This window comes from Musca domestica, unplaced genomic scaffold, assembly GCF_030504385.1.
Source record: "Musca domestica strain aabys unplaced genomic scaffold, Musca_domestica.polishedcontigs.V.1.1 36, whole genome shotgun sequence".
NCBI classification, from domain to species: domain Eukaryota; kingdom Metazoa; phylum Arthropoda; class Insecta; order Diptera; family Muscidae; genus Musca; species Musca domestica.
In genome coordinates this window covers 8,801,455-8,862,402 of record NW_026712318.1, presented here as the reverse complement: position 1 = coordinate 8,862,402, position 60,948 = coordinate 8,801,455, and the positions used below count along the sequence as shown (strand labels likewise).

Genomic DNA, 60,948 nt, shown 5'->3' with positions numbered 1-60,948 from the left:
TCTCCACACCAGATCTTGTGTTAACAAAAATATTAAGATATGTGAAATTTGAAGACAATCGTATTTTTTTCGCATTCCATGAGAGATATTATTTTTCAAATTTTTTTACCCTTTTTGGGGGAGGTACCAGAAGAAATGGTCCTATATATTTCATCTTCACATTAGATTTAGTTTTAGTAGAAATATTGGGATGTGTGAAATTTTAAGATAATTGGATGCTCGTTCCGCTTTTTACGAGCTTCATGACGATTCAAAATTTTGACCCGTTGTGGGGGTCGATCAAAATGGTTATACAGTTATAGTGTTGTAGAGTGTCACAGGGTCGGCCCCGCGCAGCTTTAGCTTTTGCTCACTTTTCTTTTGCATTGAGCACAGTCACTTGCCTCTTCGAAGATGTTATCCAGTAGCCCCCATATGATAGCTTCCAATATTCGGTATTTTGATGATTCCAGCGAATAGCTTTAAATTTTGTTATTCGGAGTTCATAATGAGATTGACCAATTGCGGCAAAACATTGTTCATGTAAGCCAATGCTTTCGTAAAACCTCAATATAACTATAACTGCCATTTTGAGGCTGGAGCTCTTAATAGATTACATTTTCTGTGCCACAAAATGGTCTGTATAGGTCCACGTTTTCCTTTAGTACATTCCCATATTCGATACTTTGTTTATTTTAGCGTCAGTTTCTAACGTATTGGAATTTCGAAATCGCAGCTCATAATTGGTTTTACCTATTGTGGCAGAACATTGTCCATTGTCCACGAAGCTAAGAAATAATGAGTTAATCCTATAAATATAGAAGGCAAAATTGCTTACTCTTATACCCCCACCTGTTACAGGAGGGTATATTAAATTTGTCATTCTGTTTGTAACACCTCTAAATATTCGTCGTAGACCCCATGAAGTATATACATGATGAGATAAAAAACTGCAACAAAATCAAATGCCATAATTTTTATATTTCCTTTTTAAATTTTTTTGAATGAAAAAATGTCGGAAATAGCATCAAATTTTAGAATAAGTTTAGATTTTTTCTAATTGATCACTTATGGCACGAATTATGGCCTTCAAACGACCAATGAAACCGTCACACGCTGCCCGAATGTTGATCTGCGGTATTTTTTGTAACCATTCTTGGGTGGCGTGTGCTGGGTGCGATGGTGCTGAGTCCTATTGGAATGTCGAAGGTGTGCGTCCAAAATGTTTGCGTGCTGAAGGCTTTAATACACCCAGAATATTCTCGCGATAATATTCGGCATTTATTCTGATGCCACGGAGAAAACCAAATTCGGCAGTTCACCACTTTCGGCGAAGCGAAGCAACTCTTTAGCTCTTTTGAGTCTATTTTCTTCCTGTTGCGGTGTAAGTTCTTGCACTTTTTGGATTGTCAATGGCTTTACCCCGAGCTCATTTTTCAATATTTGCGAATGGAATATTGCGATATGCTTAGCTCACGAGCCAGTCTGAATTTGTTTGCAGTTTTTCATCTCACAATTTTTTGGCAATGCACTTGTGGGATGAACCTGTTTACGACATTTCTGTCTTCCTGGAGTTCTCAAACAAAACATTTGTAAAATATAACAAAACGAAATGGCTCGATTGATATGTCCCCCACTCACAGCAAAGAAAAACAGCAGTTTATTGCAAATTTTTTATCTTTGATTTGATTTCTTATTTTTGCTTTGATTTCTTCATAAAAAATCCACATAGGTAATTATAGGCCATTACATGCAATGAATATAAATTACCACTTCAATTTTGAAATACTTTGTATGTGTAAACGTATGTACGTCATAAAAGTCAACACGAATTTAATGACAGAATAACTTTTTAATTTAGAATTCGATCGACAAACTACACACACACACATACACATGTATGGGTGATGGATGGTATTTCCAGTTAGTCAAGTTAACCATTAGCCTCATACAGAACAATAATATTTTTTTTGCAAAGATAATTCATAGAAGGAAGTAATTGTATTTATAACTCATATGAATAGACGACTAAGATTTAGAATTCATTGCAAATCAAATTGTGGGAAAAAATGTGGAAAGATGAACTACCCAGCACTTTCGCTTATTACAAATGCAAATATCAATTAATTAATCAAATTGTGATTGACGAAGTAACTTTACTTGAGAATGCAGAATTAGAAGGTTTAAGGTCATCATCACCTACAAATCACAGTAAAGAACCAGTAAGGAAAAGTCAAAAGTCGGGCGGGGCCGACTATATGATACCCTACACCACTATGCATAATTAGTAGAGCTCCCGTAACAAAAGAATTTATTTAAAGTAGATTATACCACCTATCAATATTTGGCTTTAGAGCAGTTACATTTTGGTTTCAGAGGGAACCAATATATGGGAGGCATATCCAATTCTAAATCGATTTTCACTAAATTTGAAGGAGACCTTTTTACCTTTTCTACCAAATAACATTGCTATAGAGTACATGATATCACTTTGAGTAGGATTATATTAAAACAAGTAAGCAAAGGCTACAGTCGAGCCGGGCCGGCCGTTGAATACCCTACAACACTACAATAAATGATACAGTTTATATAGACAAGATACTCGAAAGAATTCCACAAGATATTGTGACAAATAATAAAAGAAAACAATCAGGTTTCATTCTCTAATTTCGAATAATAGCAACTTAAACTAATTTGCTCATTTCCAATTTATTGGTAACCAATATTTCCCAAAGACCTATAATCTCTCAGAAGTGGCAAAAGATTAACATTTATTATTGGTTTTTGACTGAAACACATCTATATGAGATACAGACATTTGACTATATTCTTCAACGAAATGAGCGTTATCGAAATAGTCAAAAGTGCGTCTTTCCTGAATTTGTGAATTCTCCAAAAAGTCACTGGAATGGACATTTTCGTATTTTGTCTACAAAAGTTGGCAAACTCCTTTACACATTAAATATTTTTGGATGGCCATCCAAAACTGCTTGGCTTTTGCAACGTCCGGTAACCCCCATTCAAATGTGCGTGAGGATCGGGCGATAATTACGACCTGCTGACAATTTTGCAGTTTTTTGGTCCATTTCAACCCCTAAATATATGGCGATTATCTCCAAAAAGAGTAGGCTTCTATTCTGACCCTCATCTTATCCCCATGCAAAATTTCGTAAGGATCGGGCCATAAATGCGATCTGTATATGATATCCTGATATCCTAACTACTTAGTTTTGTTAGCTGTAGAAATATTACCAAATGTTTAGTTCAAAAAGAAAATATGCCAAAAATATGACAAAATTGAAAAAATATGAAAAATGTTACAAAATCAATACTTTTATCTTTAGAGAGATATTTTTATGCGATTTTTTAGACGTTTTTACTTTCCTGCCAAGAGGCCATTCTGAATTAATGAGAACTGTCGGAATCAGTTCAGCCGTTTTCGACATATATGAGATCTTTTAAGCATATCTTGTTTGATAGACATATATATCGCACATATTTTGCTATATATCCGATTTGTTGTATGTTAATATCAATGTAAAGATTCGAAGTAACCTTGTCATGACTTTGTGATTTCGCCGGGATTTAAAATATTCGCTGTTTAATGAAAAATTTTGAATTTTTCAACAAAAAAGATATGGTCTATTTTACCCGCTAAATATTATCCGATGACCACCCAAATTGGTAGGCTTCTTCCCCGCCCTAAACTCTAGCTACATACGAAATTCCTCGTCGATTGGTCTATAATTGCGACCTGTATAGCTACTGCAAAATCCTACATTTTTTCAGTTTTTGGTCCATTTCAACCCTTAAACATTTGGCGATCATCCCCAAAAGAAATAGGCTTCTATTCTGACCCTAACTCCACCTTCGAGTAAAATTTCGTTAGGATAGGGCCATAATTGCGACCTGTAGCGTGATTACAAATTAACATGGACAGACGAACGGACGGACATACATAGCTAGATCGACTCAGCTCGGCGAGCTGGGAAGATCCATATATACTTTCCTATATGGGAAACAAACATTTCGAGGTGTTACATAAATTCTCGCCCAATCAAACTTATAATACCCCCAACACATAGTGTTGTAGGGTATAAAAATATATATCGGAGCCTAGTTCCACAAAATGGAAACGTACGTCCCGAAATTCACTCCATTCGGGCTGACATTAACCATTATTTGCACAATAAACCTGAAATAGGATTAAAGATATTTATGGGAGCTATATCCAAGTCTTAGTCCATCTCGAATATATTTTACAAACGTATTTCCGAGCTCTATAAGATATCTGGTACCAAATATCATTGTTGTCGAATGCATATTAAGAATATGAGGATGAAACATATATATGGGAGCTATAGCTTTATCTGAACCAATTTTCACCAAATTTGATGTACTTGCTTCTAGACTGAATTCGGTCGGATATACTAAAATTCAGGTCATTTGGACTGATATTGGTTATTTGGCGCACAATTACTGAAATCGTTTGAAGATTTATGAGAGCTATATCCAAATCTGAACCGACCTTGATAAAATTTGGTAGGCATTTCTGGGCTGTATCTGATATCTGATACCAAACATCATTCTTGTGGGGTGCTATTACAAATGTGGGGGACTTAAACACGAAACCTATATATAGGAGCTATAGCTATTTTAGTCGGATGTGCCACAATTCAGGTCATTTGGACTTATATTGGCCATTTGGTACACAATTAACCCGAAATTGTTCACAAAATACATGGACGGACTGACATGCATAAATCGAATCAGAAAGTGATTCTATGATTATCCTCAAACGTAACTATGCGTCTATCTCTCTGCCGCTTACAAACAAATGTACAAAGACATAATACCCTTACCACTATGTGGTGTAGGGTTTAAATATTGAGATGTGTGTAATTTGAAAACTATCGGACACTTACGTCTTATTTTGTAAGAGTTATAATTATTTAAAATTTGACAGTGAGGGAGGTACTTTTTGGAGTGGACAGATATTGTCCAGTTTCGCACCTGACTTACAACTGATGCCAATATTAGGATTTCCAAAGTTGGAGCAAAAGCGGATTATCCTTTCTCTTTATGTGCAGTAAACTATTTTATTTGAAAATGTTAACATTTTGTAGGGGAGGTACCAGAAGGAGTGGACCGATATTAACCATTTCCGAACGCGGTATAAGTTTGACAATAATATTACCATGTATGAAGTTTGAATCAAAACGGATAATCCCTTCGAGAGTTATCGTGCGCCCCAGCCAGCTAGCCAGACAGATGAACGGACATCGCTAGATCGACTCCAAATATCCTGGAACGGATTTGGTTCAAAGAGGCTAGGGTCTAACATGTCTTTCGCACATCCCAATATTTCTATTAACACAAGATCTCTTGTAAATATATTTTAATCATCCGATTCTTCTCAAACTTCACACATCTCAATATTTCTACTAATACAAGTTACAAGTCAGCGATTCCATTTAAACTTGGTATATCTTAATATTTCCCTCAACAAGGAATGTGACCCTTTGATACCTCCTCGCATAGAATTGAAAATAAAAATTTGAGTTTCTTTATATTTAGCAGGTCCCAATATTTTTATTAGCCAAGTTTAAACACTGTTTCTTCTGCCATTACAATGATATAATAATTAAGAGTTAATAGAATTTAATATCTGTTAACTTTCAAATCAATTTCAATTCTCATTTAATCCACCCCAAATAATATGAACGCTATACCTTGTCCTTGAACCCCCCGGTCACAAAAACACTTTTCACCCTGTTGGGTACTTAACTAATTATTAAATTCCATATTTAAATTAAACCTAAGTATTTGGTTGGGCGCCATTACCCAATTTACTACAATTTGCCCAAAAAACACTTGAAGGTGTTAAATTCTGTATCGGTTAATTTCACATTTCCGCACACAACATACAAACATAGTTTACATGCCATTGTCATGGCAGCAACAGCAGCACCAGGGAGGGGGTTCAAATAATTAGATATCTTCATGTAAAGCAAGTACAATCGCTCACACTGTCAGTTAGTCAGTCACCTAGATTTGATCACATCATATCTGAAATATCTGTGGCTATTTTCCATATGATAGCTATCGTGCGACAACGAACTCACACGTCATTGAGCGGGCCAAAGAGAACGAACGAGTGAGAGAAATAGCAAGCCAGTATTGCCATATGATGGAGTTAAATTTAATTTCTTAATAACTAAAAACTCGGGTTATTTATTCGTTCTAAGAATAGCAAAATTTAATTACGCAGTGTGGTGCTTTTGACTTTGTTATAAAAAATATTCTTTTGTGAAGTTTTATGAATATTTAAATAGATTTTTATAAATATTTTTTTTTTAGGATTTTTGAGGATAACATTTTTGGTGAATTCTAGAACTGAAATGACGGAATTTTGGGGATTACCAGAACAGGATTTGACTATCTTTGAAGGGGCATAATTATGGTTCTTCCAATGGTCAGATTTAATGATTATTAAAACTTTAATGTTTATCCATTCCAAACTCAAATTCATGTAAGTGCAGATGAATCGGTCTAGTTTAGGTATAGCCCCTGCCGATTTTCAATTTTTTCAACATTTTACCCTCAATATTCAATCGTATTATTTTTAATTTGGCCCAGTCCATAATGGTAGGGACGATTAAACATTTATTTCTAATCAATTTTTCCATTTTCCCATTTCCATTTTTTCTGCGGAATGTAATTTTTGAAAACTATCTACAACTCTCTATAGACGGAATGCCAAAAAAATAAGTACAAAACAGCAATTATTGTGTTTTTAGAACTTAAAATTTATAATTATTTATTATTTTTATTTTTTTTTTTTGTTATTCTCTTTGCCAGATAGAGAGGTTGAACTATGGAGGTAAATGAGCACTCATCTTATGTTAAGACAATTAATTACTTGGTCTGACTGAAAAGTCATTTTGTTGTAATTTTCCGAGAATAACTCATAATTTTTGTCTTATTAATAATGCAGAATGTGTGGTTTTGTCATTACTTTTGGGATACTGGTAATTGATCATAACCATAAACCCTGGTTATGAAAGAAAAAAAAAACAAATTTATTTTCGTATAACCTTATAAAATAACTTCAGATCTTTGAAAATATTTAAACACCCCCAATACAGACGGGCAATTTTTAATCTGTTTGCTTAAATATCTCTGGAATTTATAATTATCATTACACGACAGAATATTTTGTTATATACAGGGTAAGATAAAAAAACTGCAACAAAGTCAAACTCTATAATTTTTACATTTGTTTTTAAAATTTTATTGAATGAAAGCAAAAAATCTCGGAAATAGCATCAACTTTTAGAATAAGTTTAGATATGTTCGAATTGGTCACCTTTGGTACGAATTATGTCCTACAAACGGCCAATGAAACCGCCCGCCACACGCCGCCCGAATGTTGCTTTGCGGTATTTGGCCCATTCCCGGCGAAGCGCTTGCTTGAGGTGATCGACACTTTGGTATTTTTTATTGCCAACCTTGCTTTCTAAAATACTCCTGACACAATAATCCAACGGATTAGTATAAGGAGATTTTGGTGGCCATTGTGCGCTGGAAATGAAGTGAGGAACCTCGTTTTGTAACCATTCTTGGGTGGCGCGTGCTGAGTGCAATGGTCCTGTTGGAATGTCCAAGGTCTGCGGCAAAAATGTTTGCGTGCCCAAGGGTTTAATACACCCTCCAGAATATTTTCGCGATAATATTCAGTATTCATTCAGATGCCACGGTTTCATTCAGATTAATACAGGCGGAGAGCGACCATCGGCAGTTATGGAGGCCCACACCATCACCATGGAAGGCGCTTGAGTTCTGGTGGCCAACCGAATGTGCATATTTTCAGCTGACCTCTTTGGCAAGTAAACACGATCATTTTGTTTGTTTACAAACAGCTGGACAACGAATGTTTTCTCATCGGGAAACCCAAATTCGGCAGTTCACCACTTTAGGCCAAGCGAAGCAACTCTTTAGCTCTTTTGAGCTTATGTTCTTTCTGTTGCGGTGTAAGTTCTTGCACTTTTTGGAATTTCAATGACATTACCCCGAGCTCATTTTTCAATATTTCTGCTGATGTTGCTGTTTTCTTCCGTTCACTTCCTTGACATCGGGCTATGCTACCAGTATCACGGTAACGAGCGATGGTATGAGACACAAAAGATTTATTCACATTTAAATGCTGTAGTGCTCTAACCATAGCCACCTATGGTTTTCTAGCCAAATATAAAGAATTCACACTATCACGCTTAAATTCCATCACGGATAACTTTTTTTTCTAAAAAATTCTCACCAAAATGCTTTTGCACGCTTGTAAACAATACGATGAGCTGTCACTGGAATAATTTTAACAGATGTCGGGCGAGTAGCTTAGATAGACAGCAGTCTGAATTTGGTTGCGGTTTTTTCATCTCATTCTGTATATTTAAATTTGTACCGATTATCACCAATTTTAATAGGATTCGTTGTCTGTCTAGCCAGGGAATGCCTTTGAAAGACTTATAAGTTATGATGAGATCTATGTCTGAGAAGAACCACTCCCACCTGCCAAATAGCCCATGACTCTTGTTGGATAACATGGCGCATCGCCGTCTTTACATATACTGTAAATGTAGTCAGGACCACTTTTTTCCCATCTTGAGGTCAGATTTCTGATACTACATTGACCAGTCAGTATGTCCACCACGATTCTTAAGTCGGACTTACTAAGTGATATAAGTGAGCTTGTTTTGAGATTACAGGCAAAATGTCCTTTTTAAATGGATTACAATTTTATATGGATAGACCTCATTAGCTCGGCGAGATAAGAGGGTCCATATATATTATCCTATGTCTTGAGCCAATATTTCCAGGTGTTACGTAATTTATGGCCTAATCAACTTATAATGCCCCGAAAACAGTGTTGTAGGGTATAAAGAAAGCTTTATCTGAGGAATTTTAAACAAAATTTTCAAATATTGCAAACGACGACTAATCCAAATTTGCACTTTTCACCTAATTCCGGTGGCAACCCTGTATAAACCTCAGACTGTTTACTGGAAAGAAATGTTTTGATTTTATCCGGCTAGCTTTAATTTAAGCTTTAGCCGTTACTGTAACAATGATGTGAAATTTTCAACGGCGAACGACGTTGCTGTCGCTTTAGCGTAGTAATCGCAACGCCTGCGGAACCAGCGACAGTGGCTTTTGGCTCTGCATTGCCGAAGAGTTTCCGTATGAGTTTAAAACCAATGAAGCGGTCGCTATATGGATTTAGTCGTTAACGCACGGCCAAAACGTACACTTACCGCTCCGAACGCAAGTCGATAAAGAAATCGAAATATATAACGCGCGAAAAGAATTGTTCTGGGTGTAAAGAGGTCAGAACGTCAAAACAAATCAGATCAAACAACACCTGCTACTCACGGTGACACTTGAGTGATAATAAATTTTGAAAAGTTTATTTCTTTCGAAAGCGATTGGAAATAAATTCAAATTGTGCCGGTGCGGAAGTGTGCAAAGTTTTTTCTCCTTCCTTAACTTTTTCATATATAATTGAGATCCAAAAAATCAGAAAATTTTGAAAAAAAAACCAACAACAAAAAAAATATTTACAAATTCAATATTTACTTAACACTTTTCGTGGTCTCGAAATAATTGCTTGCTTACGTATATTACACCTTACGAAAAAAAGATGTGTTAATTTTTAAATTGCATAGCATCAAAATCTGAAATCACACAGTAGAGTATTTTCGGTAGATGTTTTCCTTTTTTTTGCAACAATAACAAAAGTAATTTATTAAAAAAATCAACAAGAACAGCAACAACATCAACCAAAGAATTATTTACAATTTATTCAAGTACTCACTGGCTGTCACTGGTATTTAAATTAAAATATCATTGAAATCCCCAGTAGTTGTTGCTCATAACTACTAAACACTCACGGTTAGTACATTGCAAATACAAATTTACTTACATATATTTATTTACCGCTTTAATTTGTATAAATAATAATTAATAGTGGTTTGAGTTTTGTTTTTTTGTTTTTGTGATTCTTTCTTATTTTTTTGTTGACGACATTGCCCAAGAACTTTGTTTTTTCTTCGCATTGCAAGATCATAAGCTAACCGGCGGCGACGGAAACGGAAGCTTATATTAATATGCTACATACATATAAGAACAAGTAGAAAAAAACATAAATCTAAGTTGTATTTATGTTTTTCTCATTATCTTCAAAATTGAATAAAATTTTCCATTATGGTTTCCTTATTTTATGTCAGTCGAATATCAGAATATCAAAAATATAAATCAAATCCAAAACATACTTTAAATCGGGTGCTACCTTTATTTTATATGGCTTATGTTGATGCTCGGATTATTTTTATATTATTATCACGGTAGGTATTTGTATCCTGATAAAGAAAAAATATTTCCTAGTGGGAGAAATACCTTTATGAGGAAAGTAGATATATTGGGCCGATATCTAACATCTTTACATTAGAACAAGTGAAAAAACATTAAATTCGGCCGGGCCGAACTTTTAATACCCTCTACCTTTGAGTAAAGGAAACATTTTTATATAGAAGTATCTGAATTCAAGCGTGTGAGTAATGCCGTTATATGGGGCCATACCAAAACGGGAACGTCTATGGAAAATTTTATTCTTCAAGGATTGTCTTCTAAAATACCGAATTTGAAACAATTATGTGTGTAAATGTGACTAGGATTATAATAATACCAAATATCTGTGGGTGTCGTAATATGTACGCTATAGGAAAACGTGGAACTAAATATTCAATGTTCTGCAACCGGGCTAGAACAGATTATGAATTACAAATACCAATGTTTAGCAAGTCCGTGAAAAAATGTGGCAAAAATCGTCAAAATACCGAATATCGGAAGGTACCGTTATATGGGGGACTTACCAAAATGTGGAACTATATATGGAATGTTTCGCCACACGAGGTAGAACCCATTATGACCTTCAAATACCAATTTTTAGACAAATTCGCGAAAAGATGTGGCAATATACCGAATATCGGGAGGTATCGTTATATGGGGACCTATACACAGTGTGTTCCGCCACACGAGGTAGAAACTATTATGGCCTACATATACCAATTTTAAGACAATTTCGTGAAAAAATGTGGCAAAAATCATATGGGGACTATACCCAAAACGTGGACCGATATATCTCGTTTTCAATACCAACCGTCCTAGACATAATACAAATTTTTCTGCTAAAAATTGTTCTGTTCTAGATTAAATAATAAAGGCTGTATTGTCATTTCAACAGACAGAGGACCGGACAGACGGGCATCGTTAAATCGACTTAGAATTTTATTCTGATTATGAATATAAATTCTTTATGAGGTCTATGACGAATATTTAGGGATGTTACAAACGGAATGACAAAGTTAATATACCCTCCTTTCCAAGGTGAAGGGTATAAAAATATGGGGATTTGTGAAATTTGAAAAGAATCGGATGCCATTTTACGAGCTTTTTGTTATTCAAAACTTTCCCCCCCCATTTATGGGGCTGGTACCAGAAGAGTGAGCCGATTTTTTCCATCTTCACACCAGGGAAAATAAAGAGAATCTGATGCTTATTTGGTATATATGAGCTTGATGGTTATTCAACATATTGGCCCTTTGTGGATAAGGTGGATCGATATATCGCATCTTCACACCAGATGTTGTATTAATAGAATTATTTTGATGTGCAGAGTTTGAAAGGAATCGAATGCTCATTTCGCGTTTTAATCAAAATGCTGACTTGTTGTGGGGGAGATACCAGAAGTATTTGCCCAATATATTCCATCTACCTGCCAGATGTTCTATTGCTTGAAATGCTGACAAGTGACAAATTTGAAGAAAATCGGGATCTTATGTCACCTTTTGTAAGAGTTATAATTATTCAAAATGTTCACCCTTTATGGGGGAGGTACTTGATAGAGTCGCACCTGATTAGGACTGATAAAAACATTAGAATTTGCAAAATTAGGACAAAATTGGATTATCCTTTCCTGTTTTATAAGCTAATTTTTTTTCTATGAAAATGTTGACTTTTTTGTGGGCGAGGTATCAGAAGGAGTGGGCCGATATTTTATCCATCTCCGAACTCGAAGTTTGACAATAATATTACGATGTACAAAGTTTGGACCAAATCGGATACCTCATTCGAAAGTTATCATCCGCACTAGAGAGACAGACGGACGGCCGAACATCGCTAGATCGACTTCAAATGTCCCTAAATGGATTTGGTCCAAAGAGACCTAGGATCCATAAACGTAGTTCGATGAGAGATTAGAAATACTATTGATCGCGTAGGCGGAGTTGGCTACTTATAGAAACTCTTAAACTTAAAAAGAAAACTATTGACCATATATCCCAAAGGAGAAACCATCAAACTTTCGGCCGGGGCGAAGAGAGATTATTAATACACTTTTTTAGTTGGACACTCATTAGAGGAGTCCATGCCATAACGTCTATTATCAATATCTTAAGCGCTGAAATATAAATTGACATATGTGTGATGCCATTATGGAAAAACAAGAGTGCAGATCATAATGTGGTATATAGTTCTTATAGCCCCATAATGGACCCCTTTTCGGCTTTTTAAGGGTTTTCAAAAAGTTCCGGTATGAAACTATGGATTTTCTTGTATTGCACCCGAACCTCTTAAAATATACCATCATATGACTATTTGTTTGAAACGTTTTTCCATAAGCTGATACTTATATTTTATATTTCGAATCAGTGAACTTTCGAAGCAAGAAAAAAATATTTTCCCATAAATATAAAAAAATAAAAATATGTACCTGTGATAAAAATTTGTGGATCTATGCGTCCCAGATCTGCCGACCTAAAATAAATTTGAGTCAAATTTTGCCCGTTTGAGGTGATTTCCATAGGCGGACAGACAGATTGTAAATTTTTAGTTTTTTTTTTTTTTGGCAATTTTTTATAAAAATCTCTTTTTATCAACATTTTTAATATTGATAACTATCATAAACTTTAAATTTAGTGCCCAATTTTGTCCAAATTTCACACATCCCAATATTTCGTTCAAAATCATAACTCACATATATAGTCTATTTATAGGAATAAGTTAAAAGTGGCTTAAATAGCGACAAAACGAGTTTGTTTTCTCTAATGAGGATATGAACAAATCAGTCCTGCCGAATCTGCGAGCTCTACTCCTTTAAAATAAACAAATTAAAAACCAATTAAGAAAGTGTTTTGTGTATCGAATTTTATTAAGCGTTTGAAAGACAGACTACAATCCATACCGTTATATTAATGCCAATTGCATGCCATTTTCCTGACGACGTATGAAGTGCTTTAATCAGTTAGGCTAATACTTTATTCTTCAAGGCATTCGTTTTATTTTTCTAGTATAATTAGAAGAAACATTAGAAATGTATTCCTTCTTATGCAATTTATTTTCAGTTCCAAAATCAAAAACGCTGACCAAAAATAATGGTCGGCGATGTACATGTGATACAATTTTCTCGGAAATAAATCACAATTGTACTCACGCGCACAGAAATTATTTCAAGCAAAGAAATGCATTTGTATTTTATAAACAAACATAATTTAATTCACACTTAGAAAAGTGTTAGTGGCGTCATTCCGATGATAGATCAATATTGAAACGAAAATAAAACCAAAACATTAAAACCCTTGTATACGCGAAAAATTGAAATGTCTTTAAATCAATTGGGAATGCCACGCAATGATTCAGAATTTTTTGTTTTGACGATTTTTCATAGTTTTTATACCCCACAAAACTATGTGTTAGAGGTATTATAAAAAAATGTTTGTAACACCTTGAAATGTTGGTCATAGGCTCACGATGTTACATAACGATCTTCCAATCTCGTCGAGCTGACTAGATCTAGCTATATGTGTCCAAATGTCTTTCATGTTAATTTGTAATCACGCTACAGTGGCAATTATCATCCGAACCTCACAAATTTTTTCATGGAGTTAGTGTTATAAGCCTATTGTTGAGGGTGACGGTGGAAAAATCTTAAGGGATTAAATGGATTAAAAACTATATTTACGCTAAGTTTGTAGTCGCTGGGTCATAATTATAGACCAATCGACGCTTTGTATTGCATGGAGTATAAGCCTACCATTTTGGATACTATTTAGCGGCTGAAATGGACCAAAAATTTTGTGTGAAAAATGTAAATACACCAAATTGCTATAGTTTTGGAAAAACATTTTGAATGTGAAATTTGGCTTCTTTTCGTAGAAGCAAATTTGGGTGATGTTCCCACTTCATCAAAAACCGATATTTTACTTCTGTCATATTTTAGAGAACTTAGGATTTTGTTTGGTAAATAATAATCCTACAAAAGTATCAATAAGATCAAACATCAGCTTCGAAATCGGAAAAGAACACATCACTTGTAAACCCTACTACTCCAAAATCAGGTGACAATCAGTTTAAATTTAGAAATAGCTCCCATATATATCTTCAACCGATTTCGGGTTAATTGTGCACCAATTAGCCAATATCAATCCGAATGGAATACAGTTCAGAAGCTAGTAGCTCAAATTTTGTTGAAAAACGGTTCAGATATAGCTCTCATATATATGTTTCATCCGATTTGGTGTCAAAGTCCCTCACATGCCTAATATGCACTCCACAAAAATAATCTTTGATACCAGATATCAGATACACATCAGAAATAAGAGTTTAAAACTTTATCAAGATCGGTTCAAATTTGGATATAGCTCACATATATATATTTATCCGATTTCTTATTTTATGTGCACCAAATCGCTAATATTAGCCCAAATGGACTGAATTTCGGCACTTCCGACGGAATTCAGCCTCAAAGCAAGTGCTTTAAATTTTTGTGAAAATCGGCTCAGATATACAGGGTGAGATAAAAAACTGCAACCAACTTCAGACTGGTGGCTGGAAAGCCACAAGTGGCTATCGTTAGAGCACTCCAGCATTTAAATGTGAATAAATCTTTTGTGTCTCGTTCCATCGCTCGTTACCTCGTTGATACTGATAGCCCGACGTCAAGGAAGTGCACGGAAGGAAACAGCAACATCAGCAGAAATGTTCGAAAGGAAAAAAGCGACTTGATCGAAACCCACGCCGCAGTGGCCGAAACATATCGGAATATTCCATTCGGCAAATATTGAAAAATGAGCTCGGGGTAAAGCCATTGAAATTTCAAGGAGTGCAAGAATTTACGCCGCAACAGAAAGAAAATAGACTCAAAAGAGCTAAAGAGTTGCTTCTCTTGGCCGAAAGTGGTGAACTGCCGAGTTTGGTTTTCTCGAATGAGAAAACATTCGTTGTCCAACAGTTTGTAAACAAACGCCGACCGAAGAGGTCAGCTGAAAATGTGCACATTGGGTTGACCACCAGAACTCATGCGCCGGCCATGGTGTAGTTGTGGGCCGCCATAAAAGCCGATGGTCACTCCCCGCTTGTATTACTCGATCGTGGCATCAGAATAAATGCCGAATTGCCTTGGGCACGCAAACATTTTGATCGCAGACCTTGGACATTCAAACAGGACTCAGCACCATCGCACTCAGCACGCGCCTCCCAAGAATGGTTACAAAATAAGGTTCCTCGCTTCATTTCCAGCGCCCAATGGCCACCAAAATCTCCGGATACCAATCCGTTGGACTATTGTGTCTGGAGCATTTTGGAAAGCATGGTTGGCACTAAAAAATACCAAAGTGTCGATCATCAAAAGCAAGCGCTTCGCCGGGAATGGGCCAAAATACCGCAGAGCAACATTCGGGCAGCGTGTCACGGTGAGGGTCATAATTCGTGCCAAAGGTGACCAATTCGAACAAATCTAAACTTATTCTAAAATTTGATGCTATTTCCGACATTTTTTACTTTCATTCAATAATATTTAAAAAAAATGTAAAAATTATGGCGTTTGATTTTGTTGCAGTTTTTTATCTCACTCTGTAGACAATGTTTTGTCAGTATCGAATGTTAAGCAATTCTGTTAGAAAATGAGGCTTAATTCGTCAAAATACCAAATATCGGGAGGGACAGTTATATGAGGGCCTTCGTTGATCAACATGGCCCATTTACGAACTTTACCTGTCTACTGACAAAATACCGTACGACAAAGATAATACACTCTCTATAGTATGGTGGTGGGTTGAAATAATACCACAGTCCCGGGATCCTATTCTGTAACTATTTACGAACTTTTCTCATTAATTATTTTACAAAAATATCATTTGTCAATAACAAGAGTAATTAAAAGTTACCGAATAGGCCTAGAATATGATTTGAAAAAATTAGATTTGAGTCATATTTTCCAACAGATTTTATTATTGTTTTTTTTTTCTTTGTTTTGTGTTTTGAATTGTCTGTAAATAAAAACGCCTTTACAAAAATGTACGACATTGAGTCCGCAATTGTCCATAGACCCCATATATCCGCATATTGAGGGAAATGTAGACAACTTATTGCTGGACACATTTGGTTGAGGGTATACATTAAATAAGACTACTTTTTTCTAATATCTATTATCTTAAGTTTCAAATAATTACTTCCTTAATTTTCAGCAGGTTTTAATTGTATAACGTTCCTAAAAAGTAGTTTGGTCGGATTTTCTGTATGCCACTACAGTCATTATTCATACCCATTTAACTCAAGCAATAGTACTTATATGTCGATACAAAGATTTGTTGTCTAAATTAAAATGTTTGGAAAAAGGGTCTGCTGATTTCTCGACAGACCATGGATTCATACCAAGTACGTAGCGTAACTCAGATTCTCTCCTCTCTCGCACTCTCTGTCTCTTTCTACGAAATTTAGAAACAAAAAAGCATACATCTTGTATTTGCCAGGATTTTAGAAATATCGTTTCTTTATTTTGCAAATATAACATGTTTAAATACACATACAAAAATTCAATTTGTTTACCCTGTATTTTGCCGTATATTTTTCAAGAAAAAAAAAAATACAAATTGCGTTCTTGAAAAAAGGCAAATTCAAAAATTCACTTTGAATTCTTTAACCTAGAATTGAAAATAAATTAGCAAATTTCGTAAATTTCACACATTCACACATCAAAAATGTTAATCTTTAAATTAATTTTTTTTTCGATCATATTAACTCAAATTCAAAAAAAAAAAAATGTAAATTCGCTTCGAACACACATTAAATATGCGTTAGATGTTATAGCCAATTTGACATTGTCTAAATGCAAAGTTCAATGTTCTTTTTTTCCTCTTCGCCTCCATTGAATGTGGCAGTAAGCTTAAAGCTGATTGTTGTAGAGAACTGACCTACCCAAATAGTCTAATATCAATTGCGCAGAAGTGTCGACTTGATAAACAATTTATAGAAAAAAAAACAAGTTTTGTCTTTGGAACAGCAAAAAATTGTACTCTTGGTTAGCCTTGGCGTTAAAAGTTGTTTGAGGCGAAAAAAATGGTATTAAGTAGCTCACAAAAGGTTGAAATAGCAGTAAAGCACACATTGCAGAATTCGTAGTGTGTTGAACAGCTTCAAACACTTTTGCTTGCTTCAACAAGCAACCAATAAAAATGACGTTAATTTCAGGTAGGCTGGGCGTTTTATTCCTCTACTTCGAAGAAAAAAAAACAGAAGATTGAAACTGGTACAAACTTATTAAAACCGATTATGTCTAGTTTTCAAAATTTAAATGCTTCTCTTTCAAAAGGAAAGAGTAAACCGAAGATATAATTTTGTATATATTGGGATATTCGTAGATTTTTGATTTTATGAAAGAAATTACACTGTGCAACACAAAAAATATTTGCAGGAAAAATCCAGCAGATCATTAAAGTAGAGCTTCCATGTTGGAAAATGCGTTCTTTGTATAGGGTAAAAACTATATAAAGGACTTAACAAAGTTTGGCCTAACAACCCGAAACTTCTTTAGGGTTTTGATCTGCAAACCAGAATTATTAAATCAGACTGGCTATTGGACAGTGGCATTATGAGCACATATTTTTCGTCATTCCGTTTGAAACTCATCGAAATAAATATTTTAGACATAAAAATTATATATATTCTTGATCAGCGCAAAATACTAGGACGATTTAGTACAGTCCGGCCGTCTGTTGTAATCACGCTAGAGTCAAAACGAATAAAGATAGGAAGCTAGAATTGTGCGAAAATTATTATTTTGTCTGCAGGCAGGTCAAGTTCGAAGATGGACTATAACGGTTCACGATATCGTAGCCCCCATATCATGGTACCTCCCGATATTCGGTATTTATATGATTGTAGCCAAATTTTTCAATGAAATTGTCTAAAAATCCACAAAAGGAGTGCCTTCCGAGTAATTTACAACCTGGAAGAGTGTTGTCAATATAAGTTCATGATATCGTATATCCCTCATATAACGGTACTTCCCGATATTCGGTATTTTGATGATTTTAGCATATTAAGAGTTCGTAATGGTAAGTACCGTCTTTGACAGAAAATTGTTTTTGCAGGTACACATCTTTGTATAGCCCCAATATAACGGTACCTCCCGATATTCGATACGTTGTTGATTTTAGCGACATTATTCACCGGAAATGTTTCAAATTTGGTATTTGATGTTCGTAATGTATGCTATGCCTGTGACAGAAAATTGTCTGTGCAGGTCCACGTCTTCGTATAGCCCCCATATAACGGTACGGATTTTAGCGACATTATTCACCGGAATTGTTTCAAATTTTGTATTTTGAGTTCGTAATGGATACTACAGCCTAAGACAGAAAATTGTCTGTTCAGGTCCACGTCTTCGTATAGCCCCCATATATTGGTAACTCCAGATATTCGGTTTCGCATTTGAATATTGTAATGGCTTATGACCAAAGGTACTTATGCGGGTTGTCGTTTGACCCTTAAATACCAACTACCTTCGATATTCCTAAGATCTAAACAGAATATTTAACCGATTTTATTATTTTTTTTTTTTTGAAAATTTTCAAATTCCTTCCACATGGTGAAGGGTATTCAAAGTTTGGCCTGGCCGAACTTACCGATTTTTTACTTGTTTTTTAACAAAGTTTTTTTTTTTTTTTATTACCAGATTTTAAAATATTTGTTCATGGCACATATCGAATCTACAAATTTCATTTGTTCATTCAAAACTTTGACCTTTTGTGAGGGAGGTACCTGAAGGAATGGTCCGAATACCATCTTCATAGCAGATCTTTTGTTGATGGAAATATTGTTATGTACCAAGCTTGAATGGAATCGGATGTTAATTTCGTGTTTTATGAGCTTTATGAATATTCAACATTTTGACCCTTTGTGGGGGAGGTACCAGAAGGAGTGCACCGATATATCCCATCTTCACACAAGGTTTTGGTTTAATAAAAATAGTGTAATGTGTGTAATTTGAAGACAATAGGACCCTTAAATCACATTTAATAAAAGTTAAAATTGGTAAAAATGTTGACCCTTTGTGGGGGAGACACTTGATGGAGTCGGCCGATATTGTCAATTTTCACACCCGACCTAGCACTGATGCAAATATTAGGATTTGCAAAGTTGGAGCAAAATGGGATTATCCTTTCGCTTTTGGTGCAGTAAATTATTTTCTTTGAATATGTTGACATTTTGTGGGGGAGGTACCACAAGGAGTGGACCGATATTGCCTATCTCGGAACTCGATCTAAGTTTGAGAATAATATTGCTATGTACCAAGTTTGGACCAAATCGGACACTCCTTGCGAGAGTTATCGTGCGCACCAACCAGCCAGATAGACGGACAGACATCGCTAGATCGACTCTAAATGTCCTGAAACAGATTTGGCCCATGGAGACCTAGGGTCTAAAACCGTTATTTAGAACTTTAAATATAAAATTTGAAATGATTTAGGTTTTGATTTTTAATTCTATAGATCATTGTTCCCGTTAGGTTACAATTTCAACTGTCATCACTTTTTAAATTATTGCTCCGCCTCTATAACAAATCGAATATAAACCGAAAAAGCCATTAACATTATTTGAAACTTGCATTTATTACAACAGACAATACTGAAAATATATGAAAAAATCGTGATGATTGTAATTTTTTTTTTTTGCAATCTACGTTGTAACAATTCTATCACGTTTCATATTCATTACCAAATGTCAGACCGTAAATGATTTAAACTAAAAGATAAATTGAAGCGTCGGGAATGCTACTAAAGGGGGCTGGTAATATTTATCGTAGCTGTGCAGGTATTTATTAAAATACTTTTTTTCTGCGAAATATTATATGAAATAATTTGTAAAAATACCTATCAAATGAATGGGTGACGGTTTGAATATTAATAAATAATTAATTTAAATAAACGTTAATTTGCTCTTCGGCATTTATTCGTTAATAATTTTAAATTACGTCAGGCTAGAACTGCCACATTGAAGAGTTGACTGTCAAATTCAATAAGGTTACACTGGGTAAAAAAAATAAAATTTTTCTCAAATTATCGAAAAATAGAACTCAATGAATTTTAAAAAGTGGAGCTAAAAAAAGAAGACTTTGAAAAGTCTTAATCGAAAATTAATCTAAATAGAAGAGGCATGTTCCTCCCTCTTCAAGGTTTTTTGAAATTTTCGAATTAAAAATTTTAAAAATTTCTAGCATTTTAGGTGGTATTACTGATATACGAAAGAACACTAGGATTTTTTTTGGTCAAAATCTTAAACCCTCCGGCGAGTCACCAAAGTGAATTTTTCTAAATATGGTTAAAACCTTCTTTTAATCGGGTTCGTAGCAAGTCTTAATATTATGCACATATTTGCCATACAATTATTCTCTGTGTTATAGAATACATCAAAACAGGAATTTATAAATATTAAAAACACATTTATTTCATGCGAGTGTTTGTAAAATTAACCTATAAAACATCATTTTAGAAGCATGACACACATGACAAAAAAAATATTCTTCATCAAATCTCACTATAAGTCAAAAAAAAAAGAAATCTCTCTTTCAATTACACTGTGCAACAATTTTTTTCAAATTACATAAAAACTGAATAAATTACGAAAGCAAAAAAAAGTAAAAAATCTAAGTTAGGCCGGCCGAACATTGAGTAAACTCCACCATTTGGAAGGAACTTGCAAAATGTAAAAAAACTCCGTTGAAATATGTAGCTATAATTTAAAAAAATGTAGAATATCAATATCCGGGGCTATACGAAAACATGTACCCTTACAACCAATAATCTGCTAGAGAAGGAGGTGTCGCTTACGAACCTCAAACACCAAGTTTAAGATAGAAGGTAGTACCCACTACGAACTCCAAATAACAAATTTCAAACAATTCCGTAAAAATGTTGACACAAATCATCATGAGGTCTAAACGTTAACCTATATAGACCATTTTCAATATCAGAAGCCCCGCCAACACATCTGAGTAAAATTTTATCAACCTACTTCATTTCGTTTGGAAGTTAGAATGATTTCTACAGACGGACGGACATCGTTAAACCAACATAGAATTGTATGCTGATCAGGAAGACATATGCTCTGTGGGGTCTAAACGTATATAATAAATTGAACGTCTCCGTTCGCAAACTCTAGAAATCAAAAGTGAACTCAATATCAAATTTAAGCATTTCAGCACAATCCCTTCACCCAGTACCAAATTTAATATGCATATTCAAACAATCTACATCTCTCCATTCTAGACACAAACAGTGACCCAAATGTGTACCATTTAGTACTTTTCGAATAATTATAGTACGCATTGGCAAAACCAGCCCAAGATTCAAAGATCTCAATGTTCAAGATTCTAGCTCTATTCCTTCCCCCAATACCGAACAATTATAGTACGAATTGTCAAAACCACCTCCATATCTAAATCTCAGATACCAAGAGTGACTATAATATGAAATTACAGCTCTTTAATTTCCCCCATACAAAATTTTATACGATTTAGTACTTTTCGTACAATGTTGTACACATTTCCAATGCCACTCCCATACCTCAATTCTAGATAATATCGCCAAGTCCCAAACAGCAATCGTAATATCAAACTTCAGACTTCAAGCACTATCTGCTCACCCAGTACCAAATTGTACCATATATAATACTATTTATTAATTTTCGTGCACTTGAAGTACCCATTTTTAAAATCACATCTTTACCACAAAATGGGACCGCAATACTAACCTGTCCTCCATCAGTGACTCTCGTTGTAAATTTCAGAATTCTAGCTCATTCCGCTTGTCTAATACACAGTATTTAATTTTTAGTACATTTGAGTACTTTTCGTTTTTAGCACGAAGTTGCAAAAAACAATTCTTTAAACATTAAATTTTATGGACCATGCTATGTCTTTGTGCATTTGTTTGTAACATGGAAAAGGAATCAAGATAGACCCGTAGTTACTTTTGAGGATCTTCATAGAATCACTTTCTGAGTCGATATATACATATCAATCCGCCAATGGCCAATATCAATTCAAATGGAGCACATTTTGGCACTTCCGACTGAATTCCGTATACAAACAAACACATCAAATTTCGAGGACATCGCATCCCTCACATGCGGAATATGTACTCCACAAGAGTGATATTTGGAACCAGATAACTTATGGAGCTCAAAAATACCTCTGTCGAATTTATCGAGATCGGATAAGATTAGGATATAGCTTCAATATATTTAATCGATATTAAGTTTATTGTGCACCAAATGGCTAATATAAGCCTAAATGGACTGAATTTTGGAAATTCAGACTGAATTCGTAGTAGCAAAAATTACTTCAAATTTGGTGAAAATCGATTGAGATATAGGGGTTTTAAGTTTCTCTCATGCATAATATGCAATCCACATCAAAAATCGTTGGCACTAGATATCAAATACAGCACAGAAATCTGCTGCTATGGCGTCCCACATCATCACCATGGCCGGCACTTGAGTTCTGGTGACCAACCGAAGGTGCACATTTGCAGCTGACCTATTTGGCAAATAAACACATTGAGACTTAGTATGATTTTGTTCACGTGTCCCATGTGTGACAAATAAGGCGGAGGCTTTAAATATAAATACCAAATAGATTGTCTGCAATTAGAAAATATGGTTTTCTTAAGTATTTTATAATTTGTTTCAAACAGCAACCTATTTGCACATACATTTGTATATAATCTTGTATGGATATGTTTATTGTGTTCCCACTCAAAACAGATGCATTCATTTTTTGGTTTTTGAATTTTTGTTTGTTTGTTGATTGTGACACTTTTAGAATCATTTCTCTGTGGGCTTCCTTCATTGTTGATTATCATTTGGGCTTTGGGTTGAATGCCATAAATTGTCAAAGATTTAGTTTTGCGATTTTCCGTAAAACTGAAGACGAAAAGACAAACGCCAAACACGCGATATATTCCGTATGCCAACAATTAAGTAATATAACCAATATATTTTAATGTCAAATCGGATTATGAAGCTGAATATGGTAATAAATTATAGAATTTAACTATGTGTATGACCAGTGGGGATGGAAAGCAATGAATTATACATGAACGATGTAAATTAGGGTCTATACGACGACATGGCCCTACATAGGTAACTTTTGTCATAAGCCATTACAATATTCAAATGCGAAACTTAAAAAAAATTGGTGAACAATGTAGCTAAAATCATCAGAATACCAAATAACGGGAGGTACCGTTATGTGGGGGCTAAGCGAAGACGTGGACCAGCACAGACAATTTTCTGTCTTAGGCTGTAGTTTCCATATCGAACTTCAAATACCAAATTTGAAACAATTCCGGTGAATAATGTCGCAAAAAACGACAAAGAACCCAAAATCCGGAGGTATCGTAATATGGGGGCTATACGAAGACGTGAACCTGCACAGACAATTTTCTGTCATAGGCTGTAGTATCCATTACGAACATCAAATACCAAATTTTAAAGAATTCCGGTTAACAATGTCGCTAAAATCAACAAAATACCGAATATCGGGAGGTACAATTATATGGGAGCTATACGAATACGTGGACCTGCACAGACAATTTTCTGTCATAAGCTGTAGCATCCATTACGAATCTCAAATACCAAATTTGAAACAATTCCGGTGAATAATGTCCCTCAAATCATCAAAATACCGAATATCGGGAGGTACCGTTATATGGAGGTTATACGAAGACGTGAATTTGCACAGACAATGTTCTGTTTTAGGCTGTAGTATCCATTTCGAACTTCAAATACCAAATTTGAAACAATTCAGGTGAATAATGTCGCTAAAATCATCAAAATGCCGAATACCGGGAAGTACAGTTATATGGGGGCTATACGAAGACGTGGACCTACATGGACCATTTTCAATACCAAAAGTCCTGCAGACATAGTACACATATGAGTAAAATTTTATCAACCTACTTCATTTCGTTCGGAAGCTAGAGTGATTTCCACAGATGGACAGACGGACAGAGGGACGGACATCGCTAAATCGACATAGAATTAAATGCTGATCAAGAATATATATACATTGTGGGATGTAATATGTATATTTCAAGGTGTTACAAACGGAATGACAAACTTAATATACCCTCCATACTATGGTGGGGGGTATAAGAAAATTAGGATAGCATTTTCTGGTGATAACGAATTAGAGGAAGAAGCCCAATGTACTTCTGTATATTAATGGTACTATTTTAAGACCACAAACTTATCTCATCCCAACAGTCTGAAATTGCCTTAGAATTTTAGCTCTATCCACTCATTGAATGGCTATCCTGCAAAATATCCAAAAGCTTCTATCATATATAAACTATACACCAATAATGACCCAAATACTAAAATTTCAGAATTTTAGCTGATCCATATTCCCAAATATTCGGAATTTTTATTTTTTAGTCATATTTTTAAATGAAAATCTCTTTTCTATATATTTACTATCAAACTGATGACCATCCATTTGAGAATCGCTGCAGAATGAAAACTCGTGCTGCCCAATAACATTGGCATTGATCGTTGAAACACTCATAGTAAACGTGAAATAGCACGACAATGAATTCAACAACAGACAGGCAGACAGACAAACATAGAAGCGAACCAACAATCTGACACACAAGACTAATGATAGCGCCTCACAAAAATCGATTTAGTAGGCCAAGAGGGTACTGGGTAATTTTCACTTGTCAATGCCAAAAGTGCTTGCCAGCCAAGAAGCCAGCTCTACACACTGCGGCTAGCAAGCACCTAAGAAATCGTTGAACTACACATGCAACGAACCTTCTTGTCGCGTCGTTCCTCATCCTGGCCAAATAGCTTGTCAGCACAAACACATACTCACACATAAACATAATGAGATCCCGCGCATTTCTTCTAAATGCGAAAGCAAATATATGTGAATTTCCCCGCACACTTTTTGTCTCTCGGTGGAAAATTTGAAGACACACACACACACCTACATGTTGGGCTAAGAGCAAAGCGCATCGAAAGTGCAATAGCTAAATGTTTTCCTCTCTATAATACTCTAACGTCAATGTACGATAATATTCTTTTAAATACTTTTACTACATGCTGTTGCAACAACAATGCACAGTACTTTGGATCGGGTAGTGGTACAATTTGAAATTTTAACGATGGTACCCATACATAAATTGATAATCCAGTAAGGAAAAGTCAAAAGTGGGACGAGGCCGACTATATGATACCATAAACCACTATGCATATTTAGTAGAACTCCCGTAAGAAAAGAATTTATTTGAAGTAGATCATACCACCTAACAACATTTGGCTTTAGAGCAGTTATAATTTGGTTTCAGAGGGAACTAATATATAGCAGGCATACCCAATTCTGAATCGATTTGCACTAAATTTGACGTAGGCATGTTTATATTTTATACCAAATAACATTGCTTAGAATGCATGATATCGCTTCGAGAAGGATTATATTAAAGAAATATATATCGGAGTCGAGTTCCGCCAAATGGAAACGTACGTCTCGAAATTCACGCCATTTGGGCTGATATTAGAAGTTATTTGCATAATAAACCTGAAATCGGATATGGGAGTTACATCCAAATCTGAACCAACCTTGATAAAATTTTGCAGAGGTATTTATGGGCTGTATCTTATATCTGGTACCAATTATCACACTTGTGGGGAGCATATTACGAATGTGAGGGCCTTAAAAACTAAATCGGATGAAACATATATATGGGAGCTATAGCTATATCTGATGTACTTGCTTCTAGACCAAATTCCGTCGGATGTACAAAAATTAAGGACTGTTGGACTGATATTGGCAATTTGGGGCACATATGAGAGCTATATACGAATCTGAACAAATCTTTATAAATCCAGAGGTATTTTCGAGCTCTACATCATATTTGGTACCAAATATCTTTGTTGTCGTATTCATATTACGAATGTGAGGAACTTTAATACCAAATCGGACAAAACATATATATGGGAGCTATAACTATATCAGAAGCGATTTTCTCCGAATTCTATGCACTTCTTTCTAGACTGAATTCGGTCGGATGTACCGAAATTCAGGTCATTTGGACTGATATTGGCCATTTGGTGCACAATTAGCCCGAAATCGGTTAAAGATATATATAGGAGCTATATCCACATCTGGACCAATCTTGATCAAAGTTGGCAGATGTACTTCCGAGCTCTATAACATATCTAGTACCAAATATCATTGTTGTCAAATGCACATTACACAAGTGAGGGACTTAAACCCCAAATCAGATGAAACATATATATGAGATCTCTGGCTATATCTAAACCGATTTTCAGCAAATTTGAAGTACTTATTTGTGGGCTGAAACCATCCTATTTGAATCGGTTACATTACACATATGGCGCCCAACAAAATTGTAATCGTACGAAAATATGTTTGGGAGCTATATCTAAATCTGAACCGATATTCACCAAAATTGACACACATAAAATCATTTGTTCGAAAGATAGCGTGATTACAACAGACAGACGGACATCGCTAGATCGTCTTAGAATTTTACGCTGATCCAGAATATTACACTTTGTAGGGTCTATTATGAATATTTCGAGAAGTTACAATATGAATAACAAGGTTAATATACCCTTCATAGAATGGTGGAGGGTATAAAAAGAATATATATTCTTTATCAGCATATGATTTAATCTGAATTTAGTCATATCTGCCGTCTATCCGTCTGTGGAAATCGCTCTAGCTTCCGAACGAAATGAAGTAGATTGATCAAATTTTCTTGAGAACCGCAAAACTTTTGGTATTGAAAATGGTCCACATTTTGATATAGCCCCCATCTAAATGTTCCGCCAGGTTGAAGGGTGTTTTGGCGATCTTAGTCATATTTTTGAACAGAATTTGCTGTAAATTCGCAGTTTGTGTTTCCTACATGTAAGAAATATCCTTACAAAGACATTTCCGAAACGGCTGAAGCTTCTTCGTACTACAATGATACGAAAAGTAAAAGATTTGAACTTTGGTACGAGAATCGAATTTGGAAAGTAAGTTTGATATCATATATTGGAAATGTGGACTAAGTGTGTGAACTGTACTAAATGGTACTAAATTTAGAAGGGTTTGGTGGTACTAATATAAATAGGTGATAAATAGGTGGTTTTGGAAATTGGTACTTCAAATGCACGAAAAGTTTAAATAGTACTATATTAGGTACAATTTGATAATGGGAGGAACAGATAGGACATGAAATCTGTAAGTTAGTACTAGGTTTGCTTTTCATGTGTATCCTGGTCATAAGGAGGTTGTTTCGGAAATGTGTACTAATAATTGTACGAAAAGTACTATATTTGGTATTGGGTGAAGGAACAGAGATATAATTCTGCAATTTGATATTAAATTTACTGATAATATTTGTGTTTGGCGGTTGCTTGGAAATGTGTCCTATATTTGTACAAGAAGTACTAAATGGTACTAAATTTGATATTGAGTGAATGTAAACATCTAGAATCCCGAAATTTTATATTGAGATCTCTGCGGGTATCTGATGGTAGTATTGCAAATGCATTGTACGAAAAGTACTAAATTGTACTAATTTTGGATCGCTGTTGTTGTTTGGGTGGAGAGTTGTTTGGAAATGCTCACAAAATGTTACTAAATTTGGTATTGGGTGACTACATAGAGCAGGGACTCTGAAATTTGATATGTAGAGCAAACGAGGTGCTTAGGGGGTATGCGTACTATGATTGCTCGAAAAGTACTACATTTCCTTTGTGTGCATGGATAGAGCTGGAATTCTCACATTTGATATGGAGATCATTGTTTCGCTGACGAAGAAGCAGGCACTTATTTTTTATACCCTCCACCATAGTATGAAGGGTGTATTAAGTTTGTCATTCCGTTTGTAAGACCTCGAAATATAAATTTTAGACCCAACAATTATATATATTCTTGGTCAGCATAAAATTTCGATGTCGATTTAGCGATATCCGTCCGTCTATCCGTCTGTGAAAATCACTCTAGCTTCCGAAAGAAACGAAGTGCGTTGATAAAATTTTACTCAAATGTATATTATGTCTGCAGGACTTTTGGTATTGAAAATGGGCCACGTAGGTACACGTTTTAGTATAGCCCCCATATAACGGTACCTCCCTATATTCGGTATTTTGATGATTTTTGCGACAATATTCATTTGATTTCTTTCAATTTTAATATTTGAAGTTTGTAATGAATACTACAGCCTATGACAGAAAATTGTCTGTGCAAGTCCACGTCTTCGTATAGCCCCCATATAATGGTACCTCCCCCCTCCTATTCGGTATTTTGATGATTTTAGCGATATTATTCACCGGAATTGTTTCAAATTAGGTATTTGATGTTCTTAGTGGATACTACAGCCTATGACAGAAAATTGTATATGCAGATCGATTCATATTTGGTATTTCATGTAGGTAGTGGATACTACAGCCTAAGACGGAAAATTGTCTGTGCAGGTCCACGTCTTCGTATAGCCCCATATAACGGTACCTCCCGATATTCGGTATTTTGATGATTTTACCTACATTATTCGCCGATTTTTTTAAGCTTCGCATTTGGATATTGTGATGGCTTATGAAAAAAGTTACCTATGCAGGTTCATGTCGTCGTATAGATCCTAATGTAACAGCTACATTCGATATTTTTAAGATCTTAACAGAATTTGTAAAGGATTTTATTGTTTTTGAGAATTCCCAAATTCGTTTCAAATCGTGTAGGGTATTCAAAGTTCGGTCCGGCCGAAATTACAGCTTTTTTACTAGTTTTTTTTTTTAACAAAATTTTAGTTATTATTGACTCATTTAAGTTTTGCCTTGTTAAGATGAATATCATATTTATACCCTACAACACTATGTGTTGGGGGTATTATAAGTTTGATTGGACCAGAATTTATGTAACACCTCGAAATATTGCTTTCCCATATAGGAAAGTATATATGGATCTTCCTAGCTCGCCGAACTGAGTCGATCTAGCTATGTATGTCCGTCCGTCCGTCTGTCTATGTTAATTTGTAATCACTCTACAGGTCGCAATTATGGTCCGATCTTCAGGAAATGTAAAATGGAGGTGGGGTTAGGGTCAGAATAAAAGCCTATTTCTTTTGGAGATGATCGCCAAATGTTTAGGGGTTGAAATGGACCAAATACTGAAAAAATATCGGATTTTGCAGTAGCTATACAGGTCGCAATTATAGACCAATCGACGCGGAATTTCGTATGTAGCTAGAGTTTAGGGCAGGAAAGAAGCCTACCAATTAGGGTGGTCATCGGATAATATTTAGCGGGTAAAATAGACCATATCTTTTGTATTGAAAAAATTCAATATTTTTCATTAAACCGCGAATATTTTAAATCCCGGCGAAATCACGAAGCCATGACAAGGTTACTTCTGACCTTTACATTGATGTTAACATCCAACAAATCGGATATATAGCAAAATATGTGCGATATATATGTCCATCAAAGAAGATATGCATGAAAGATCTCTTATATGTCGAGAACGGCTGAACTGATTTCGACAGTTCTCATTAATTCAGAATGGCCTCTTGGCAGGAAACATAAAACGTCTAAAAAAAAATCGCATAAAAATATCTCTCTTAGGATGAAAATATTGATTTTGTAACATTTTCTCATATTTCTTCCATTTTGTCATATTTTTGGCATATTTTCATTTTGAATTAAACATTTGGTAATATTTCTACAGCTAACAAAACTAAGTAGTTAGGATAACAGGATATCATATACAGATCGCTTTTATGGCCCGATCCTTACGAAATTTTGCATGGGTATAAGATGAGGGTCAGAATAGAAGCCTGTTCTTTTTGGAGATGATCGCAATATATCTAGGGGTTGAAATGGACCAAATTGTCAGCAGGTCGTAATTTTCGCCCGATCCTCACGCACATTTGAATTGGGGTTACCGGACATTGTAAAAGCCAAGCAGTTTTGGATGGCCATCCAAAAATATTCAATGTGCGAAATAGTTTGCCAACTTTTGTAGACAAAATACGAAAATGTCCATTCCAGTGACTCTTTGTAGAATTCACAAATACAGGAAAGACGCACTTCTGACTATTTCGTTAACGCTGATTTCGTGGAAGAATATAGTCAAATGTCTGTATCTCATATAGATGCGTTTCAGTCAAAAACCAATAATAAATGTTAATCTTTTGCCACTTCTGAGAGATTATAGGTCTTAGGGAAATATTGGTTCCAGATCTAGGAAAACCATTTACGTGCAAAATCTACCAATAAATTGGAAATGAGCAAATTAGTTTAAGTTGCTATTATTTGAATATTAGAGAACGAAACCTGAAGGTTTTCTTTTATTATTTGTCACAATATCTTGTGGAATTCTTTCGAGTATCTCGCCTATATAATCTGTATCGTTTATTATAGTGTTGTAGGGTATTCAACGGTCGGCCCCGCTCGACTGTAGCCTTTGCTTACTTGTTTTTGATCTTTATTACTTTATTTTTCTTTTGAGACGAGTTTAATTAGCTAAAAGCCAGTAAGACATTATTACACACTCACCACTAAACGTCGCGTTTCGGTTTTCACTGCAAATTTCAGTTTATAAGGCTCGTCTCGAAAGCAAATAAAAACAGAGATATATTATTGACCCATTTTAATGAACAAAAAAAAAACTCTTTATGTCCGATCGGTTTGTTTCTTTCGCATTGTTATTAGTATTATTTAATTACATCCTACATTTTACATCATGTTCGCGTAACACTGTGCGTGTCATCATCGTCTGCATTGACCAGTGCTTCAATGATGCGGTAGTCGATTGTCTAGATCGCTGTGTTGTCTTTTTCGATTTTATTTATAATTTCATTTCGTGAAATGCAAAAGAATATTTGCAAAAAAAAAAAATATGTTAATTATTTAATTATTTTTTCGTTTACATTATAGCTGTGCATCCATCGCGGTACGGGATCTTTTTTATCCTCATTTCTCATTTGGGGATAGGGCGAACATTGCCATCAACAAAAGCCAAGAGTGTTGACGTGTTTTTTCCCCTAAGGCGAACTATTAAAGGGTCAGAGTGTAAGTAACACAACATCCGCTATAATGACAAAAAATGGACATACCAATGCGGCCTATGTTGCTGATGTATCGGACAAGCCGTCAAAGAAATACTCTCTGGAGTTGGCCGAGAAGGCAGATAAATACGGCGTGAAATCAAATGGCATCGATGAATATGATCCGTTTCAACATCGTCAGGTGGAGCATCCCACAACGTAAGTGCTCTATTTTACATTTTGTTTTTCACGTTGCGGGACATCATTTTTTATTCATTTTTTTTAGAAATGCCGAGACAATGTTTCACTTTTTAAAAGGTTCTCTGGGTACCGGTATATTGGCCATGCCAAATGCTTTTAAAAATGCTGGCTATGTCATGGGCAGCATTGGGACAATTGTAATTGGCGCCATTTGCACCTATTGCATACATCAGCTGGTCAAGGCGGAATATGAATTGTGCAAACGTAGAAAAGTAAGTAAATTCTTGAAATAATAAAAAGTTTTTAATTATTAATTAATTATTTTTTCTCACAGATCCCCAGCATGAGTTATCCCAAGGTTGCCGAAGAGGCCATGCAGGAAGGTCCAACGATATTCCGCAAATGTTCACCCTACATTGGCAATCTGGTGAACACATTTTTACTCATCTATCAACTGGGCACATGCTGTGTCTATGTGGTCTTTGTAGCGTCGAATATTAAATCAGTGGCGGATTATTATCTTGAAACCCCAGTGGATGTACGCCTGTGCATGCTGATCATTTTGCTACCATTGATTCTAATCAATTACGTTCGTAATTTGAAATATTTAGCTCCATTCTCAACGATCGCCAATGCCATAACAATGGTGTCCTTCGGTATCATTTGTTACTACATCTTCCGTCAGCCCATCTCTACTGAGGGTAAGGAGGCATTTGCCCCAGTCAGTGGATTCCCATTGTTCTTTGGAACTGTCCTATTCGCTTTAGAAGGTAAGTAAATGGAGTAAGGGAAAATGAAATCATAGAAGTGAAAGGAAATCTGGTGCACAAACGTTCCGAATTCGATTTTCCTGGACGGTACCGAACATATTTATGAAATGCGATTGTAAATATATTGAACGTCTGGTTCCGACAAACATAGGACAATATTCTTTGAGGTATGGGAGATTTGTTCGTTTTCACTCGGAAGTGAAACTTTCTCTCGAGCGGGGTCGCTCTCAGAATGTGAGTTTTATACGAAGTTTACTCTTTACTATTTTGTTTCGTGCGGGAGCGCTCCTTTTTGAAAAATTTGAGTGGGAACCAAGTGGGAACCTTATACAAAATCAAAGAGAATAAGTAAAAAGGCACCTTAGTTCGGACGGGCCGAAATATTAATACCCTCCACTATTTGAAAGGACTTGAAAATTAAAAAAAAATCGTCGAAAAATACCGGCTAAATGAGAATCGTTATATTTGAGATATACAAAGATGAGGACCTGCATAAGTATATGTTTGTTATTGGGTGAGATGAAAAAACTGCAAACAACTTCAAAATGCTGTCATTTCTAACCCACTTGTCCGACAGCTGTTAAATTTATTCCAGTGACAGTTCATTATATTGTTTACAAGCATACAAAAGCATTTTGGTGAGAATTTTCCAGAAATAAAGTTATTCGTGATGGAATTCAAGCGTAATAGTGTGATTTCTTTATATTTGGCTGGAAACCCACAAGGGGCTATCGTTAGAGCACTCCAGCATTTAAATCTGAATAAATCTTTTGTGTCTCGTACCATTGCTCGTTACCTGGTAGCGTAGCCCGACGTCAAGGAAGTGGACGGAAGAAAACAGCAACATCAGCAGAAATGGTTCAAAAAGTAAAGAAGCGACCTAATCGATACCCGCATCGCAGTGGCCGAAAAATGGCTCGTAAGCTGAACATATCGCAATATTCCATTCGACAAATATTGAAAAATGAGCTTGAAATTCCAAAAAGTGCAAGAACATATACCGCAACAGAAAGAAAATAGACTCAGAAGAGCTAAAGAGTTGCTTCACATGGCCGAAAGTGGTGAACTGCCGAATTTGGTTTTCTCCAATGAGAAAACATTCGTTGTCCAGCAGTTTGTAAACGAACAAAATGATCATGTTTACTTGCCAAAGAGGTCAGCTCAAAATGTGCACCTTCGGTTGGCCACCAGAGCTCAAACGCCGGCCATGGTGATAGTGTGGGCCGCCATAACAGCGGATTGTCGCTCTCCGCTCTTATTAATCGACCGTGGTATCAGAATAAATGCCCAATATTATCGCGAAAATATTCTGGACGGTGTATTAAAGCCTTGGGCACGCAAACATTTTTTCAACAGGACCCAGCACCAACACACTCAGCACGCGCCACTCAAGAATGGTTACAAAATAAGGTTCCCCGCTTCATTTCCAGCGCACAATGGCCACCAAAATCTCCGGATACCAATCCGTTGGACTATTGTGCCTGGAGCACTTTGGAAAGCAAGATTGGCACTAAAAAATACTAAAGTGTGGATCAGCTCAAGCACGCGCTTCGCCGGGAATGGGCCAAAATACCGCAGATCAACATTCGGACAGGATGTGACGGTTTCATTGCCCGTTTGAAGGCCATAATTCGTGCCAAAGGTGACCAACTCGAACAAATCTAAACTTATTCTAAAATTTGAAGCTATTTCCGACATTTTTTGCTTTCATTCAATAATATTTAAAAAAAATATAAAAATCATGGCGTTTGACTTTGTTGCAGTTTTTTTAACTCACTCTGTATATGCTTTATCCGATTTGGTGTTAAGGTTCCTCACCTGCGTAAGGTGCACTCCACAACAATAATCTTTATTACCAGATATCAGATCCAACTCAGGAATAAGTGTTTCAATTTTTGTCAAGATTGGTTCGGATTTGGATATAGCTGCCATTTGGATATATCTCTATCCAATTTCAGGTTTTTTGTGCATAAAATCGCTAATATCAGCCCAAATAGACAAAATTTTGGCACTTCCGACGGAATTCAGCCTAAAAACAAGCGCTTCAGATTTTGGTGAAAAGCGGTTCATATATAGCCATAGCTCCCATTTATATGTTTCATCCGAATTGGTGTTAAAGTCCCTCACATGCGCAATATGCACTCCACAACAATGAGCATTGGTACCAGAAACAAGTGTTTCAAATTTTGTCAAGATTGGTTCAGATTTGGATGTAGCTCCCTTATATAATTCTATCCGATTTCAGGTTTTTTGTGCAATAAATGGCTAATACACATTTTCTGAATCGGCTTCCAATTTTCTTCCAATTTCACTGACTATGGAAAAATTCCTCAAATTTTGAAATCGATTTCCACACTGAGTACGACTCCAATACAAAAATCTGTGTTTTCGTATATATACGATTCCTAGCGTTTCAAAAAGTTTTAGGCTTATGATGTTTTCTGAGACCTATGGTAAAATGTCATTGTCCTCTTATAGGGAGTTTAGCGTCGAAATTTGCCAAAATAATCTTCGAATTATTATAAATAATATTGCCAAAGACACTACATACCTAAATCGCAAGGTACAAAGGAATCTCAATCTGAAAATTTCAAAGTATGTGGAAGAGAGAGGAACTTGCCCCCAAACTTTCAAAACACCAATACACGTGGCTTGTATTTTATGTTATATTTTAATAATCAACTGAATTTTTCCTATAATTATTTTTTGTATTTTACACCATGTTTTGTATTTATAATTCTACTATCGTTACAGCTATTGGTGTTATTCTCCCTCTGGAAAATGAAATGAAAACACCCAAGAAATTTGGTGGCTCCTGTGGCGTTTTGAATGTTTCCATGATTCTTATTGTGTTCCTTTACGTCGGTATGGGTCTTTTTGGTTATCTAAACTATGGTGATGATATTGAAGGTTCCATTACCCTGAATTTGCCTGCTAAAGAAGTGTAAGTTGATCAAATCAAATCTTGTGGAAAAGATAAAAAAAATAACTAATATTATATAACTTTCATAAACTTACAGTTTAGCCCAATGCGTCAAGGGCATGTTGGCATTTGCGATTTTCATAACCCACGGTCTGGCGTGTTATGTTGCCATCGACATCACCTGGAATGATTATGTGGCCAAGAAATTGGGACCCCAGCGTTCAAAACTTTTCTGGGAATATGTTGTACGAACTCTGTTGGTTTTGGTTACATGTAAGTGCCGATGAGAGAGGGATAAATGGTATATTTTCTAAATTACTGTCTTTTTGTTTTACAGTTTTATTGGCCGTTGCTATACCCAATTTGGAGTTATTTATTTCCTTATTTGGTGCTTTGTGCCTGTCAGCCTTGGGTCTAGGATTTCCGGCACTCATCCAAATATCAACACATTGGTATAATACACATGGAAAGGCTAAAATCTGGTTAATATTGAGTAAGTATATCAACAGTATTAATACTTCAAATATATTTAGTCATAAAAAATCCAGCGAATTTTAACCTCCAATTCCATTGGCAGTTGAAAGTTAATACATATCACATATGTGAACATTCTGTTATCATTTTGAGCTTACATATGAGCAGGTGCCCGCTACTTCGTCAGCGAAAAGTCCATCTTAAAATTTTAGATTCATTCCAACAGTTCGTATAAAGCATTTACAATACTCAATCTACACAATTTGTTGAGTTTGACATTTCTTTTGACCAAGCCTTCATACATTGTAGTAAATTTTCAGAATTTCAAGGTTTTAAATATTTTTCAAGTTTTTCATTTTTCGGAAAGAATAATAGGAAAATGTTTGTTCATTTGAAGTTTACCGAGGAAGATATTAGTAAAACCATTACACAATGGACCCACATCAAATTTTTCTGTCCAAAACTATTTCAACGTCTCCATATGTAAACCCTAGAGATCCCTAGAAACCACCCAATATCCAATTTAGTAACTATTAGTACGCACATCCAATCAATCTACATCTCTCCATCCTAAACACAACAAGTAAGCAAAGGCTATAGCCGTGCGGGGCCGACCATGTGATACCCTACAACACTACAATATGTTCGAAGTCCCCTTATATCCAATTCCATTTTGAAATATTTCGTTTTTAAAATAATGCCAAAAAGCCTCTCCCAGAGGTTACCCTTAAGTTTTTGACCCGGGGAATTTGTCCAATATTTACGCACTCCGTAGTGTTGTGAAGTATTTAAAACAATTGCACACGAAAGTTGTGGTCCATTTTACAACTAAATATAATCCAATGGTCATCGAAAATGCTAGACTTCTTCCCTGTCCACTACTCTCTTCCGATGCGAAATTCCATGTCGATTAATTTTCAATTGTGGCGTTTGGAACGACTACAAAATTAGAAGAAATTAACATTTTAAAAGCCCTTTAAACCTCTAAATGCACATCCGAAGTACAATAGGCTTCAATCCCGACCCTACCCCAATGCAAAATTTCGTGAGGATCGGACGATAATTGCTACATACATATAATACCCTCAAAACGTTGTGTTGGGAGATGTAAAAATTTAGAAAATTTAAAATTCAAAATTGTAAAAAAAAAATGTCAAAAATTGAAAAAATTCGGCAAAAGATATATAGATTTTATATTTTATATTTCTTAGATTTTATCCTTTTCTGGCAAGAGACCATTCCGAATTGATGGGAATTGTGAAATCGGCCCATAGCTAGATCGACTCAGCTCGGCGAGATAGGAAGATCCATATATACTTTCCTATGTGGGAAACCAATATTTCGAGGTGTTACATAATTTTTGGCCCAATCAAACTTATAATACCCCCAACACATAGTGTTGTAGGGTATAAAAACAGTGATCCAACATAAGTACCATTCAAAACTTTTAAAACAAAACTTTGCAAAAGCACCACCGGATTTCAATTCCAAATAAAAACGGAGACCTCAATATCAAGAGGAATCCAGGCCTATCCCTTCACCCAATACCTAATTAAGTACCATATAGTACTTTTCACCATTCAGTACATTTCGTACAATTATGGTACACATTTTCGAAACCACCTACATATGTCCAGGCTACACGTGAACAGCGACTCTAATATCAAATTTCCGATTTCAAGCACTCTCTGTTCACCCAATACCAAATTGTAGCAAGATTAGTACTATTTAGTACAGTTCTTACTCTTAGTACATATTTCCAAAACCACCACCTTACATCAACTCCATTTCCAAGAAATAATTCTCATACCAAATTTCAACATTTTACCATTGTCCGTTCACATAATTCCAAATGGTACCAAAATTAAGTGCATTTTAGTACTTTTGGTGCACGTATTGTTAAAATTTCGAAAAACTTTTTTGGCTTTCCAACAACCACATAACGACATAAAATATTTTCACTCCTAAGTTCAGATTTCCAGCTCTATTCCTTTCCCAAATACAAACGTTTATTCTATTTAGTACATATTTCGAAATCCCCCGCCATGTATCACCAAACCTCCAGAAAACTGATCCTAATGTCAAATTTTAGACTTCCAACTCAATTCCAAATTTCAAGATTTTACCACTATCCGTTCACATAATTCCAAATAGTACCATATTTAGTAAATTTTAGTACTTTGGGTGCAAGTATTATTAGAATTTCATCATCAAAGACTCACTCTTCAAATATTAGATTTCCAGATCTATTCGTTCCTAAATACCCAAGTTAATACTATTTAGCACTTTTCGTACTTTTTGGTACGTATTTCGAAATTCCCCGCCATGTACCACTAAGCAGCCAAAAACGTAAGTCCAAAGGGACCAATTCAATACCTTACCCAAATACCAAATTTAGTACCATTTAGCTCTTTTTAGTACGTACCCATCAAAATCTCAACCCTACACAGTAACAGTAATCCTACTGCTAAATTTCAGCTTTCAGGCAGTATCCGTTCACGCAATAATACATTTAGTACCTTTTGTACGTCTGCTGAACCCATTTTGAAACCAAACTCTTTATTTATTTTTACCCTCCCCTCCAGCAGAGACCACAATGCCAACATTTTAAATTTCCAAATCAATCCGTTCAACCAAAACCAAATTGTACCCAATTTAGTACAGTTATAATTAGTAGTAATTATTCATATTCTAAAAAAAAACAACTACGTTCGGTCGGGTCGAACTTTTATACCCTCCAACTTTTGGAAGAAACTTAAAAAAGGTCGTCGAAAAAAAAAAAACTTTATATGGGGACTACCAGAAGACGTGCTGCTGGGTAATTAATTTGTTGTCATAGGCTGTAGTAACGATTGCGAACTTTAAATACGAAATTCGAAACAATTCCGGTTAATAATGTCGCAAACATCATCAAAATACCGAAAAAGGGGAGGTACCGTTGTACTAAGACGTGGACCTTCATAGACAATTTTACGTCATAGGTTGTACTACTCATTACGAACTTCAAATACGAAATATGATGCAAATCCGGTGAATAATGTCTCGAAAATCCTATAAATACCGAATATCCCGAGGTAGCGGTATTTGGATGCCATACTAATTTTACTTAATTAATTTTTTTCCACTTAATTTTTTTTCCAAATTTCAAGATTTTATCTGTATCTGTTCACAAAATACCAAATGTTACGAAATTTAGTGCTTTTTAGTACTCTTAGTACACTTCTAGACCGAATTTCTAAAACCCCAGCCTTATATCAACATACCTAGACATATAATTAATTAATGATTGAATAACATTTTATAAATTTTTTTCTTTCAGGCAACTCTGTATTGATAATTGTTGGTGTCTTGGGATTGGTAATCGGTACATATACATCGCTGGCTGAAATTATAGCAACATTTCTAGATTAATTCAAAAAGCAACACATTACCTTACCCATTAATTTAAGCAAAGAAATGCATGATGTCACAAGTATTCACAGAACACAAAATACGCTACTGTAATTAGGACTCACATTCCACTAACAAACAATAGCTTGTAAGTTAGTCAATAGTTTAGCGTAAAAATAAGATATTTTACTATTACCATATGTGGGACTACGTCATTCACCTTATTTGTTGTTAATAATTTATTTAAAAATGTAATTGCACAAAAAAAACCAAAATTCTATGAGAATTTGCGATATTTTTTTCGAACATAATGCAATAATAAATTATATTTATTTTAAGATTTTTGTCACTCGCTGTGTATAAATATATAGAGTTTTTCAATAACTGTTTATAGAATATTAATTGTTCTACGTCAAAATATTGTCAAAAATAAAAAAACCCTTAACTAGATACCAAATACCAATCAACACAGATGTTATATCACACATTTTTTATGACAATTGTAATTGAATTCTTTTGAAAACGAATTATGTATCTGTTCGATAATTTGCCAGTGTTGCTTACTCATTTGCTATGCTCTCGGGTATTCCAATGGTAGAATTAAGAAGGTAAAGTCATGCAATCAAATATTTACAATTTTTATAAAATTATCAAAATGTATATTTATAAATCCTGTGTATATACAAAAATCGGAGATGGGAACCTGTTTTCTATGCAGTAGAATTTGCAGAAAATGCAAAGATGGATATGCTTAATTTTACCATGGTTGTTCGCACAAAAATTGCACGATTTTGGTTATCGAACGTACATACATATAGTTTTCAAGTCCCAAATAATGTGCCAAGTCCACAATAAAAATATTATTTATATAAATTAAGATATGTATTTATATTTTATTATATTTATAAAATTGTTTATTGCCATGTTTTGTTTATTTGTGAACGAATATTAAATATTAATAAAATATGTATTACTATTGAATATATATGCTTGTTTATGTATGCGAAATAAATCCACTCGATATACCAAATTTTAAGATAAACCAAAGAAGAAAGTATAAAAGTCGGGCGGAGCCGACTTTATGATACCGTACACCCCCTTGCATATTTAATAGAGATCCCGTAACAGAAAAATTTATTTGAAGTAGATCATTGCCCCAATAAACATTTGGCTTTACAGTAATAAAAAATTGGTTTCAGAGGGCACTTATTTTGGGAGGCAATTCTGAATATAGGGAAGCTATAGGTATATCTGAACCGGTTTTCTCCGAATTCTATGTACTTGCTTCTAGACTGAATTCGGTCGGATATACCAAAATTCAGGTCTTTTGCAGGAGCTTAACACCAAAGCAGATTATATATATATATATATATATATATATATATATATATATATATATATATATATATATATATATATATATATATATATATATATATATATATATATATATATATATATATATATATATATATATATATATATATATATATATATATATATATATAACTAAGATGAACAAAACAGTACGTTTGCGGTGGTCTCAGTCGTTGATTAGACTTCAACGAATGTAGAATGTAGGGGGATGCATTGTAGCTCCGTTAACATTAAGAAAACAAATTATAGATAGCTTTTGTAGAAAAATATAAATATATGGAGTTTATATTTAATGTTTTTTGATAATTTTGCTAACATAAAATTAAAATTCTTTGCTACAAAACGTCCAGAACAAGAAGGGAGATATTTTTTACGTGCTTTTTGTTTCTCTCACACACACAAGCGCAATGTTCATTTTGTGGATCATAGTTTTAAACCCTGCTTTAGGACATTTTTTTTTTTGTCGCTCTGCAATATTCTCAAATACCAAAGGTTACACTATAAAATGTAGTTGGCAACACGAATGTGCAAAGTACAGGGTGATTCGTACAAAAAGCATTCCATATTAGCGTGTTCACGAACCACACATTAAAATAGGTATTTTACCTATAAGTTTACACAGAACAATACATATATTTTTCGATTTTACTATATGTCAAATAATGTGGGCTGTATTGTGATGTCAACAGACAGATGTATATCCTTAAATCGGAATTTTAAGCTGATAATGTAATAATATACTTTGTCATTCTGTTTGTAACACCTCGAAATATACATTTTAGACCCCACAAAGCATATACATTCTTGATCAGCATAAAATTCTATGTCGATTTAGCGATGTCCATCCGTCTGTGGAAATCACTCTAGCTTCCGAACGAATTGAAGCAGATTGATAAAATTTTACTCAAATATATATTATGTCTGCAGGAATTTTGGTATTGACAATGGGCTATGTAGGTCCACGTTTTGGTATTGCCCCCATATAAAGGTACCTCCCGATATTCGGTATGATTTTAGCGACATTATTCACCGGCATTGTTACAAATTTGGTGTTTGAAGTTCGTAATGGATACTACAGCTTATGACAGAAAATTGTCTGTGCAGGTTCACGTCTTCGTATAGCCCCATATAACGGTAACTCCCGATATTCTCTATTTTGATGATTTTAGCGACATTATTCACCGATTTTTTTCCAAATGGTGGAGGGTATTCAACGTCCAGCACGGCCGAACTTACACCTTTTTTACTTGTTTCAAATTTGACAACCACTATACATCTTACATTATTTGACGTAGAGCTTTAAAATTTTGTACCGTTGTTTGCTTTGTGTCCAGGATGGTTGGTACTAAAAATGATGATATATCGTTTTGGGATAGCCCCCATATAACGGTACCCATGGTACAATAAGGAGGTAGAACAGCTTCGTAAAACTACAGAAATACAGCCCTGAAATTATATACAAGAAGTTTTTTTCATTTTTTTATATTTTTCCTCATTTTTAAAATGAGTTAAATAGCGCCAAAAATGAATGAAATGCCTGGATTTTCTCTCAAAAATATGATCCAAACTTTTCAATCTTTCAATTGCATGGTTAAACTGGTTAATACCTTTAAAGCGCGAGCCGCAATGTAGGTGTCTTCCAATCATTGGTTTTGAAAATATTTTGTTTTCATTTTTCAAAACAATAAATACATACACAAAACACTTCGAAAAAAATTGTAATCAGCTGGTAGCTTTCACATGTTGAAATAAAACGTTAGATTGCGGACCCGTTACCATGGTAGAAAAATACAGGTAGATGCATCAACGCTTGGGAACATTAATATGTCAAAACTTTTTAGATGTTTTTTCAAATATAAGTTGATTTTTATGTGTTTTCTTATACGACGTCATTCGGAGGTTATTATAATACGCATTTTTCAACAATTTTTACAAATTTAAATAATTTTTCATTCAAGAATTTCAATTCTAAATTTTTTTTGACAGTTCATTGTCCCAGCAGCTGTGTCGATGCGTCTACCTATATTCTTCTACCATGCCCGTTACTTTAACAGCCTGTTCCACGATCTCGAAAGAAAATTTGTGCGAACGAAGGCTACTCACTCACTTTCGTATAAGAATGCGTTCCACTAACTTTCGTCATAGACAAATGAAAATATAGACAACGAAAAGTTAGTTTTGTCTTTTTTTCCAGATGGCTCTCATCATGTTTTTCATAGTCAGCATGCTGATTTACGCGTTCAAGCCACTCGACTTCGAAAACACATTTTATCGTTTTTCAAGAATTTCACTGGAATATTCCTATATTTTTCGATGTCATCACGTTATTTTCACATTTTTTTTATTATGAAATAATTTTCAACTGGCAAATATCCTATTTCTTTACTTCGAAAACACATTTTATCGTTTTTCAAGAATTTCACTGGAATATTCCCATATTTTTCGATGTCATTACGTACTTTTCACATTTCTTTTATTATGAAATAATTTTCAACTGACAAATATCCTACAGTTTTTGTTATTTTTAACATTTTTGAATTGAGTGACTTCAATATTCCCACTCAAACCCCTGAAACGATATGAACGACATCTGCTGATTCGATTTTTTTCGAAGATAAACGGTGAGAGCATTTCGTTGTCTATATTTTCATTTGTCTATGCTTTCGTTCTTTCTTTCGCATAGCCTTACGTCATTCAGTGTTGCTAAATATTATTTGGAAAAATTAATCGCGAAATAAGGCAAAAAAAAGCGCCAAATGTCTAATTTAAACGCGAAAAAGCAGCAGTGGCTCTGTCTCAACTGACAGCATAGACAAATGAAAATATAGACAAAGAAATGCTCTCACCGTTTATCTTCGAAAAAAATCGGATAAGCAGATGTCGTCCATATCGTTTCAAGGATTTGAGTGGGAATTTTGAAGTCACTCAATTCAAAAATGTTAAAAATAACAAAAACTGTAGGATATTTGTCAGTTGAAAATTATTTCATAATAAAAGAAATGTGAAAAGTACGTAATGACATCGAAAAATATGGGAATATTCCAGTGAAATTCTTGAAAAACGATAAAATGTGTTTTCGAAGTCGATTGGCTTGAACGCGTAAATCAGCATGTTGACTATGCAAAACATGATGAGAGCCATCTGGAAAAAAGACAAAACTAACTTTTCGTTGTCTATATCTTCATTTGTCTATGCTGACAGTTCAGTTGTAAACAAACAAATTGGAGGACCCATGGTATTTAATTTAAAAACTAATTTCTTCCAGTGGTCTTCAAGGGATTGCTTGCTGCTTCCAAAAATTGGCACTCCTCTGGAGAACTTAGGATTCTCCTCCATATACTCAACTAGTGCCCGCAGCTGTGTAGTTTTTTCTTGCTAGAATTTAGAAAATAAAAAATATATATTTGTTGTTCACAGATTAAATTGCATTTATTATTTTTACTTACATTTTTCTTTCCATTTTCAATCAAGCATTGTTTATGTTAAAACAATTTTCCTTAATTTTTATCATTCGACAGCAAACACACAAGTGGCTGCAAATTTTCGTTCTGATGGATTTTAGTGGAACGGAAATCAGCTGTTTGTCGTGTAAAAGTTGTGGGAACGTGTTCTTTCGATATCGTGGAACAGGCTGTAAATTTATTATGATTGTCAATTGTTAGTTTGTTACTAAATGCTCTGCAGTTATTAACGCTACCCAATAACACTGACGTCGACGTTTTCAATTAGGTTAACATCATTATTTTCTGAGTCGCCCTGTGCAAATATATCGACTCACCTTGTTTGAGATGTTTGTTGTTGCAATTCTTGTGTATTGTTTACATGTGCAATTCGCAAAATTCTTATAGTTCGGAGAAAAATAGAATTGGAAAACAAATCGGAAGACTGGTAGGAAATTTGTTGCAGAAAATCTCACAATGGAGGGCAAAGGACTAGCTCATAATCTGGAATCGGCTACACGAACGGATGACATACGCCTAAAGGATTTAGCTCCGTTCAGTAAAATGCTCTTGTCCGAACAAGTTCGCAAGGGTTTACATCAAGCCGGCTTTATGTATCCGACAGTCATACAGGCTATTGCCATACCAGTGGGAAAGTCGGGAATCGGTAGGTTTTTATAGGAAGTTAATTTCTCATTTTGTTATTGAAATAAAAATGTTTTCTTTGTAGATTTATTGGTTCAGTCAAAATCCGGGACAGGCAAGACGTTAATATTCTGTTGCATAGTTTTGGAAGCATACACATCGGAGATTAAGGAACCACAGTCGATGATTGTAGCACCCACTCGGGAAATTGCAGTACAAATAGAAGACACACTGAATAGCATTGGTAAATTCTGTCCTGGTTTCAAAGCAGTATGTGTGATTGGTGGCATGGATGTGGGAGAAGATCGTAAACGTGTGCAGGGTGCCAAGGCAATTGTTGGTACTCCGGGTAGGATTTTACATCTCATTCAAAACGAAGTATTGAATACTTCTCAAATACGACTACTCGTATTGGATGAAGCCGATAAAATGTACTCGAACACATTCCGTCAAGATTTACAGAGGATACGTAATGCCTTGCCCAACCGCAAACAGACCTTGGCATGTAGTGCAACATTTGAGGATAATCTTGACATGGAACTGGCAAAAATAATGAAAAATCCTCTCTTGGTATCCACTGAAGAGAGGGCCACTCTGCTAGTGGGCATCAAGCAATTTGTTTATGAGTTGCCAGAACAGAAGACAAGTATTTTAGAAATGCAATTGAAATTGGATGCTGTGAGACATATTTTTCGACGTCTTGCATTTAAGCAATGCCTAATTTTTGCCGGTTCACAATCCCGGGCGGATTCGTATCGTAATTATTTGGAAAAGGACGGTTGGCCATGTGAACTTATCTCGGGAGCACAAAATCAGAAGACCCGCCTGGAACAATTTCGCAAATTTCGGGAGTTTAAAACACGTATACTGCTTGCTACAGATCTTATGGCACGTGGTGTAGATTCGGAACATGTTAATCTGGTCATAAATCTGGAATTACCCCCAGATTCAGTTACATATTTGCATCGCATTGGTCGTGCTGGCCGATTTGGCTCCCATGGTGTTGCCATTAATTGTGTAGCATCGGCCAAGGATCATCAGACATTCAAGAAACTCATTTCCGAAATTGGTACTGGTATGAAGGTTCTCAAATTTCCGAAAGAAACTGAAAGCGATAAGGAGCAGCGTGATATTTGGAATTTTTCACAATTTGCTGAAGACATCAACTATTTTGGTCTATATCAAACTGATCCTCCAATGCCAAAGGCTCCCTTAGCCTCACAAGATAATGTTTCTCTAACACCATCATTGTCTGAAAATAAAGAGAATCTTAGCAATAATACTTCATCCATACAACAATCATCAATAGATACAAATACGTTCCTTGTCAATTCCAAAGATAGTGCCGTAAACATGCCACAATTAACAGAATCTTCTCAAGTGCCCAACAAATGTAAGCAGAATGATGCCGTAACTCCATTGCAGCACAGTAATGTCGATATTTTAAATACTCCTTGTGATTCACACAATGATTCCACACATCAGCTCATCACCTCGAATACCATAGATGACGCCAGCAGTATTGCTGCTGATAGTTTACGTAGTAGCCAACAGGATATTTCCCGCTATCAATCTGTGTTAATGCAAAAGTCTGCAATACCCACACTTGTTGAGTTCTTGGTTGATCGCCAGTCGTCGCAGGATACGCCAACAAAGCGTAATCAAGATTTATTTGATGCCTACACCGAAGAGGTTTTAAATGATGATAGAGATCCATCTGAGGTAAGTTCATTTGTGAAATGAAGTATTGTTTATATATTTCCCAAATTAAGAAAGAGGATTTCCGCACTGAGTATTTGACAAAATAAAACGGGGAAATCTCATGCAGGGAAGTTTGTCGAAAAGACAACCTTGACTTGAAAAAAACTTCTTTGATCATCATTCTCTTGAATAATCACTTTTGTTTATTTCCCCCTTTTAGCCACTTCAGGCTGAAACAACAGTTGATGGACCCGTGCTCAATTCTACCAAATTGGCTCAACTAAAATCGCTACTCATTGATAAGCCTGTAGTGAAGAGTCCTATTAAGGAAAATATTGATTTATATTCGGATTTCGATAATTTCAAGGAAGATGAGAGCTCAATATCGGTGTCAGATGATGTTGACAAACAGACGTTCATTATGTCAGTTACGACACCATCAATACAACAAGATTCATTGGAGGAATTGCGAAATAATTCATCTGATTTATATCCAGCCACAGATCAGACTACAGTCACCACTGACTCTCATGAACTGGCCATTAAAGAGCCAAAGCATTTTCCCTCACCAGCTCATAATCATATGCCAGGTTTTATACCCGATATAATACCAGGACCAGATGCACAAACTAGTAAACAACAAAGACAAAAACTGTCCATAAATGTCACTGCACATGTAAGTCAATTACTAATCGATTTGAAGAATTCGTAATTTTCTTTGTTTTATTGTATCTTTACAGATAGAAATTCCTCCATATCAGTCGCCACCCAATTCTGTGTCTCCTTTGGTGAATGCATTAGAAAATAATCGAGAAGAACCTTCACCTTCTTCCACAACAGACAGTTCTGTGGCAACTTTATCTAATCAAGAGAATGATGAACAATTATCTGGCTCAGAAACAGAACAGTCAGGAGGTAATAGCAGCGGCTTCGACGAAAAGACATCTACGTCAGGGTCTTCTGGTATAGATACATCTGAACCGGAAAGTAATCGTCCCCAACGTCTGGTAGCACAATATGAAACTTCAAGCAGTGACGAAGGTGATGATGATGATGAAGATCTTACTTTTGATTTGGATAATGATGCCGATGAGGAAGATGATAGTAGTGAACACTATTTTGGGACCGATGAGGAAGGCAGTCACGAAGAACTCGAATATGACCAAGATTCTGAAGAAGAGGCGGAGTCTGATGAAGACTTTTCGCCGGACTATGCAAATACACAAATTGGTGAAGTACTTTTTAGTCGGCCCGTAACTCAGGCCAGCCACACTTCATCCTCGAATACCATTACAAATACAACACAACGCTCGTTAAATGTGGCATATCAAACGGCCTATTCACGTTGGGTGGATCTCTATTGGAATCAAATGACTATAATTCAAGATTATGTGAAATTTTTCCAATTCACCCGACAACAAGAGGAGTAATTTCAATTATACCTAGAATGTGCCCATCCACGCATGTGTTGCCCAATTGAATACATTTATCAACAACTGTTTTCTACAATGTATTATTTAATTTTGTAACTATTTTTAGTCTTAAAGGAATCTGGAATTTCTTTTGGTTTTTTTATCCTATGAATTTGTTATTATTTAGTTATATATAGTATGCAAAAAATGAATTGAATTCTTGGAAAATGATGAATAAAATATGTTTAGCAGAATCGAATATTTATGGATATTCAAAAGAATTACATTATTTTGAGAGAACTTAACACTATGTCAAAGCCATTTTCCTGTGAATCCTGGTTCAAGAAGTTTTGTTTATCTCGAAACCAAATGAATAGAAATATACAGTTTTCCCAACCTTCAACTGAGGTGAGAACAGGAGCAATTGTCAAAGGTCTAATTTTTTAAGTTACTATATTACAATTATTTGTCAAAATATCCGTTGCTTATATCATTTTTCCATCAGCTCCACGAGGTTCCCATTTCACCAAACAGAATTATCTTGGAATTGGATGAGAGAAAGGGCAAGAGGAAGGTGTTGACAACAAGGTGCGAAGGCAATTGTTGGTACTCTGAGAACGATTTAAGGCCTCATACAAAACGAAATACTGAACCCTTTTCAAATACGCCTGCTGTTAGTACTGGACAAAGCCAATAAAATGTATTCGAGCACATTCTGTCAAGATTAGCAGGGGATAATGTCTTACCAAATCGTAAACAAACCTTAGCATGTACTGGAAAATTTAAGGATAGTCCGACTTGCAAAAATAATGAAGATTCTTCGTTCAGTATTTACTGAAGCAAGGGACATACTTCCCAACTCATGATGTTTTGAAACTGCCAAGGGAGAGAGAGTTACTGACAACATTATCCTCGAAAGTTCATCACTTCCACTGAGAAAGCAGCGATATCTAGAAAGGTCTTCACTTTCACTGGGAAAGTTACAGCTTTATCTCTCAGCTATAAAGTTGTTGTAGCAGCAATATATGTTACTTTTTATGGTCTACTAGATAAACAAGGCTTCCTTATATGCACCCCTAGTGCTGCAGGTTAGCGCATTGAGAACCTTGTTCCTATATTTCAATTTATTGCAGATAGTTGTGACTTGCGCGGACGACTTGATCATGGTGTGGAATGTGACTCCTATGAAAATAGTGCAGTTTTTGTCGGAATTAAATTTCCCTCGACCTGCACATTCAGCTGTGTGTTCTCATCTCCGCAGACCATATGGTTAAATGAGTGGCCGTTGATTTCGTGGCTGATTTTTTCATATTAATTCCATGAAGAAGGCAGCAAGCTCCGACAGGTAGCTTTTGACACATAGAGGGTGAGTTAAAAAAACTACAAAATAGTCAAACGCCATAATTTTTGGGGCCATTGTGCGTTGGAATTAAAGCGAGGAACCTCATTTTGTAACCATTCTTGGGTGGCGCCTGCTGAGTGCGATGGTGCAAAGTCATGTTGTAATGTCCAAGGTCTGCGGCCAAAATGTTTGCGTGCCCAAGGCTTTAATACACCCTCCAGAATATTTTCGTGATAATATTCGGCATTTATTCTGATGCCACGGTCGATTAATACGAGCGGAGAGCGACCATCGGCTGTTATGGCGGCCCACACCATCACCATGGCCGGCGCTTGAGTTCTGGTGGCCAACCGAAGGTGCACGTTTTCAGCTGACCTCTATAGCAAGTAAACACGATTATTTTGTTTGTTTACAAACTACTGGACAACGAAGGTTTTCTCATCGGAGAAATCGGACTCCTAGGATCATGGTTTAATTCGTGTTGGAATTAAATCTCTCTCCACCTGCACATTTAGCTGTGTGTTCTCATCTCCGCAGAACATGTGGTTAAATATGTGGCCGTTGAATTCGTGGCTGATATTTTTATATTAATCCCATGGATAAAGGCAGCAAGCTCCGCCACTTTACGATCTCTATGCTGTATGGAGAGCGATGAATTTCGGAAAGGAAAAGGTTAATCAATTCCGGAAAAAAAACACCCCACATTGGGGAACTCTCTACTTCACTCAACGGGGTTTGGACTTCTTGTTCCTGAATTCCACGTACGGCTGGCGTTCACACACATAGTTGATTATCCAACGTTTCAAACCTGGCCGGAGGGTAGTTCTCTTTACATTCTCAAACAGGATATGTCAAGAGTCATCTGCACTGTTCTATGACACGACTTGTTCTGGCTTATTTCTCGTCTGATATGTGTGGATATGGCGTGCAATGCTATTGTGGTAGTATGTTGGAACGGAAACCGTATGTAAGGTTGGCGACTGAATAACTTCCTCTGATGCCGACGAGGAGTAAAGCCTCAAGAGTTTTTTCTACTGGTGGCAAAAGTGAAATTGGCCTGTATGATTCGTATTTGCTGGCATCCTTGTCTGGCTTCAGTAGTGAGATCATCTGGCTCATTTTCTTAGCTTCGGGAACGATGTGGGTGTCAAGCGACAGGTTAAGAACTTTTGTCAGGTATTGAATCCAGTCTTATCCAGTTGTTTTAACATTACCATAGAGATTCCATTTGGACCCAATGCTTTGGATGACTTAGCGTTTCGGATGACGTTTGCAACATCACTTATTGTAAACTGTGGTTGCGTCTCTCAGGCGGGAAGAGATCTGATACAACGCAGCACTCTTCGCTTTGTCCTATGACTCTTTGGGTGTTGGAATTATTGGTATTTAAAGAATCCGGAGCAGTCATTCCGGGATAGGGTGCTTCCAAAGCAGAAAAATTAAAAACCAACATGTATACCCTGAGTTGGTAATCGTCTAAACAAAGGTTAAGTTGTTTCGGATCAATCCGGTATCGTAGAACCCGACACCGTGGGATACCTCTGGTGTTGTGGAAACGCTTATTGCATAATATAAACTCTACATATGTATGTGTGCCATTGTCATTTGATACAAATTACTATTACTAGTTGCATTTATTTCTTGAGAAAATTGGTATCTAGGATTCTCATGGTTGAACGGAATGTTGCATTGCACCGAACACTGTCTGAAGTGATTTGAAATTAGTAATTATCACACAAATGGAATGCACACTTATGACAGGTAATCAATCATAGTTATGATTAAAGCATAGAATCAAGGTATGTATGCCTTGCATAGAATCTACAACAAAGCCAATGTTAAGATTGTTAAAACAAATCTCTGTTATTTTCATTGCACAATGCTAATGGAAATGTTTGTGATTGGTTAAGGAATTTGTAAGACATGCATTTATTTGTTCACTTATCTGCTGGGTATGATGGATTTAATACGGCCTTCTCTCCGACTATCAGATTGTAAATTGAAGGGAAAAGCCATTGATATGCATTCTAAGTTCTAGATTAATTTCAATTGGTTAACCAATGTTTTAAGTTTTGGGTTCAGAAGGGGAGATTTCCAATAAATGTTGTCAATTCTGATTTCTGGCTTTTCAGGGTTGTGTTTATATACCAATAGATTTATTTTGCATTATAGCACTTTCAATTATTTTACAATTAATTCTCTCCTCCCCACTTTATGACCATGGAAATTTGAACATTCATTCATTCATATCATATCAAGTCGCTGTAAATATCATTTCCACATTAATGAACATTTTCGTTGATTATTAAAATGACATACCACGATTTACATTAAACGCTAATTGGACTTAATGGAATAAAATCTGGCATAACAATGCATTATGTATGATTATCGCTTTGGATTTTCTCGTTTACGGGCCATAATTTAATGACAGCGAACGGCTAGGTGGCGAGTGCGGCAGGCAGGCAGGGCGGGCGATCGGTTGCTGCTATCGTATCGCTGCCGCTGTAATAACTTGGCTTCAAGAAACACAACAATGCACCACAATATTGTCTTAAAGATCGCCTTCAGTCGTAATTATTCAAGCTGAGAACTGTATTTAAATCGAAGTACATAAAGGTCTTGTTTGGATGCTGATTAAACACCCACTTATTGTGGGTTTTGTTTTTTTTTTTTTTTTTGTTTTAATATCGTTGGTGGTATTTGAAAGTATGATCTTAAAGAAAACCATTAAGGTATGACCAATAGAAGGCCCGCCATAACACGTTTGTGATGAATTGCCAACAAGTTGAAGTTGTTTGATGGAAATTTAAAGTTCTGTGATTAAGGTACAAACAAGTTGAATAAAAAATAAGTAAAAAAGCTATAATTTCAACCAGGCCGAACCTTGAAAACCCTCCACCATTTGGAACGAATTTGGCAATTTTCAAAAAATAAAAACTGCTAAAAATACAACGACGCTGTCCTGCATAGACAGCTTTTATCATAATATTTAAATGCGAAACTTGAGACAAAATCGGTGAATAATGTTGTAGCTCAAATCATCAAAATACCGAATATCGGGAGGTACTATTATATGGGGGTCATACCACAACGTGGACAATTTTCTGTCATAGGCTCAAGTATCAATTTATATATATTTGTCCGATTTGTCTTTTATTGTGCACCAAATGTGTAATATCAGTCCGAATAGTATGGAATTTTGCACATACAATAAATTAGCCCTGGAAATAAGTATGCCAAATTCGATCGAAATCGGTTCAGATATAGCTATAGCTCCCATATATATTGTTCATCCGATTTATTTGTTATTTTTGTCCTCCGCAACCGTAATATGCACTCTGTAACAACAATATTTGGGGAAATATTGATATATTCAGCTCAGAAATACATTTGCTAAATTTTATCGAGATTGGTTCAGATTTGGAAATAGCTCCCATATATAACTTCGTCCGATTTACCTTCGATTGTGCACCAAACGTCTAATATTTGCCCAAATTGGATGAAATTTGGCACTTACGACCGAATTGAGTCAGAATCATGGAGATTACCAAGACTATCAAGCCATTAAGTGGAGAAAGCGATTGGGCAATTTGGAAAATAAAAGTCAAAGATCTTTTCGATTTTTATGAAGAAGCTCTGGATGTGGTTCTAGCAAAAATTATAAAGCCAGAACCTTTAAAAGATGATAGGTCTGCGGCATACAGGGAAAATTAACAGTCTTGTCAAAACCCTTATTACCAGTAAACCCTTATGTCAATTTAATGGACAAAGAATCTTCTGCTGAGGTTTGGGAACCATTAAACCAACAATTTGAAGCGACATCCAAAGACCAACTTTTCAAGATGTGCACAGATTTTTTTTCGTTCGAACGGATAGAAGATTTAGACGTTTCCACGCAAAGCTTAAAAGTTTGTGGACAGAAATTAATGCCGGTTTGGAAGTAAAAAGCAATCAAAAGCTTCATGAACTGTTAGTTATGTGTAAGAATCTGCATGTTCTACCATCACCATTCAAAATCGTTCAAATCGAGTTGGATGATGTTAACTCGAGACGAAGATAAGTCTTTAGAAGAACTTATTGTGTAGCTTTGTCTCTATGAACGCAATTTCAAGAAGTCCGAGAATGTTGAAGATCAAGAAGCTTTAGTTATCAATGAGGAATATCCTAAAAACCAGAGAGTAAGTGCAAAAAAAGAAACTATGTGCCATTTTTGTAAGAAAAAAGACCACTGGATAAAGGAATGTCGCAAGCGGATTGCAGATGGCAAGCCCTCCAAATCAAAAAAAAAAAAGATGTGGATTATACATGGAATGGTGGTTCGATAACGGTGAAATGAAGCATGTTACAGATTCAGATAAGTTTTTTGAGAAATACGAGGAATTTGAACAGCCCAATTCTATACATTCTGCAAGAAAAGAGTGTTTACGAGCTATTGGGAAGGGACAAATAGAGCTATTATCAAAGAGTATAATCAGACCAAACGAGTTGATTTTGACCAAACTTTTAGTCCGGTAGCAAGGATGTCCACAATTCGATATCTCTTGATTGTTGCTTTCGCAGAGAAGATGCACTTGGCACAGTTCGATGTTTCAACTGTTTTTCTTTATGGAGAGTTGGACGAAACTATCTTCATGAAACAGCCAAGAGGACTTGATGACGGTGCACACAGAGTTTGTTCTCTAAAAAAAAGTTTGTATGGTCTTAAGCAAGCACCACGGTGTTGGATACCAAAATGCAACATTTTTTTTAACCAAATTGGGATTTAAAGTAAGTTCTGCTGATAGTTGGTTTAGAAACTGAAAAGTCGGCTGAATGTGTAAAAATAAGTCAGAAGTCATAGGGTAAGTGTGCCTAAGTTCGGCATGTCCCAGTAGTCGGCACTTTTTATTTTTAAGCCCAAATTAATGAAACTATTATAACCAAATGTATTTTTTTACTTCAAATATATTGTCAGCTATCTTTGTGTACAATTTCGCTAAGAAAAGATAATTTGTTCTAATAAAAATTAAATTTTTGTCTGTGAAGGTCCTGAACAATCCATATTCTTAAGAAAAGTACAATAAAGACGTCGAATCAGTTTAACTAAACAAAAATACTATATTTTAATGAATTAATTTATTATTATTATTAATTATTTTACAAAAATAAAATTGGTATGCCGACTGTTGGAACATGCCATACCGACAATTGGCGAGTGATGCCGACTACTGGCAAAAAACATTGTTTTAATAAAACTACAAATTTATGAAATTTAATAAAAAGTTATCAAAACTTTATTTTTATTACAAAAACTATACAAAATTTCGAATCTGAATATATTAACTTTGTAATAATTGAAAAGTTCCACTCAGAATGGTGAGCGATTAAAAACGCGAAAATCCTAAAAGCGCCGACTACTGGTACACTTACCCTATGCTACGAAAATTGTGGAAAAATTTTAAATTTTCTGAATGTAGAGCAGTATCTAATCCAATAGAAAGTATTTCAACCGTTGCTGATGTTCAAAAATTAAACAACCGATTTTCCATATCGGCATGCATTCGTAAAGAAAGCAGCGGGCAAATTTTAGTTAACAAGTAAAAAAATTTAATCTATTTATGGTTATCAAGGATATATGAACTTGAGGGGGATCTCCAGCAATTTTTCGAGCTGCTACAAACAGAATGATAAATTTAATATAATCAATGTACTTCAAATTTAAAGGGTATAAAACTTGAAGAGATTCTGAGCTGCTTAATTGAAATCATATACCTTCTTGCCACTTTAGAAAATTCTCAAATTCTTTGGCAATTCGAAATCGCTACCATGTGATCTATAAAACTGGGTTATTGTTACTCTTTCATTCGGCAGCAACAACAACAACATATACGACATTTCCACCAACAAAAATGTATCTGCTTATGTAATATTATTGTCTTTTGTTCTCTCGTCCGACTTGTTCACAACATGAATGGAAACAGCGAAAAACAGAGATACAAGAAGCCAGCCCATTGAAGAAAAAAGGAGAATCACAGCAAGCAGGACATGTTCCCAAAAGGTTGAAATCTTTATTACTCTTAAACAATAAATCGAATCATGAAGTCATTTTAGTCTGTCCATCGTTTTGTCTGCCTGGCTCCAATGGTGGTGGTGTTCTTAACTCCAAACTGAGGCGAATAATCTTTGCCTGGCTTTTGCATTTCGGTTGGCCGTTGTTGATATTTTCGTTAAAGGTGATTTGCATAAATGCATACAAATTGCTGATAAATTTAACAAAAAGTCGACAACAATATCCAATAAAAGAACAAATAAACGAAAATGAATGAAAAACAGACTGAAGTGAACCGAATGAAGCTGAAGTAATGCTGCAAAAAAAAAAAAAAAACACCTTCACTTGTTTTGTGTCAGTCAGTCAGCCAGTCAGTCGGCGCGACTGAGTGAGTACTCCATTAAATGCTGTGCATAATAATTTACCTTTTTATAATCTGGAAATCTTTTTAATAAGCTGATGGTGGGATTTGTTGGGTGCCTTGTAATATAGTTTGGTGTTTTGTTGTTGCTGTTGTCAAGCAATGGTGCTGAATGCTATTGAGATAAGTTGGTGGTACTGAATGCGGAATGTATTTTTTATGGACTATGATTATTAAATAATTGATATAAATGAAAAAATACAAGTAGTTGTTTTATCATCATCATGGCAGTTTGCTATGCCGTTTTATAGGGCATTTTGTTCTAAACAGAAATAAAATAGACTCAAAAAAGGTAAGGAGTTGCTTCGCTAGGGCGAAAGTGGTGAACTGCCGAATTTGCTTTTCTCCGATGAGAAAACATTCGTTGACCAGCAGTTTGTAAACAAACGAAATGATCGTTTTTACTTGCCAAAGAGGTCAGCTGAAAATGTGCACCTTCGGTTGGAACTCAAGCGCCGGCCATGGTGATGGTGTGGGACACCATAACAGCCGATGGTTACTCTCTACTCGTATTAATCGACCGTGGTATCAGAATAAATGCCGAATATTATCGCGAAAATTTCTGGAGGGTGTATTAAAGCCTTGGGCACGCAAACATTTTGGCCCCAGACCATGGACATTCCAAAAGGATTCAGCACCATCGCACTAAGCACACGTCACCAAAATGAGGTTCCTCGCTTCATTTCCAACGCACAATGGATCTCCGGATGCCAATCCGTTGGATTGTTGTTTCTGGAGTATTTTGGAAAGCAAGGTTGGCACTAAAAAATACTAAATTGTCGGTCACCTCAAGCAAGCGCTTCGTCGAAAATGGGCCAAAATACCAAAAAATAAAATCCGTTAAAAATTCTGTTAAAATTTTAAAAATACCGAATGTAGCTGTTATATTAGGATCTACACGACGACATGGACCTGCAAGGTAACTTTTGTCATAGGGCATTACAATATTCAAATGCGAAACTTTAAATAAAATCAGTGAATAATGTTGCTAAAAACATCAAAATACCGAATATCGGAGGTACCGTTATATTGGGGCTATACGAAGGCGTGGACCTGCATATACAACTTCCTGTCATAGACTGTAACATCAATTACGAACTTCAAATACCAAATTTGAAAGAATTCCGTTGAATAGTGTCGCTACAATCATCAAAATACCGAATATCGGGATATACCGTTGCGTGGGGCTATACGAAGACGTGCACCTGCACAGACAATTTTCTGTTTTAAGGTGTAGTATCCATTACGAACTTCAAATACCAAATTTGAAACAATTCCGATGAATAATATCGCTTAAATCACCAAATGGACCTACATGGCCAATTTTAAGTACCACAAATTTCCACAGACGGACAGTTGGATAAAAGGACAGACGGATGGACATCGCTAAATCGACATGGAATTTTATGCTGATCAAGAATATACTTTTCGGGGTCTAAAATGTATATATTGAGGTGTTACAAACGGAATGACAAACTTAATATTAATATTACCATAGTATGGTGGAGGGTATACAAGGTACACTTAAAATCGAGATATACCTTTATATGGAGGCTATATCAAAATGTGGACCGACAAATTTTGCAAAATATAGAGCAAAATACTTGTATATGGTTATGACTTGGAACCCAAAACCCTTTTGGAATTTTGATCTTCAAACCAAATACTACTTAGAATTTCCCAACACCAGACCATGACCCGAAATTTCAGTTACATTGTAATCGGTTCATATAAGTCCTGGTACCACCCCCTTCAAAGGGTCAACATTTTTAATAATTATAACTCTTATAAAATGTGATGGAGGAGCCTGATTGTCTTCAAATTTCATACATTCCAAATATTTTTACTAACCCGAGGTTTGGCGTTAAAATGAAATATATTGGTACACTCTTTCTGGTACCTCCCTTACATAAAGTCGAAATTTTCAAAAAAATATTTTCTGCAAAGAAAGAGACGGGATAATCCGATTTTGCTCCAACTTTGCAAATCCTAATATTTCCATCAGTACTAGGTCAGGTGCGAAAATGGACAATATCGGTCCACTCCTTCTGGTACCTCCCTCGAAATTTTCAAAAAAAAAAAAAAAATAAATAAAAAATAAATAAATAAAATAAATAAAATAAATAAATAAAATAATAAAATTCTGCACAGAAAGAGAAACAATAATCCAATTTTGCTCCAACTTTGCAAATGCTAATATTCGCCTCAGTTCTCGGTTAGGTGCTAAAATGAATAATATCGGTTCACTCCATCAAGTGCTTGCAATATTTGTATATGTATTATAAGAAGTATGAAAATGGAGAACTTTGGTCGACTATATCGACTCAATGTGCGTTTTTTAATAATTATCACATATCTCATATAAAGTGGAGAATGTGGTCGAAATAGTCCAAACTTGGCACGTCGCAATATTTATATCATATTTATTTAGATCCGATACGAAATACACAATATCGGCCCATTCTTTCGGAACCTACTCAAAAGTTCGAATAATCATAATTGGCTGAGGGTATATATCTGTCGGAAAAATCGACTGATTGTTTATACCTTACAACACTATGTGTTGGGGGTATTATAAGTTTGATTGGGCCAAAAATTATGTAACACCTCGAAATATTGGTTTCCCACATAGGAAAGTATATATGGATCTTCCTATCTCGCCGAGCTGAGTTGATCTAGCTATGTATTCAGAATTCAGAATGCCCTCTTGACATAAAAGTATAAAATCTAAAAAAATCGCAGAAAAATATACCAATAATGATGTTAATAAAGGTTTTGTAGTATTTTGTGACATTCTTTTATTTTTTCATAATTTTTATCGCATGCGATTTTTTCAATTTGACTTATAATATTTTTTAATATTTTTTCACCTTACAACACAGTTTAGGATTATTATGTAAGGATTGCAAATATCGACCGATCCTCACGAAAATTTTCCCAAGGGTAGGGTTGGGTTTTCAAATATGTCCGAAATATATATTAGGGGTTGAAATGGACCAACAACTAAAAATTTTCCTGATTTTGCAGCCGTTATAAAGGTCACAAATAGAAACCAGAGGACACGAAATCTCGCATAAAGTTAGAGGCAATATCCGAAATACACAAAATGCGAATTTCTGGCTTTTCATACCCTACACCACATAGTGGTAAGGGTATTATGTCTTTGTGCATTTGTTTGTAACATGGAGAAGGAAACGAGATAGACCCATAGTTACTTTTGAGAACCTTCATAGAATCACTTTCTGAGTCGATTTATGCATGTCAGTTCGTCTGTCCGTCCGTCCGTCTGTCCATGTATTCTTGTGAACAAAATGCAGGTCGCATTTATTATCCGATTGAGATGAAATTTTTCAAACAATATTTTTTTGGCCCAAGGACGAACCCTATTGAATTTGGTGAGAATCGGATCAAATTTAGATATAGCTCCCATATATATCTTCATCCGATTTCGGGTTAAATGTGCACCAAATGTCCACTATCAGTCCAAATTACCTGAATTTTGGCACACCCAACCGAGTTCGGCCTAGAAGAAAGTATATCAAATTTGGAGAAAATCGGTTCAGATATAGCTATAGCTCCCATATATATCTTTCATCCGATTTGATCTTGAAGTCCCTCACATTCCTACTATGCACTCCACAACCGTGATATTTGGTACCAGGTATTAGATGGAGCACAGAAATAGCTGTTTTAAATTTTATCGAAATCGGTTCAGATTTGGATATAGCTCCCATGTATATCTTCATCCGATTTCGTGTTAATTGACCACCAAATGGCCAATATCAGCCCAAATGGCCCGAATTTTGTCACATGTGACTGAGATTAGCCTTAAAGCAAATACAACAATTTTGGAGAAAATCGGTTCAGAAACAGCTATAGCTCCCATATATATGTATTATCCGATTTGGTGTTTAAGCCTCTCACATTCGTAATATGCACTCCACAAGAATGATATTTGGTACCAGATATAAGATACAGCCCAGAAATAGCTGTTTGTAATTTTATCGAAATCGGTTCAGATTTGGATATAGCTCCCATATATATCTTCATCCGATTTCGGGTTAATTGTGCACCAAATGGCCGATATAAGTCCAAATGGACTGAATTTTAGTACATCGGACCAAATTCAGCCTAGAAGCAAGTATATCAAATTTAGTGAAAATTGGTTCAGATTTAGATATAGCAACCATATATATGTTTCATCTGATTTAGTGTTTTAGACCTTTACATTCGTAATATTCACTCCACAACCGTGATATTTAGTACCAGGTATTAGATGGAGCACATGAATACCTGTTTTAAATTTTATCGAAATCGGTTCAGATTTGGACATGTGCACTAAATGGTCAATATCAGCCCAAATCACCTGAATTTTCGTACATAAGACCGAATTCAGTCTAGAAGCTAATACGTCAAATTTGGAGAAATCCGGTTCACAGATAGTTATAGTTCGTAAAATGCACGATAGAATTAGATAGATTTTGATTTTGTACCAAATATCTCATAGAGCTCTGAAATGCCCTGTATAAACCTTTTTACGAGAGCTCTACTAAATATGCATAGTGGTGTAGGGTATCATATAGTCGGCCCGCCCGACTTTTGAGCTTTCCTTACTGGTTTATGCTGATTTCGTTGACGAATATAGCCAAATAATATAGTCTAAATTTGGAGATACGGAGGGGCTTCTTGCTTTTGGAGATGATTGCAAAATATTTAGGGGTTCAAATTAACCAAAAACATAAACGTTTTTCCGATCACACAATTGAAGCCAATCGACGCGTCTGTGAAGAGAGTTAAGGACAGGGAAGAATTCTAGCATTTTGGATGACCATTGGATTATATTTAGCTGTAAAATACTAAATAAATAATACAACAAACATCACGACGGAGTGCATAAACATTGGCAAATGTCCTTGGTCAAAAAAAAAAAAAAAAAAAAAAAAAAAAAAAAACTAAGGGTAATATCAGGACAGTGCTCCGTGACATAATTTCAAAAGCGAAATCTTCTAAAATGGATTTGGACATAAGGGGGCTTCTAACATATTGTAGTGTTGTAGGGTATTACATAGTCGGCTCCGCACGACTATAGCCTTTGCTTACTTGTTTTAAATTATTTTTAGGGAATTTAGGGTGTTGCTGACATTTTTTCCAAACAAACAATGTGTAAATTTGTATTTCGGGTTCTCAAGAGAAACCATTTCAGGGATATTATTATAGACCCCAAATAAAACAAACAATAAAAATTCCAAGATAAAAGAAAGGTACTAACTCTATGCAAATCCCTAATTTTCAATAAACTTCTACCTATACCACAATTTTTTTTTTGAATTTTCTAATATTAGTTTTTGTTTTGATGCACCACGCTATTTGCATCCAATTAATGTC

At 35.4% G+C, this 60,948-nt stretch overlaps 2 protein-coding genes across 3 annotated transcripts; both read left to right on the top strand.

The window, feature by feature from the left end:
• The first annotated feature begins 9,153 nt into the window (after window positions 1-9,153).
• On the top strand, window positions 9,154-40,177 carry LOC101892538 (proton-coupled amino acid transporter-like protein CG1139). Of its 2 annotated transcripts, none has more exons than XM_059125983.1 (8): window positions 9,154-9,362; window positions 31,327-31,655; window positions 31,723-31,909; window positions 31,972-32,407; window positions 35,162-35,351; window positions 35,428-35,603; window positions 35,668-35,823; window positions 39,124-40,177. In XM_059125983.1, exons 2-8 carry the CDS (start codon window positions 31,486-31,488, stop codon window positions 39,213-39,215), a joined length of 1,407 nt encoding a protein of 468 aa, XP_058981966.1. In that variant the 5' UTR covers window positions 9,154-9,362; window positions 31,327-31,485; the 3' UTR covers window positions 39,216-40,177. The 2 variants fall into 2 exon arrangements, with proteins under 2 accessions (XP_058981966.1, XP_005176196.2); XM_005176139.4 differs by having other exon boundaries at window positions 9,154-9,927.
• A 4,181-nt stretch (window positions 40,178-44,358) lies between these two features.
• Window positions 44,359-47,948, top strand: LOC101892712 (probable ATP-dependent RNA helicase DDX20). Its single transcript, XM_005176140.4, has 4 exons — window positions 44,359-44,678; window positions 44,742-46,378; window positions 46,578-47,033; window positions 47,098-47,948. The coding sequence occupies exons 1-4, from the start codon at window positions 44,489-44,491 to the stop codon at window positions 47,785-47,787; spliced, it is 2,973 nt and encodes a 990-aa protein (XP_005176197.2). The 5' UTR covers window positions 44,359-44,488; the 3' UTR covers window positions 47,788-47,948.
• The last annotated feature ends 13,000 nt before the right edge of the window (window positions 47,949-60,948 follow it).

Bases quoted from the DNA above. Each gene is read 5' to 3' on its own strand.
- LOC101892538 (XM_059125983.1), top strand. From the start codon at position 31,486: ATGACAAAAAATGGACATACCAATGCGGCCTATGTTGCTGATGTATCG. The intron at 31,910-31,971 runs GTAAGTAAATTC...TTTTTCTCACAG, and splicing joins AATTGTGCAAACGTAGAAAA to ATCCCCAGCATGAGTTATCC. The intron at 35,604-35,667 runs GTAAGTGCCGAT...TTTGTTTTACAG, and splicing joins TCTGTTGGTTTTGGTTACAT to TTTTATTGGCCGTTGCTATA.
- LOC101892712 (XM_005176140.4), top strand. From the start codon at position 44,489: ATGGAGGGCAAAGGACTAGCTCATAATCTGGAATCGGCTACACGAACG. The intron at 44,679-44,741 runs GTAGGTTTTTAT...TTTTCTTTGTAG, and splicing joins AGTGGGAAAGTCGGGAATCG to ATTTATTGGTTCAGTCAAAA. The intron at 46,379-46,577 runs GTAAGTTCATTT...TCCCCCTTTTAG, and splicing joins ATGATAGAGATCCATCTGAG to CCACTTCAGGCTGAAACAAC.